Source organism: Mytilus trossulus, chromosome 3 (genome assembly GCF_036588685.1).
Source record: "Mytilus trossulus isolate FHL-02 chromosome 3, PNRI_Mtr1.1.1.hap1, whole genome shotgun sequence".
In the NCBI taxonomy this organism is placed as follows: Eukaryota; Metazoa; Mollusca; class Bivalvia; order Mytilida; family Mytilidae; genus Mytilus; species Mytilus trossulus.
In genome coordinates, this window is record NC_086375.1 from 66,291,105 (window position 1) to 66,351,575 (window position 60,471).

The 60,471-nt window shown below is 31.7% G+C and overlaps 1 protein-coding gene across 2 annotated transcripts; it reads right to left on the bottom strand.

Moving 5' to 3' along the window:
- Positions 1 to 10,199: 10,199 nt before the first annotated feature.
- On the bottom strand, positions 10,200 to 33,834 carry LOC134712171 (uncharacterized). 2 transcript variants are annotated; one of them, XM_063573437.1, is made up of 4 exons: positions 33,204 to 33,834; positions 14,868 to 15,238; positions 13,272 to 13,395; positions 10,200 to 11,459 (listed from the first exon to the last, which is right to left on the bottom strand). In XM_063573437.1, the coding sequence occupies exons 1-4, from the start codon at positions 33,321 to 33,323 to the stop codon at positions 10,287 to 10,289; spliced, it is 1,788 nt and encodes a 595-aa protein (XP_063429507.1). In that variant the 5' UTR covers positions 33,324 to 33,834; the 3' UTR covers positions 10,200 to 10,286. The 2 variants fall into 2 exon arrangements, with proteins under 2 accessions (XP_063429507.1, XP_063429508.1); XM_063573438.1 differs by lacking the exon at positions 33,204 to 33,834 and adding an exon at positions 27,859 to 27,947.
- Between the last annotated feature and the right edge of the window lie 26,637 nt (positions 33,835 to 60,471).

The window sequence follows — 60,471 nt, forward strand, 5'->3', positions numbered from 1 at the left end:
GGGTATAATGCAAGCTTTAAACATTATCTCTTTTAATCACGTTAAGCAACGATTGTTGTGTTGTTGTTACTTTGCGATATAATGATAGGTCTTTTCGCCGTTCGTGACTTCTTTGCAACATACATATGGTAACCAGTTATTTGTTTCCTCATGTCATCTACAAGATTTTATAATGAGAAAAGAAATGAATTTATTTTTCTTTTGTTAACTACTAAATTTCAATCCAAATATCATATATTGTGTCCCCTGTATCTTTTATAATCCTCGAAAGGTCTTAACCGACATTTAAGTGCTTAGAACTGAACTGTATTTAAGTAACATTTGATTATTTATATGTCCTCGGTATACAACTCACAGTAAAGTTTGTTGTCCTCGGTATACAACTCACATTAAAATTTGGTGCATTTGCTTCAAGTATCTCCAACAATTTATAATTTTGATTCCCCCAAAAATGGCAATCCATGTGTACCCTATATCATCCTTAGATTTTAGTCGGGTTCGTGTTGATCAGTCTCTTGTTTTCTGTGCAGTGTTTTGTTTACTTTTGTTTGTCAGTTTGTCTGTTTGTCTTTGGTTTTATTTAGCCATGGCGTTGTCAGTATATTTTCGACATATGAGTTTGAATGTTCCCCTTGTATCTTTCACCTCTCCTTTTGTATGCTTCACGCATGATTCCACATGCACAAACCATATTTCAGGGAAGAAAAAGATGGTTTAGTTGATTGTTGTTGTTTCCTGACGTATGTAGGTATCATTTTATGCATTTTCAAGATAAAACAAATAAACTATAAATTCAATAGAAATGCTCTACTTAGTAAGTTGACCTGGTTAAAGGCGAGAAATCTGACTGGAACTGAAACAATGTACCGTATGTAGGGCTGGGAAATTTACCTCGCAACAGGCTACACACGGGCCGCTTTAAAATTGTTGCTAGTTTTTAAATTTCCCTTGAGGATAATGTGCAGTTGGTAAAAGCGTTTTGTAATATATATGGTTACTTGAATTAACATTAGCATATCTTAAATATCAATCACACAAAAAGACAATCGAATCAAGAATATTACTAGTATATCGTCTTATAGAGTTTTAAAGAATTAAGGCAACTAAGTTTGGTAATATTCTGCTCAGAAGAATATCATTTTACACAACTTACGTCTGGTTCAGGCATGGTGAGCTCTTAATTAATAAGACATAAAAAAAAACTAAATCAAATAACATCCTACGTATGTTCGTTTACAAAGAATGGCAACACATGTATACCGCTGTTCAAAAGTAATAAACCGATTGAGAGAAAACTCAAATCTAAAACTGAAGGAAACACTATATGAATAACACATAGCTGAGAGGGTGATAGAGCAGATTGTTACCCCGAGAAAACATTGTCAACCGCGGCGAAGCCAAGGTTGACAATGCCTTTTCGAGGGGTTCCAATCTGCTCTATCACCCTCTCAGCTATGTGTTATTTAATTTATTATACTGAATGTCCTATCATGTATTGGCTTTTACAGATTAAATTTATTTTAAAAGTATTTTCTATGACGTCACGTTCATAACAACGTCAGAGGTATTAGAAAAAAAAAGTCAAGCAAGATGTTTTATTTTATTTCTTTTAACAGTCGATCATAAAATCTGAGCAAAACATAGATCTTAAGCATTGTATTTAATTCCTTGATGTAAATTCAATTCATTGTTCTTTAAATTATCGATTTCTGATTGGTCTAGACGAGAGGGTAACATTAAAAAAAAATGTCACCCGCTCAGCCATGTGATAGAGTAAATTGAAACCCTCGTCTTATCCAATCAAAATATGGCATTTTAACGTGAAGTATAATAAATTAACTATTAACACCACTGGGTCGATGCAACAAATAACAACACACCATGACAGAAATATAGCAAAAACATACACAAGAACACTCATCACTCATCATGTACAAACAAACAAAAATAATAGTTGACACAACATGCAAACCGCAAAACAACAAAGATCATCTGCCATCATACTGAATAAGTTGTAAGTCGGATATCACCAAATATATTTTTTTTCAAATATATCTCACACATTTTCCTGAAGCCTTCACATATTTAAAGTTATACCTCCTTGTTGTTCGCTGGCTAATTATTCGCTACAATTGTTCACTAGCTTGAGTCAAGTGTTATATATTTCCTTATCAACAGTATGCTTCTATTACATTGTTATTTAACAATACACACTAAAAACTACACTCTATTCGAATTGAATTTGATAGTATCCTGATTTAAAAACACCATATATACTTTACAAAATTTTCTAATTTTTACGAAACATATTTGTATATTTAAAGAAAAGAAAAATATTGACAATCTGATAAACTAACGGTTTTTATATGTACCAACATGTCTGTACATCATGGGAAAAATAATCCCGAGTGCATAAAACAATTTAGCCTTTCTTTAGACTTTCTCTTTCCCACGACATGAAATTTAGGTTTCTGCTCTACGGGGATTTAAAATCTGAAAATGAAACTACTTGGCTATTGTACTGAACGCATGGCTTGTCCCAAGAGATACCTCAACAAAAATTAATATTGAGTTCTCAAACTGTTTATAGGAATGCTTAACGTTGAAATTAATATAGCTTTCGTCCTTCCTCAGTTCCCAAATAAGCCCACATTTTGCACATATATCAAAGTCAGCATACCAAGAACTCATACTTATAATAAGAACAGTAGGATTTGCATTTTATAAGCTATTTTATGGCAACAATCCATGCATCATAAAGTTGATAATTTAGTGGGTATGTGGAGCGCCAGAAGCATTTTCATGTTCCATGAAAGGATGTACTTATGACAAGACAATAGTCAATCAGAATGACAGAATCGCACGAACTATAAACGTAACGAGACCGGTTATATCATTGGGCATTTAAATATTTTGTACACAAATGTGCTGGTTTAAGATGGCATAAAAGCAAGTGAAAATGAGGATTTGCATAAAAAAGTAAAAGATACAAAGAAAGCTTAAATTATAATAGGTACTAGTACTGCACTGCTGACTTACTTCTAACTTTTATGGAAAATAGGTAAGCCAGTGATAACTAAATGAAGTTGACAAAACCAAGGAACAAAATTTAAATGACAAATACAGTCTACAAAGAAACTTGCAACCGATATATAACTTGCTTCCAATATATCAAACATCAGTCAAGGTTAAACATCGACATTCAGGTAAATAATTGAGCTAACATAAACATTTTTTCCTATTTCATAAACAGGAAATAAATATATATTTACAGCTAGCCAATTTCGTTCTGTATCTGTCACCAGCGTAACATACTAAGGCATATTTTTTAAATATTAAATGTATATTCATGGGGGGATATGACTGGTATTATGCTTGGGGTTGAATAACATCAATCGAGTAATACCAACATTTTATAAACAGTAATTTTAATAATGATACTCATTGTTAACACATTGACGACATGTCCAACAGCAGTCGCATCGTTACGATGGTTATGAAAACGCATCAAGGATACCAGGCATTTATTTTCTTCTGAATAAGTCATACCAGTTGCGCTCGAAACAAAACTGTTAGACGGCAAAATTTTATTACAAAGTTTTAGCATAAAATTGAATGGACTGTAGTTTATCGATGTTCAAACATTAGAATCACACAAACTCTAAAAGAATCGAGACAGGAAGCGTCGAGATGATTATTAATTTAGTGATATAGATGCAACATCCATTCTAAAATGATATCATACGACATACTGGTATCTAAAGATCTAAGTCCACCAAAACTAATAAGTTGAGACACTAACACATAGTAATGGTCAACCAGTACGTGATGGTAACTGACCATTTTACGTAGTGTCGATTTTCGTCGTTTCGTACTCATACGCTCATATTAGAGCAGCCTGTGTAACAGTAGCATATCCTTGATAATGTATGATGTGACCATACGCGTATCAACTGAAATATGTAAACGCAATACAATGAAGCAGAGGATATGTGACGCCTGAAAAAGTTGACAATTGTAAATTGTAAATCATATTCTAGTTTGAATATATAAAAAATAAAAATGTACTTATGGAACTACAGAACTTTTTAAGATGATGTCGTTCTGTATAATTTCTGCTTCATATGAGAACCGAAACTGAAAATTCCAAAAAATAAATGTCAAACACAAGGGAAAGATAGTTCTTTAATATTGTCAGGCAGAAGATGGTGAATATATTTTAGTAAAAGCCAATTCCATACAATTTGGTCATTTCCGATTTCAAAAAGTACAAACTTTGATATCGTTAGTCGTAGGAAACAGTAAGAATAAAATTTAACATATCCATGATTAATTATTTTAGTTGTGTATGACCTAGCAAAATCAAAGAACTAGTTATGTTTTAAGAACTCGTAGTCGCATTACTGTGTGTAACATGATCTAGACATCTAGACACCAACTCGTTTATACGCAATTGAATATCTTACTTTATTTGGCCACCCAACTGTTTGAATTCGAGCTCTACTCTTGAGTCTTTTATAGACGAGACGCGAGTCTAGCGTACCACATTGCAAACCTACTATTTTTAGCTAATTTTCAAACATATATTTTCCTATTTTTTCTACCTTTACAATGCATTGTGATAGAAACTTCAATCCATCTTCAAAACAATTTTTTTTATAGTTAAGTTATATAATGGCTAATTCAAAGTTAATGCACTCATGAAAGATACTAGGCTTAAAACAAATTTGCTGCAGTAGTACGTTTAACCTTTAAATGTCTCATAGTTGTATTCATTCTCTGGAAACTATGTTGTTCTTGTGTGTACCCTACTTAGGTCACTGTATCTTAAGATAGTGATGAGACAAATAACACAGCTTTTAATAAACCTATGTATTTTTTTCAAAACTTATAGATGAATGGTCCGTGTAACACTTATCAATTCAAAGTTTTAAAAAGTTTTGAAATTTTACATTTTTGGAATTTTGATCAAAGTTTTAAAATATCAAAATTTCAAATTGTGTTAAAGTTTTGAAATTTTGAAATTTTAACAAAATTATTAAAATATCAAAATTCTAAATATCGTTTATATATTTGATAGTTTAGAAATTTGATCAAACTTTTAAAATACTAAACCTAACGCGCAATTTTGATTATTTCACTTTTTGAAAGTTTGATTTTTTAAATGTTTGCTTAAAATATCAAAATAGAAAAGGGGCAATAAGAGGGATACCTGTAAAGCGAAACGAAATAAAAGCGGAACGAAACGAAACAATATGAATTAAAAACATACTGATATTTAAAAGTTTATGTATGAAATAAAACGGACAGTTGTAAGCGGTGTAAAATTGAATGACAAAATTAATATTAAAAGAAGATAATTTATTTAAAAACCAGACGTCCGGCTCTGATAATGACCTTTTTACCTGCTGGTTTTTCAAGCACCCATATTTAAGAAGAAACAGGAGTAACAGTAAAAAACTGAACAACTCGAAGTAGGTCAAATAGTATGGTTATGTTGAGCATGTATATACATTATCTACTAAACTCTAAGCCATAAAAAGGCCCAATACTCGATGTATTATCTCTTTTGATTTCATGTTTTTCTGATTTGCTTTACGACTTCTTACTTTCTGCAATCATGTTGGTTAAAGAATATATCATTTCATGTACAGAATGAAAGACCATCTTAAACGTTTTTATCTGTTCTTTGTAAATTGTTTGCCCTAAATATTCAGCTTTAAGCGTTCCGTAAGAAGGTCGATCAAGAAAAGCGCTTCATGATACTGAATGCATGGTGTCCTAATTAAGGTTGGGCTAGTCCATAGTGTGGGAGGTTTTTAATATAATCTTATTTACGCTGAAATTAAGACGGTACTAAGATCCAATATCAGCAAATTTGAGCCAAGATACTGTTACAAGGTATCTACAAAAACTCATCATAGATAGATACCAGAATATAAATTTTGCCGGTTTTTGCGCCAGACGCGCGTTTCGTCTACAAAAGACTTATCATTGACACTCGAACCAAATTTAGTTAAAAAGGCAAATAAAGTCACATAAAATTGAAAAGGCCAAATAAAGTAAACTTTTAAATCCAACGTATAGCTCTGGTTTTGTAAAAGCTGAAACCTTTCATATCATATATAAACGTATACCATAAACATTATTTTCACGAGCATTCATATTTATATAATAGTTACCGCTGTACTACATTAAGCACCCAACTTGCATTCATGTTTATGTTATAGTTGCCGCTGTACTTCATTAAGCACCCATCTATCCAGTTGTAGGTGTCGGCATTTTGAAAGTTGAAAATTGTGTTCAAAAGTTTCTATCAGCAATAAATGGCAATCTTTTGGGGATCCAATATTTAGATAGTCCCTGTTTTTTTACTTGATACTACCACTAGGGGCTCCATTATAGGTTATAAATCAACCACTTTTTTATAATAGTAAACAAAAGAAATAGATTTTTTTTTGTATTAAAGGATATTATTATTGTCTCGTATTTGCATTTTGTTATTTGGGTATTTTTAAGTTGTCGTACGACAATCGACTTTGAGCAAACTAAAAGTACACATGTACAGCCAGTCAGAATGGGGCGTGCAAAGAGAAGCCACACTGTCAGCTGCAGGTTGGATTTTATTCCATTTTTGGCCGTACACCAATGTTGCTCTCGAAAAACCAGTACAATGCAAAACGCTGAATTTTAAGTAAAGAATTCACCTACGGAACGCTGAAACTGAAATTTGAAATTCAAGAAAAATAAGAACGAAACAATTAAAGAGGTGTTTGACCAAAGTGAAGTTAAAACATATTTAAATCCATCTATAAGGGCAACTTTGTGCTCGGAAGTTGAATCTTACGTTTCTTCGTAATTTGTATGTAAACAACCTATTTTAAATTATCGATTTTTTTTTGTTGCCAGTGACAAATATTTCATGAATGTTCCGGAACAAATTAGAAAAAAATGCAACAGGGAGAGAGTGTGCATAATGAGGACATATAAAACCTTTCAATCAGTTTAATTGAGGTCTGGAGCTGGTGTATGACAGTAACTGCTAGCCTTATGTATAGTAGTCCTTTGTTATTTTATTATCATTGCCATGTTGATTAGTTTCTTAGTTTGTTTCCTATTCTGACATAGGACTTGTATTTCTTATTTAAGTGCGTTTTACTGTTCGTATTACTGTGTGTTTTTCATTCTTTATTGGCTAGAGGTTTAGGGGAGGGTTGTGCTCTCACGAAACATGGTAAACCCCGCCGCATTTGTGCGCCTGTCCCAATCCAGGAGCCTCTGTCCTTCTAAGTCTTGTATGATTTTGATTTTAGTTCATTGTTATGTTTCGGAGTATAGAATTACGTCTATAATCACTGAACCAGTACACTTTTTTGTTTAGGGGCCAGCTGAAACACGCCTAGCACAACTTTCATTGCGACGCTATATATTAAGTATTCCTTCCGTATCATTTCTTGGAACTGAAATTAATATTTTTTTCTGGATCTACCTTCACCAGGAACGTCACAAAGGCGAATAATACTATATGGTTTACTGCGAATTGGTAATTTTTCACTGATACTTCTAAATGTTGGGCACTGGGAACACAAAATAGCTTTGAACTATTTATCTCAAACGCTAACCTTATATAAGAGATTCAAATCCACGTAGTTGATTCCGGTTTCAATAGTTTTAATTATATATATATTTTTTGATAGATGCACAACCTTAAAATTTCAGGATTCTGTTATCCCATGTGATGTCTAATATGTTTCATAAAAAAAAAAACCCGACTTCTTCTTTTCATTATTTATTTGTTATTAAGAATGATTTGATATATTTCATGCTATTTATTTATAACTAAGAATAGTTCTTATCAGAGCCGTGTTTACATCAGTGATTACAGGTACCCCTCTTGTCGCCCCTTTATATTTTTGATATTTTAAGCAAACATTTAAAAAATTAAACTTTCAAAAAGTGAAATAATCAAAATTGCGCGTTAGGTTTAGTATTTTGAAAGTTTGGTCAAGTTTCTAAAATATCAAATTTATAAACGATATTTAGAATTTTGATATTTTGATAATTTGGTTAAAATTTCAAAATTTCAAAACTTTAACACAATTTGAAATTTTGATATTTTAAAACTTTGATCAAAATTTCAAAAATCTAAAACTTCAAAACTTTTTAAAACTTTGAATTGATAAGTGTTACACGGACCATGAATCAGGTGTTGAAAAAAATTTGGTAATTTAACATAAAACTAAAAGTGAAAATAAAATTGGGAATGGAAATGGAAAATGTGTCAAAAAGACAACAACCTGACCAAACCGCAGATAACAGCCGACGTCGAGTTTTTAATTTTAAATTTTTTATTCACTACACGATTAAAGACATCCTTGCACTAAAGAACATATGTTTATGAAGATAGAAGGAACAAACAAGCAAACTATCATCGTTCATGTTTACATTTGTGTCTGAGTAATATATATTATAATGAAAGTACTTCAATAAACTGTGTATGTGGGGCTTCCAATTTTGAACATCTGACGAACGTTACGTGTACGAAATAATCACCCGTTACGCCCGAATATCTTTTTTTAAGTCCTACATTTACCTTCAAGATCTGAGTCGAATGGATACTAAATTCTTACCGAATAAAGGATTGAGGGCTATGTTGCAATTTTACAAAAATATTGTTCGTCTTACAAATATCGTTGCACTTTACTTAGAAATAACATTTAATCATAAATATTTCATATTGAGCCATCAGGTTAACAGTAATATTTTTCGACATAAAAACATGCCTGTACCAAGTTAGGAATATCACAGTTGTTATTTATTCGTTTAATTTGTTTGAGCTTTTGATTATAGGGACTTTCCGATTTGAATTTTCCTCTATGTTCAGTATTTTTTTGATTTCACTTTTTTCAACGTACAAGCTCTTTTCAAATCTATAAAATGATGCTTTCGTGTTTCTTACTTTTTTTAATTACTTTTGAAGAGTCGCAGCGTGTGTGCACATTTTAAAACTATCAGACGCTTTAGTATTTAAAGTTTACCGATACTTTTTATTATGGAAATGACCAAAAACTATGCTCGGTACGACAACGCGTGTATTCCTGTTTGAATAAATGGAATTTTAATTCCACTCTAAGGTATTGAATCCAAATTCAGCATCTTCCAGTTAGTTTTAGGTATAATTATGTTTTTGATGAAAACTACAAGTTGAATAGTTGTCCGCTGTATTGCTAAATGAAAGTATTGACAATGGTTTTCATTTTACCGATGTTACTTCATGCCATAGACCGGTACATCTTTACGCATTGAATGTTATGCAAAAATATTGATTCTTTAATCATCATTTTAAAATGACGTAGTTAATACTATTTCTCCAATATATTTTGATGTCTTCGCTTACTAATGATGATCATTTCACAAAGGCTAGTCATATACATTTTATTTTAGAATATTGTCGGGTATTTTGATGTGTCGGCGGAATTCATTAATACATTGTCTAGACCAGATTCGATCGAGCCCTCGTCATGCTTTGTGGGTGTTTGTTTATTGTTAAAGGACCGTATTGCATCTTTTAGATGAAGGACAAATGGACAGGACATATTGATTCCTGAAACAATACTTTATTTGCAGTTGACCAACTACATAGCATAGGTGCATCATTTTCCTATATTCCTGTCTATTCCTTATTACAACTTAAAGACAAACCAACCATGCTTGGTACAAGTGGAAAACTGTGTAAATGCCGATTGTGTTCATGAATGAATTAAAGCATGTAAACATGGCGTCACAGATTAAAAATAAAGAAATTTAGTGAATATCTTCATAATTTGCATGCTTTAGTTTTTTGGGTGTTTTTAATTTTTTGATGAGTTAACCAATAACCTCCGTGATCTCTCTGCATGAACATGTTGTTCAACCAAGAATTCAAGCTGAAATGTGTTTGCTCTTATTCCTCATTGTTGCCTGAATGGTGGAGAATATAAAAGTATAAAATTTCTGTCGAGATTCAACCCATAACTTCATGGAATCGGGGCGATCACATAACCTTGGGGTAACCTTGAGACCAACCCGTCAGTTTAATTACACGGAAGAATAAATTAATCAGTGATAAAACTTTCCATTTCACTCGGAAATCAGTTTGTATACTGTGATGTTGAATGGTTCTGTTATGTTGAATGCGTATATACTATATAAACTACATACATTCTTCAAATCATTTTTGTATAATTAAATTTAAATTAACAACACTGTAACAAAATAAAATGCAAGACAAAATCATCGCAGAATTTTCAAGCTTTAGATAATTTAGATCTATACAATGAGCCATTTGTTTTTGGAACACCCATTCTATAAGATTTTTCACTTCCGGTATTGGTGTCAGTTGAAGATGCATGAGACGACAGAGGTCGCTCTGATTTATTCTTCTTTCTTTTCTTGTCTTCCGATTTTGATTTATTTTGTTTCCTACCAGAATGTTCTCTTTCACTTGAATTTGGATCATAGAAATATGTTTCTATTGTTGGATTTATGTGTTGAATGTTCTGTAAGCACCGTTTACAAGTGCAAGGGTGGCGTTGATTGTAATATGAGGGATAATCATATTTCATTTGTCCCAAGTTGTTCTGTGAGCAATGCCTACAATTACACGGTCGTAGTGGTACCATATTTATTGTCATTTGATCAGGAACTCCATAGAATTCACTATCAGACATATTTGTTGGTGAAGTTAAATTGGAATTATTTAAATTAGTCTGTGAACATTTTCTACAATTGCACTTGTTTCGTCTAATCTGATAATCACTATTTACTGAACCTTCATTTTGATCACTATCGTAAAACGACCTATCCTTGCGCATTCCCTCGGGAGGAGCTGGTTCCTCTATGTATGAAGTGTCATCTGGAATAGTGCCTACCAAATTTTGCTTAGGATTACGTAAAGCCTCGCGTTCTTTGTCATTTGTCCCTCCCATTGGAGGCGATGGAATTCTATATTGTTGGAATCTATTATACGGATATGTAAATTTCTGAGGGTACACATTGTAAGTAGTATTGTAATCAATGCTTTCATACGGGCGATATATATTTGTTCGACTACAACGAGGACAAGCACAATGTCTTTGACCTTGACTACTTGAAGCAAGACTAGAATTATATTGTTGGTCAGCTCGATCTGAGACATTTTGATTTTGTGCTGACGTACCAGACGTGTTAGATAGTCTAAACGACGCACTTCTTTGGCTATCCTTTAGGGATTCATACGTGTGAGTGGTATCTGTACCACTATAAGTTAATGACGTTTCTTCACTAGAGTTTTTCTGATTTGGATTTAAATCTAAGTCCGGCTCTTGGGGATCTTTATCGTTATACACTTTTTCGTAATATCTATAGGGCGATACAGTAGTTTGTTTTGTTCTCTCAGGATGAAGCAATCTAGCTTGAGCACCATCAGTATTATAAACAATCTAAAAATACACAAAACACATTCTATTAAGAAAATAACGTTATAATCATAATGATAATTGACAATAAATTACCTCATAGCCGGTGCCAGAGATGTTTTTGAGATCCTTTCTATTCTCGGACTACTTGTAATGTAAAACATGGTACGATAATTGTCTTTGTTAAAGTATAATATCTTACGTTTTATACAGGTAATAGATTAGTTTGTTGCTGAGCTAATGAATAATGTAATAATCGGCCTGTTATCTTTCGTGAGTCTTTTCATACTGAAATTGCACATAGCTATTTTTTAAACAACCAGACTGCGTGTCAAAATAGCATCATGTCTCTGGTCGAATGTCAATGTAATAAAGAATTTAGTGACCCATTAAACTGATCCAATATATTTGACATTTGATGAATGGAAAATCAATGAAGATTTACACATTTGGTCAGTTTGTCTGGTATGTTCAGACAGTTTATCATTTCGACAAACGTAAGCATGCATGCAACAAAAAAGCGGGAAATTACTACAGAAATTACTGCATAAGGAAATGTCTATAGGAAGTCAGAAATATGGCAGTTGTTTTCCATACGTTTGATGTGTTTGAGCTTTTTTATTTTGTCATTTGATAAGGAACCTTCCGATTTGAGTTTTACTTGCAGTTCGCTATTTATGTTTTCTCTCACTTTTTACTAGTTTTAAAACAACTTTACAACTGGAGATTTTCAAAGGTATTAAATTGCGAAAGGTGGTTTCTGAATTGTTTTTCTTCTTCTTGTCATATTCACCGAGGATTCGAACAGTCCAGTAGCCTAACAGCATGAAACTAGAAGAGTAAAACAAAATTAACCCGGTTTAGTTTTTTTTCCAATCGATTTATGACTTTCGTACAGCGGTATACCACTGCTGCCTTTATTATCACCACCGGACCGGAATCTCTGCTGGTGGACAATCTGTCCCGAGGATTCTACAAGTCCGGTAGCCGAACAGCATAAGAACTAGAAGAAACAGCAAAATACTAACCCGGATTTGTTTTCGTTTCAATCGATTTGTGACTTTTCAACAGCGGTATACCACTGTTGCCTTTATTATCACCACCGGACCGGAATCTCTGCTGGTGTACAATCAGTCCTCTATGATTCTACCAGTCCGGTAGCCTAACAGCATGAAAACTAGTAGTATAAAAAATGTAAACCCGGATTTGTTTTTTGTCTCAATCGACTTATGACTTTCGAACAGCGGTATACTACTTTGCCTCTGTTTAATACGCATAATAATACTAAAAATCGGTCAGTGCTGTACAAATTGCAATAGATCCCGAGCAACGTATATCATAAAGGAAAAGTTTCGGCGAATTATAAAATATTCTGTATGATATCAAAACACTATTCACAAGTTAACGTGTCATGTGTAAAAGAATGTCCGTTCGAAAACCAAATACCAAGAAACATATTTTACCTTTCATTTAAAAAAAAATATGAAGATGTGTTGATTGTCAATGATATAACTCCCTACCAGAGACTAAATAATGTAAAAGCTTGGAAAGTAATGTTACAACACAACGAAAGAACTATAAAATGCAAACGCAATAGTTCCTGAGTTTTGTTTCTGAAATAACACGGAGTATTTTACACTCTATAAACCCGTTTTCATGTACAGTATTTGAAGAAAGATCCTATATTGTATTTTTGTCTAGTTTTGAAATTTGATGTTTGATTTCGTTGGTGTGGATTTTTTTTATGCATCATTTTTCAGTAACACTTCACGACAAGTTGTTCATTGCGATGGATATGTTTTCATCTTTTAAACAAGACATTTAACAGAAGCATACCTCGGAATCTCTTGTGACTGAACTGTTTAAAGGCGGATAAAAATGATCTCCGTAAAATGGAGGATCTGTTGTTGTGGAATGTCTGTTGAGAGTCTTCTTTGTAAACCACTTACAAACATTTCGTCTGAAAAAAGATAACATGATGTTTACTAATTATTAAATAAGTGATTTAAATGAACCTACAAGGAGTTGTGTAGGAAAATGAATAAATGCAAGACGTCTCGTTATGACCTAACATCATAATAAAGAAGTTGTCTGCACGATGGCAGATGTTTTTACAAAACACTTCATTTTTTTTCTAACGTGCAGCTGTATTCTGAGACATCGTAATTATGGGAATTAGAATTACAAACGAAAGCCCAAAAGGAGTTCTATTTTAACGATGAATAATGATGTATTTTGGGGGTTAGGAATTTGGAGTCATCATTAAAAATTGTGTCTTTTGTCGTCCGTAATGACGGAGAAAATGTATTAAAATTTATCATTATAAAAGATTATCAATGACGAATGTGCGTTTCGTGCTGCAGGTTCTAAAGTGGCTGAAACCTGACTTTACAGTATGAAGACTAGTGGTATCCTAGGGAATTTCCACTGATATTATCCCCTGTAACTGTGCTAAAATGATATAAATTATGAAGTCATCAATGTTAAATGAACAACATGTGTAGAATGATGAACGACAACTGTGCGTTTTAAGCATCTTATTGATATTTTCCTTTGTTCTTTTCTGAATCTTCATCAATTTTTATATAATCTCCTTTTTGGTAAATCCAATTATCTTAAAACCAAGTATCTTATGGGAAAAAAGATCCAAAAACATAATGTTTGCAATTATGAATAAGCCAGCACCTGCACTTACCATGTTAAAACAATACAATCCTGTCGTCTCACTATATATACTCAGCCTAAAGTGGACCATAAATAAGTCATAGAAATAATTTCATTAATTGAAAATCTTAGTACAAGTGCGGTCTTCATGAATGATGTATGAAAAGGGCATCGGTAATTACAATGACGACAGATAGATGACCAATATAGAAACCTAGTAATATAACACAAGACCGGATATGACCATTCGGACTAATGGATCTAACGCCTATAAATGTAAATTCTAACTGCTTGTCTTAATTGGACAATCAATTATGAATCGAGCTGCATGGTCAATTTGACTGCACTTTGCAGTCATCTTGATCTAGCTTTAAAGGAAATAGGGGGCTATTGAACCAGAAAATCCAACTGTTGGAGATAAATTTATCCTGGCTTCGAAGGATTGTAATATATCATCAATATTTGGTTGCCTAAGTCTGTATTACTGCAACTGCAATATTCTATTGTAAAGACAGTCGCAATAGATTTATATTTAGTTTGACCCCTAAAGCAGGCTGTATCAAAATATGGTTTAAGTGGGCAGATTTAATAAAACAAACAATGGACGATGAGGTATACTCAAGTAATGACAAAAGTACAGTTTTAAAATGACATGCTTTTTGGCTTTGTCAATCTTCGTCAAAACTTGTCTCAATGTTAATTTTAACCTCTTTGTTATTGATTATTGTGAATGTCAACAACATAACACCGATTTGCATTACATATTACCTTTTTAAGCAACACAGCACAGCTGGAATAGCAAGTACAACGGAACAAACAAGAATAGCTAGCACCACAAGTATACAGTTAATATCACAGTTTTCAATAAACAACGAAGATTCGGCATAATCGGCTGGGCGTGGTCCAGACGATGACGTAATACTAATGTCACACCTCTTCGCAACTCTCTGGCGGATTGTTTCGCCATCAATTGCTCCTAACTTTCCGATCCAGTCTAATTCTAAGAAAATTTCTGGCTCTGACTTTGGAGGACATGGGAAACTGTCCCAGATATCGATTGGGTTTCCAATAGAGGTAACAGGATCGCATTCGGAACATTGTAACCATCTATCAGAGTATGTCCAATAAGCTTCTATAGTCTGAAATAGAAAAGAAAACTTAAAACTTAAAAATATACTTAATTACAGCCAAAAATCGTAAGTTGTCTATTATAATCGGCGTTACATAACGAATATGTTGTTTAACACACAACACTATCATGCAGATCATACTAGAAAATGTATACAACCATCTGAAAACTGTAATTTGTCTTACCAAATGCAAGTGTTCTTCAGGAACAATGATAATATAGAACACTTTGTAAAAAAATGTCTATTTGATGTGTATTAGAACACATAGTACTAATATTTGACAAATAACCCAAAATTTTAAAACAAAATTTTCGTACTTTCTTAAATTGTACTTTTAAATCTTTGTATTTTTTAAACTGCTGTTACTTTTGATCTATTTTAGATTTTTCTTACTTAATAATGTATTTGAGCATATTTATGATCGATACATGTTGAATAGTAGATATACCCAATTTCAGAACTTGTTCAGAATAAGCGAAAATAAAATTATGCACTTTTAAAGTAGATCACCTATTATAATAGATGATGCATTTGTTGTGTTGTCCCATTGTGTTAATGGTATCAGAGAAAACTTGATTAAAAGTTTATTGTGTGCAAAATGATGAGAATAATAAGTGACTCTTTATGTCAGGTGAGCTAAAGGCAGGTCTAATATTAATTTGATAACACATTAATGTTAATGTATAAACATTAAGTGAAAATATATGAGGAATCGATAAAAATGTCACTATCAAATCGAAAATAATAGTCAAACTACATAATTGGACGTGGATATTTACTTTATATAACAAGTTTGAACTTTGAAAGTTGAGTATTGACTTTATATCATTTTATATGACTCCATAAAAAATCCAATTTATGAACTGAATTTCGATGCACTTCAATTTGTTTTTTGCGTTTGGCAGTTATCTTGAATTTATACATGAATGACACAAAGACATATACGGATAATTGTTCCATTTATCAATACGAACCAAGCAGATTATTGAGAGTGCATTAAACTGAGCGATTAATGACAAAACTGTATCTATATTTTCATGGAATACCACAACAAAAATCTCTTATCGCTTTAATATTGATTTTCTTTTTTGTTATCAGAAAGACAATGTTGTAGGATTCTACTAATTTATCATCTTTCACGTCAAACAAGCCTATTATTAACCCTCCATGACCGTCGTGTTTCACAATATGGAGGTATAATTATAGCGGAAAATGAGGTGTGCTCGATTTACTGTACTAAATGTTTGATAAATGACACCATATTGAATTCCAAATAACGCTGTTTATGGCTTATAAAATCAAATATCAAAGTGTATTTTCACCGTCTGCTATGATTTCCGAAACTGAGATATGACCTTGCATTCAAGCAAGCATGGTTTTGATCGGAAATTAATATCACTTGAACAAAAGTTAAACTGCTCTTAGTTTATACATGGACTTCAGACAGTAGACGTTAATCAGTATGAATCCAAAGTAATTGGTTTCATAATGTTTGTTTTATTAAGAAAACAATGAGAAATTAGGGATGTTATCAATTAGTTTTATATTGATTTTTACTTTTTTTATACTTTAAAGAAAACAAATTAACTACAATATATTCAGATAAAAATTTGCGTTACACGATTCACTGGCAACTTTGGAATTTGCTTTTGAAAGCAATTAAAAAATATAAAAAAAATGTAATTGAATTTGAGTTCATGCTGCCAGTAATAGACACAGACATGGTTGGCACTGAGTAAGGCTTCATTACGGACTTATGTTCAGTACCTTCTTTTGATGCGTATTATTGCAGACTAGCTATATCTATGTTCGTGTCTGCAGTTATGCTTTAGATTTCGATGAACGTATTCTATGTTTAACTAGTATACTATTAAGTCATAGATTCCGTTACTAAATTACCGAAAACCTTCAAATTCCCTTAATAGACTTGGTTTGGAGTTTGGCGATACCTGAAGAAAGTTCAACCTTATTACATTATTATTTTTCGGTAAGTTCTTAAATTTGGACAGAGGAATGGTGTAGGCAAACCAGAACTATCGAGTGCTGGTTGTTCAAACATTGAAAACAGAGTGTAGTAATTTTGAATGGGACATGCATTTAAGATTTAAAACAACAAATCCTTCATATTTATAAAGAAATGTTTACAAAAGTCAAAGAACAACACGGTATTGCCATTTCAAATTGTTTCCATGTTTCATAGATTGGGTTCAAAATCCGTTTATCTTCAATATACTATAAGGATCACAATGTGCTTCCAAATGATATAAAATCTATCACAAGGACACATTAAAAGCTGCAGTAAAGCAACACCTGAAAATACATAAATTTGTATCTATATTTGTGTCACGCCTCCTCTATATTTCAGATGACACAAATATCCACAAGAAAACTTATATAAAAACAATAGAAACAAAGTACTGATTTTAAGGTACTCAAAGCAATTAAAAGCCAATTACGACTAATAATTAAATCATGTCCTGCCAGAGTGTGCATGCGTTGTTTTTCATGCAATTTACCTTTGTAGTGCTTTTAATTCTCAACCGTTGAACTACCGACATGGCATAAACGTAAGGAAGTAATTAAAACATCTAAAGGTCATCTGATACTATGCAGACAAGGCACAGCCAATATAGATACTTATATATTGAACTTGTTGTTTACAGCGAGAGAAGTTTTGCAAAAAATTGTAAAAACCTTTCACAATATGCTGGCCATATAAATAATGCACAATCTAGAAACCTACGAGAATCGAAAAATTTGACAATATGCTAGCCATATGAATAATACACAATATAGAATCCTACACGAATCGAAAGATTTGACAATATGCTAGCCATATAAATAATGCATAATCTTGCAGATGTCGTAATTACATAATACCATAACTTGAGTCTTAAGTAATGAAGTGAAATAGACATGTGCAGACATCTTAGTGTAATCGACTTAATTACAAAAAGTGATTTTAATCATGTGACGTTTTTATACTAATCAAATCAAATCTATATGCAAGTACGATACTTAAAACAGCCATGGCAACAATGCTACGTATAATAGCTATTATTTAAGACTTATCTATTTACAAATATATTTTGTTATTTTAAACTCATTGTGATCGCATCATGCTTCTGAAATTACTGAAAAGTAACAATCAAACAAAAACTGCACTTTATTGGCGTATTATGAGGAAATGAAGGATAAAATTGCAGAAACAGCATTGTGATAAAAATGGTAAACTAATCAAAATAGAGAGCGTTTGGTGCGCAAAGAGGATGTTGTAGCATGGTTGCTTTTTCTGGGTTAGTCAAACAGAACTCAAAAAGTGCACATTGATTGATCAAACAATTATAACTCATCTATAAGACCCTTTAACTCACAATATGTTCAAAAAGTATGATATATATTTTAACATAAAAAGTAAAGAATAAATAACCAAATTTCAAGCAAAATTTGTGAATGTAAAGTTCAGACCTTATCAAATGGAAAGATCAAAAGCTTAAACACATATTTGTTATAAATAAATGTGAGACTAAGCGATCCATGTGTGTGTATTGATAAATAAACGGTATAAGTCAGTAAGGAAAAGTATGCCAAATTAAGTAGACCTGGATCAATAACGTAATTACTTTAATTTCTGGCTTTTAATGGAGAAACAATGAATTGCAATTTCCCGACGTCTCCACGGAGAGATATTACTGCAGCTAACAAGAAGTCCGATGGTTTGACTGCTTAGTTTTATCGATGTTAATTGATAGGCCAACAGTAATGCCTACTAAGTGCCATCAAAATGTATTATGAAAATGTAAACACGAGAAACAGTTTATTTATCTGAGATTTCTGTCTAATAATTCAAATTTATTATTCATAGGTGTTATTAAACATGCACATTGCAACAAATTGCAAAAACAGTATCGTTGTTTTAGATGACATAAACAACAAATGAACATGTTTCAAAAGGCCAAGAGTTCAATAAACTAGTTAGTTAAGCATTTGGCCTTGTAGCCGTTTTAATTCAATAAGTGCTGTAACATACAATGACATAACGTTGTCTTGATAAATGGAATACAATGTAGATGTCTTCTAATGTCATTCTATGTATATTGTAAGAATGTAGGAAACAAAAGATAGCATAAAGGCCCTTTGTCACATTCCAAGTTTTTGATTGACATAGAACTTGGTCAAACGTTTTGAAGGATTTCTTATAGTGACAATCGTCACCGAAGACGTCGTTGATGGTATAAAATCTCATCGTAATTTTCTTGAAATTTGGATGGATTTGACAAAAATTACCCAATCCTAGTGTAGATTAGGAATGATGCAGGTTTGTATCTTAAACAAAAGCACATAGCAAAATTGAAAAATAAATAAAATGATTTCGGTCAGTGGTTCAATTTTACCAAGAAACCGATTGAACGACGCTTTGTGAATTCTAAAATAATTCTAGAATTGGACCGGGTCGTCACAGATTTTCTTGAACGAGAGTAAATATACTCCCGCTACATTGAAGACCTGTTGGTGACCTTCTGCTGTTGTTTTTTTATTTGGTCGGGTTGTTGTCTCTTTGACACATTCCCCATTTCCATTCTCAATTTTATCCTCTATATCTTCTCTTACTAGTATTTTGTCTCTCTATTCCTCACTCTTGTACGAGGGGGGCCTCATGTACGACATCTAATTCACCTTCTCAAAATGTAAATAAACAAAATAATCAGTTAAAATGTACCACCAGCACCATGTGTGAAGTTACTAATTCTAAATGTATAGTCCCTTACTATAAAAGGCAAAACCAAAAGTTCTACACATGGAACGAATGAATAATAACTGTCATATACCGGACTTGGTACAGACATTTTCTTAGATAGAAAACGGTGGAATAAACCTGAATTTATTGCTGGGTAAATCTGAAACATGTATGACAGTCGCAAACAATTTCATTATATTGACAATGATGTGTGAACCAAACAAACAAACAGACATACATGTAACAGGTAAAATGTCAAAATAGGGGTACAGCAGTCAACATTGTGTTATAATTTTAATAACTATAAAAAATGTAAACCACCATTAGCCCAATAACGCAATGATGGGAAGTACAAGTACCGCGCCACGTCAAATGGTTTATTTTGTATTAAAAAAAAAGATGTGGTTTGATTGCCAATGATACAACTCTTCACAAGAGACCAATCGGCACATGCAGTGCATTCCATTAATAGAAATGATATTCAACTTATAATTATTATCCAAATATATAAAACGTCTGACTTTTCTTGAAATGTTGCAGAAGTGTATGACTCAAATCCATTTTCAAGTCATTTTCGTTGCGAATGTTAAAATTTTAGTATATAAAATGTCATTTAAATATTAAAAATTATAAGATTTTAACTTAGGATTTGCTTTTTATTTCATTGATTATATATAATAGTATTTTTAGGGTAAACAATGATAACTTGAATACATGTACTATATAAGTTTCATTGAATTACTGACTACCAACGAATTTTATTAAGATATATATTTTTTTTATATTTCGCTGTTAGTATCACACTTCGCGGTAATGATTTTTCGCTATTCCAATGTCAAAAAATATACAGTTGTCGAGTCTTGCTGAATTTGAATACAAAAAGTATTATATATCCTTTACTAAAACCATTTAAGATCAATTTTACAGTGATATATGTTGCCTTTGAGGGTATTTTGATACAACTTTTTTAATGATTTTATATAGCCGTAATTATTTAAATACTATTATGTATGCGTGTTCTGCATCTAGCGAAATGAGTAGAAGAAAAGGACAGACAAGGTATGCATGTTTACAATATTTTCGGTCGATCTATTAGAGAATTTCGCTCAATGTGTTACGATACAGACATATTTTTAGTGAGTGGCCATTTAACATGCAAAAAGGGAATTGTTGCGTCTTCTTTTAGCGCATACGTGTCTGATTATTTCTTTTTCCTCCCTCTGTCCTCCATATTATAATAATTTCTTTTTTATACCGAGAATAACTGAACCAATTATCATTAAGGCTCTCTGGATACAATGAATACGTGAAAGACAATCTACTAAATGTGAAATCTGTTTCTACAGTTTAGTCTTTTATTTCATGCAAATATACCAAAATGAACTTCCTGTATATACAGACAAACGTATGTCTAACACCATTATCATTTATAGATCTAGTTCTAAATTGCTTTTCCAGGTTCATTTCCACGTTTATAATGTTCATTATGTAAGCTTAAAACTTTCTTTTCTCATCTCAATTCTAAATCTTAAGTCGATGAACAAAATATAACTGTTGGTTTTTTAATTAATTCATTTAATAGTTTTTATGTACTCTTACAATCATTGGAACTTACTTATTTTGTAAAGACTCTTATTTTACCGAATAAAGCAATATAGTATCACACATGCAGTTTACACTAGTGTATAAACTGTAAATTAAAAGTCCTCAGAGATGACCAGTGAATTACAGCCAGTTGTCATCAAAATGTCACGGACATTCAATTGCAGAGGAAGTTAGATGAAATAGATTTGTTTTTCTTAAAAAGAAAGTAATTTGCAGCTTAAAACCCAAGGAGATATGACAACTTGCTTTCAATTACCTTTACAGAAAAGGTTAAGTAGTAGCTAGTTATTCGGATTCCTTCGGGGCAATTCGTTCTTTCTGTTAATGGCAAGCAATTTGTTCCATGTCAAAAGACACACAGTGAAAAGATAAATAAAGTCAAAGGTTTACTCGATATCATTTCCATTTATCAGTCAGAAGATACATTTTGTACGTCCTGGGTGTAGAACTATCTACATACTTAATCAATTTAAACCCTTCAATAACGAAGAGAAATGTCGTTTTTTACACAACAATAATGTATGAATTTTTTATGGGGAAAAGATAAATCATCAATAAAATAACCGTAGTTGTAATACCGTTTGATAACATATACTTTCATAAATTGTGTTTCATGCATATATAATCAGCAAGCCAAATACTTTTACAAAAATATAATTTTGACTGATTCGTAAATATATAAACACAAATTTCAATAATTGTATACCATAGTTTTAACAACAGCGATATTTAAAGAAAGGTAGAAAGGATATCTATCTGTTTTCTTTATTTCTCCAAAAAAATCGACCTATTCCACAGTTTTGATAAAGTTTAGCTACAAATTCGAAGTTGGTTTGACATGACATAAAGCAGCTCCACGTGTAATTTAAATTTGTATGTGACAATACATTAGTTTTAAATTCCCAATCCCTAGAAACCCCCCCCCCCCCCCCCACATTTCTACCCCATAATTACGAGGTTTAACAAGGATAAACATCTTCAAATGAATAGCTATTCAACAAGATATGAAATGTATATACTGGTGAGTCATTGTACTTATACGCATGCCCCCTTCAATGACAATATACCTTTTTTTTTTTATTTTTCTGAAATTTAACAGGGGTATTTATGTCTTTATTACTTAACATACATGCACTTCAAACATGTTGTCTTCGCCAAATATGCAATGAAGTAATATTTTTTCTCACTTTGTATCTAACCGAGAGTTCTCTTTATATATACATTTTTACGTCTCAACTGTTTATTATGAAAGACCTATGATAAATTACTTAATGAATGTTAACTGACTGATATGTATAGTATGAACACTTTCGTTTACACAGCGTCTTCATAAAATGAAGATAGACAGCTTTAATGTAAATCATATTGTGCTCTGTAGAAATTTCCTTTGCCTAAAATTAATAGCTTATCGTTGCCTCTGAAGCTCCAACAGAGATCTTCAATAGTGAAGCAGTCGCGAAATACAGATGTTTGTTTTCTGATGCTGAAGATAGTGTTAGCGTTTACTTTACGTAAGGTTAACACTTTTTTTTAATTGGTCATTTGATATATATTTTATCTTTTTCTATACAATTGACTGACTATTTCTAAAGTACCTCTTAATGCTAAAACTTGTTTCCTGAAACCAAAGCATATAAGGCACAAAACAGCCTTGTATTGGTTACATTTTTTTAAATCTATTCTTACGAAATCCAGTTTATTTCACATGCGTCTTTATTGTTCTTCGTTGCATCCTTAAAATCATACATAACTCATACAGTATATAAAAATAAAAAGATGTCGTATGATTGCCAATAATACACCTATCCACTAGAGACCAAGGGTCTAAGATGTAAACAACAACAAATCATCATACGACATCACCCATACTGTAGGGTCATTTTTGCACGAATGTATATATATTTGCATGACTATAAACCCTTCATATACTCTATAAGCATTAAACTTGTATGATATAACTTGTATAGGGATTGTATTTCGCGCCAAAATTTTTATTGTGCCTCAATAAAATCATATTCTACACATGCAGTTGCTATTTTAACAGCAAAGGGGCATTATTTCTATACCAGCAAAGATTATGGTACTTTGAATTTACAACAAATGTAAACATTCTTCAATTTAGTACAAATTGTATCCAGTTTTACTGGTATTGTACTATTAAGTGCGTTTCCAAATCCAACGGTTTAGTATGTATATATCATGGCCTATCATACTCATCGAGTTAAAAAAAAAAAAATGAAGGATTATAAACTCCAAAACAACAACAACAAACAACTTTTCACTCATTACATGGGACTATCCCAACTGTTTTAAGTCTAGAACCAATATAGTGGTCGTCATCTGTTTTATGTTTAAACAAGCTTTTAACGAAAGCAACAAATCCCTGTGATATCAACACCAAATGAACACTAGCAAATAAAAGACAATGACGTGAAACAGAGTTAAAAAGTGTAAAACATTTTATTAATTGTCATCCATAATTCTCTTTCACTTGCATGGCATTGTAAAATTGCCTTATAAAAATGAATCACACATAAGGCCACACCAATTTAATTTCTTGTTCTACGGATTTTTGGACTCCAAAATTTGGGGCGAGCGAGCGATTTGAAAATTTAAATAAAAAAATATTTATTTTGCAAATTCTTGAGGCGAAGCTTAAAATGTAAAGGCGAGCGATTATAATTTTTTTTTGTAAACATAAAATAGTAGGTTTCGACAATATTAAAACTTGATTTATCACTTGTACTGTGTTATTTCTTTAATTTCTGAAGTATTTTTTCCCTGTTCACCAAGAAATAATTAAATCTGGTCTATATGTGTGACTGACAATGAGACAATTCTCCATCTAAGTCATATTCAGTTTGGGGGCAACCCCTTAATGTTATAAATATCCCTTTTTTCATGTTTTATGAGTGATCAATATAAGTTATAATATATTTGTTTGTACAAAAGGGCTCATATTTTCTCAAAGAACTATACGTCTTTCTCGTATTAAATGGTCAAAACATGTCCAAGAATTTTGTAATATTCCTGGACTTTAACCATGTTAACACATTTACTTTAACAGTTTAATATTATTCAAAATAAAGTTGTTTAAAATATGATGTAACTCTCCTCTTTTTGAGTACAAAATTCTAAGTTTTCAAAGGTTTTGAATAGAAGAACTATACAAATCTTTGGTATTTCTATTTTCTTTTCTACATCAGTAAAATGACCCCTTGTCTGAGGGAAGATTGTTCTTAACCTGATAATAACAAACACAGGTAAAAGTACGACCTTTTTCATGGGGCTTTGATACAGACCAAACAACAAGCTATACAGGGCCCCAAAATTATTAGCGTACACAATTCAAACAGGTAATGTATATATCCAAACGGGAAAATACTAATGAACAACATCAATAAACGATAACTGCTGAACGACAGGCCCCTGAATCAATCAGGACAGGTGCATAAACATGCAGCGGCTATGGATAGTTTTGTTTCGCCAGCATACAATATGATTGCCGTTGAAGGCAAATCCTTCAGAAGTTCTGTACTTTATTCTAACAACGAACATTTTTTGATAGGGAATATAAGTAAGGGGGAAATAAACCAATGTTTTGTTCTTTACCGGTATATATTTCCGCTTTTATAAATTTATATCGGAGCACTCCTTCTTTGGATAAATAGGTTTCATGCTGAAAAAAATATTCTAGCAGATATTTAAGAAGTGTGGTGGTGTGCTTTTATGTTTAACAACGTTATACAGGTTAGACTGTGATTTTTAAAAAAGAAGGTTGAGATATTTTTATAATATTTACAAAAAAACGGTGCGGGAAATGGACATGATTACATTCCCGGATGCGGGAAGCGGGAATATAAAAAAAATAAAAAAAATCTGTTTTGAGAAAAATAGGTGCGAGCGGGTCCGTCGAACAAGGAATCAAATTGGTGTGGCCTAAATGAAACAAAAAACTAACTTATCAAATTTTTTTACAGTGGCTGTAATACATTTGCTCTCTACCCCCCCCCCCCCTTTCCCGAAAAAAAAAAAACTATAATTAAATTAAAGATAAAAGATTATATTAAAAGTTTTTCGAAATATTTGAAAAAACAAACTAATACCCTAGATTATAAGTCAAACAGAATGTGTGATTATAACCTTGTAAAGAATCTCTACTTTGCCAAATTGACAAACTAAAAGAATGTAAAAAAAAAATATCAAACTTTGTATCTATAAATATGGAACAAAGCTTGGGTTTGAAGAAGCATGTAAAATGTTATATAGATTTTAGCAATTTTGACATCTGATATCTTATATGTTGTTCTATTCTAAATTAAGACAATATAAATATCAACTTTATAAGAGTCTAAGACTTAGTTAAACTAGATAAACCCGTACAACTGCATCTTATGTGGTAGCATAACCATCTAATTTAGGAAAATTTAGTTCGGTCGTATAATAAAAAGCTATAACTTTTGCCATTCAAAAAGATAATAAGATAATAAAGTACCATGACAAAGGAGAGAATGTCAATAAGCATTTCATTTATAGATTTGGTAAATCTACCACTATATGCTACTGCATGTTTCCACATTACAATAGTTGGCTAAAAAATTGAGAAAAAATACACCATTGTTATTTTAAAATTGGCATGTTTATTTCATTTATATGCTAAAAAAAGGATATTTTTTTTATTAAAGGTTTACCTTAATGAATAAATTGATTTTGAATATTTACAATTTATAAGGTCATGTTATTTCGGAATATACATTACATTACATTAAAAATCTTAGACACGATTTGGACCTGCATGGTATCATGTGCTATATATTAAAATTAAAATCGTTGGTTGCTACAAAACTGAAAATGCTAATTCAACAAAAAAATACTATGTGCTTATCTATTCAAATTAAAATCGTTGGTTGCTACAAAACTGAAAATGCTTATTTCAACAAAAAAAACCTATCTAGTCAGCATTAGATACATGCAGCTGTAAAAGCAAGGATAATTTCTTAAAACCATAGGCACTTCCTTCGGTCTCTTCATTCAGCCAGCTTGCTTTATAATTTACTCATTTATCATAATCAAGACTGTTAATTTCTTGAAAATGCACAACAGCGATATGTTTTCCGAAAATTTCTTTGAACTAATGCGTTGATCGTTATTAATTACATTTCTCGTTCAGTTTTGTTATTTTACGCATTGTTTTATTAGCGTAATGACTTTATAAAAGTGACGAGTAACTGGCGTAGTAATATCGTCTTTATTTAATACTCTGAAGCAGATCTGATCTGTCAGTGGATACAAAGAGAAGAATTATCAACCAACATTTTAAATAGAGCTAAAATTAAATTATTTTCGCATTATTGGACAATTAATACATTTGTCTTTCTTCCAGCATCGAAGGATACATATGGCAATGGGATGTGTCCATAATTTAAACACTTCACTGATCGATACTATGACTGGTTGACCACTGGTCCAGAGCTATGTTCCGTTCTGCAAGTGGTCAACATATTCACGATGATTTTTCAGAACAAATTTCCGACTTAATGTGAGATGTTTCTGTTTATACCATTAGAAAAAAACTATTGTTAAAAGTTGGTGGACTGTCATACAAGTGAGAGGTTACGCTCGCTATAAAACCAGGTTCAATCCACCGTTTTCTACGTAAGAAAATGCCTGTACTAAGTCAGTAATATTAGACAATTCTAATCCATTCGTTTGATATAATTGAACTTTTGATTTTGCCATTTGACTAGGGACTACTGACTGAGTTCAGAATGTTTGTGCTTTTACTTTATAGTTTAATATGTGGCTATATACTATGAACATATGTGGGTATCCAGTAAATAAAATGACTCAAATCTTACGCAACAAAACGTTCTTCGATGTCATAACGCTTAGTCAATACCATATCCGAACACCTGTCCAATACCTAAAGGGTCCATTTTTCGGAATTGAATATATTTTATTACGTTCACTTTTATGAATTATCTGCTGATATAACAATGTATAATAAGGGTACAAAAACTACAAATGTAAATAGTCCCCGCTAAGTTGCTCGTGGTAAGACGTCTCAGTCACGGATAAGCATTGCCATGGACGCTGCAATGCGTGTTCGGAAAAAGAACATATTCGTAGCTATCTCATTCTGTGTCACATCAATTCCATAAAAAAAATGTTAGTAATGGTTGTGTTCATAGCATTATCGAAGAGATGATTTGATCTGACATTTTGATTCCATTGAAGTGCAATAAATAACTGAAAATCGCATATCTTTTTACAGAGATATATTAACCCCAATCATCAGGTTCAGTAAATGTAGCTACATCCCCTTTGTCGTAACGTTTAGTACCCAAACTACTCACGACACAACGTCACACACCAAATATACATATTTTTGAAGTTCTCAATTTCGATAGTCCACACATTCATAATTTTATAGATGTATAACCATGGCTCATATTTTTTAACACACAAAGATATATATAGGTTTGGTCAACGTCCAACTTCAGAAGAATGCATCATTGGTTTCATAATAAATTCATATGTGGGATTTGGTAGACAGTATTTATTTATAGGTTTTATATTCTCGTTTCGTTACAACGGGGATTCAAATGTTATGAGCATAAGTAGAAAAAAAATGTTATGTACTCGTCTGTATGAGAGTAAAATGGCGATAACAAAGACAAATTAAAATGGATGCCTTTTGAATGTATCCCTTTTCATTCCATCTTATTGCTCTGAAAATTATTTCCCACATTATAACGTCAACGTGCATGTAAAAGTTAATAATCAAGAAAAGATGCATTAGTTTGTCCCTTTTATCTATTTTAAATTTTAGTTGTCAGCTCTGATGTTCCTTTTGGGAATATTCAACAAAATGAAATTGGTTTAAAGCAATAAACTCATTCAGATCAGGGTCATTTAAAGAAAATGACACACGATTGTCAGTATTTGCTAATTAAGAAGCACTTTGTTAATTCCAACTATAGTCTCTACTATTCGTCCAAATCGTACTTATTAGATGAAAACCACATGCTTTGTCGATACATCGCCAAACCTTCTAGTCGTAACCATACAATAAGAAACGTCGGTTCGTTCAGTGCATTTTGCAAAAACCGAAACGTGTTTAATTAACTCCATTCATACTTTTTCAAGTTAAATCCGTACTTTTATTGACGAGAAGAAAGTTAATTATAATGTGTATCTTTTTGATAACCTTACTCAAGCTTTCAATTTATGAGTGTTAATTTCTTTCCTCATAAATCAATGAAAACAAATTGTTAAGAGTCAAACTATGAAATAATTTAAATGTCAAATATCATTCTAATGCGATTTGGATGTAACAATTTTTTTCATTGGCTAAAAGTTGCCGTCAAATCCACAGTTGACCAGGCGTAACTAAGGAGGGACCCGCCATTTTGAATTGATGAATCAACAAATGTTCGATTACTACTATATAATCGAAAATAAAACAACACCTACCTCGAATTCGCCGTTTTAATGTAATTTTATCCGAAGTTGAAGCGTACAAGTACCGTTATACAACCTCCAGTTTGTAAGTTTTCATTTATATGACGTCACGTTTAGCCATGACGTCTTTGTGCCAAAACCATTCATGAAGATTCGCGGAAATTTTTGTATTTGTCAAATTAAGACATTTTTTCAAGTTTTATCGTATTTTTTCTTTTTTGTAATGCATTAGAATCGGAATAACAGTACTGTAGTTGAAGAGTTGCCACCGTCAATTTTGATTTGACGGTCGCAAATCTCCGTTTTACTGTCTCCGCTACGCGTCGCCAGTAAAACTGCATTTGCGACCGTCAAATCTACAATTGACGGTGGCAACTCTTCAACTACAGTACTGTTATTCCTTAATTGTTAAGAGTCAAACTATGAAATAATTTAAATGTCAAATATCAGTGTTAGCTCATTTGACGTCTATTACCATTGTATTACTTAACCTTTACCTAGGAAATTCGCTTTTTAATAAAGAGCTGCTTTATTCAAAATCTTTCAAGCTTTATTAAATTCACGAATATCTTTAAAAAAAGTTTATGTATTGTTTATAAACTTTTGGGTGTAAGTCGTTACGTTTTAGTTTTCTAATAAGAGGGGCAACGCGCGCTTTGGGGATGAGTGATGTTTATATGGGGAACGTTGGAAGTGAGATATAGTTGTACGTGGAAAAAGAAATAAAAAAATTTGGAAATAGGAAAACATTACCAAAAACCCCGACCTGGATATGAGCACCTGTGTCAATTCCTCTGAAAACCATTGAAGAAACTTCATTTTTATATATGGCTGGTGATCTTTCGTCATTTAAGAAAAGTAATCAAATAACTTGGTAAATCTATATCAACTATTTAGACAATCAACATTGTCGTACGGGGCTGGCTGTATTTAGACAATCAACATTGTCGTACGGGGCTGGCTGTATTTAGACAATCAACATTGTCGTACGGGGCTGGCTGTATTTAGACAATCAACATTGTCGTACGGGGCTGGCTGTATCATAATTTCCTTATTGAATAATTACGTCAAGAAAATAATTTATCATTTCAGTACCAGCTCCGACAAGGTCCTCGGAAAGTTACACGAACTGTCTTCATAGTTGTTATGGAAAAGTCTTTGAAGCAATTCTTTCTGAACGTTTAAAGCTGTTTGCTGTTTCATAAAAATCGTCTAATACAATTTATTGACAACATATCTTCTGTTTTATTCGATGTATTTTAGTTACCGAAATGTTTGTATTTATTTTCAACTAATGACACCTTATTTGTATTGTAGATAAATATGTACAGCATTGTTTGGTTTTCATATCCATGTATTTCATGTTTAATAACATTACATCGTATTACTATGTGATGATTAACTCAAATACATATTATTTAAACTAATGTATACATTTTGAATTAAATTTGTTGACAAATTGTTGATTTGTAACCTGACATTAAAATTGGTGGGAACCTTATCAATCATGTAATAGTAATTGGACAAACATTATTTCTTTTTGTATTTAAATCAATTGGGATACATTTGGGACACGCCAAAATGGATTGTAACAGTCATGTCAGTCAAAATGATCGAAGTAATTTACTGGTCATTACACACGACCATCTGCTCCGACCACAAGGGAAAACTGACCGCTAACACCTGGCTCATAATAGTAAAACCCGATAATGGCCCCGTGAAATGCCCTGTGGGTTTGTTTTTCCAATTACAAACATTTATTTGGATCACACCATGAAGGCTAGTATGTAAAATTAGTCTTCATCTTTGACATGTTTCTAGAATAAATAAATAAATATGTACAAAATAGATTGGTATCTCTCTTTTAACATTTCCACAGTATAGGAGATAAGTAAAATAAACTCGCGGATTATAATTGGCCTAGAAAAACAAATATCAGATACATACAAGTACCTATATACTATGAAATCGTTTACATTGGGTTTCTTTTCATCTTTATGATGTCAGTGTTAGTTTTAGATGATTTTTATCATTAAGAGTACCCCATTATCTAGATGCATTGCATGCAGATAGCTCAATAGTTGAGCGTCGCAGATCCTTGCATCAAGTGTATAGTCTAGAAAGCTTCACATTTTCACCTTTTCTGCACTTTTAAGTAAACATTTTCAATACAAGTTTGATATTCAACACGATCAATACGAATGAATTAATAATAATGTTTTCAAACTAATTCTCCTATAATGGATTGATTTCCATTCAAATTAATACATATGTTTGCGTAGTTTCGTATCAATTAAGGCACTCATCTATACAATAAGTGATGTACAATGTTTACAGTAACAATATTTTCGTTTACATGCCAAGTTTTGTACACGTATGTACTTTATTACCCTGATGCATCAGTTTTTCTTTACCTAACCGTTTATTACACGCTATTTTTACATCGCATACTTAAGGTATCTCCTGCTATTCCAGATAAAAGAAACTTTTACAACAATTACTTTTCCTTATGATCTAAAATCACCCCCTGTCATTCTTCTTGACAGCTCAAAAATTAAATTATCTATCCAACCGTGTGTATAACAAAGAGTAATTTTCGACTATGCAACGAAGACGATGGGCAATGGATGAGGCTCATATATAGTCTTTTGTTATAGGTGTCGTTCAAGTGTTTAATCTTTTTTCTGAAGTATAATATCTTAACATCATGTTTCAACTATGTTTTCAATTTATTGATAAATCAGTCCGGGGTTAAAGTCTTGGCAAAGAAAATACATTTAAACAATCATTCAATTTTATTTTGAAATATCTACTCTACTTTTGTTTCATATAACGGGCGGTGTCCTTAATACAAGAAACAGACTGTCTCTGTTTAATTGTAAAAATGACCACCTTTATTAGTTTACACAAAATAATGAATTGTGTTAACAAGTTCAAAAGGTATCTAAATAAACTTGTCTTACATTTTAAGATTTAAGTGAAATGATAAACAAACAATGATTTAGAGTGTATGCATACGTGGTATATAACAGGAGTTTGTGATAGTCCCAAAATTTAATTTTTCCTCATCATCATGTTGCTATTACTTCAAATTATTTTATGGATAGCAAGATATGTCATGGTATTGAATGTCACTGTGGCGTAAATTAAAGTAACATTCATTTAAGGTGTAAATGATCAATGGAAAGTTTACATATAGCTTTGTTATAGAATGAATTTAAATTTTTCCCATTTTACTTTTATTTTAACCATCAATCATTCCCAATAACGATTATTGCCTAATTCGACATAAATTCCTCATAGTCTACCTTAATGTCAAGTATAAAAGCATTAGATCATAAAAATAAAATCAACCTGTCTATTTCCTTCATTAATTATCAATATACCAATACTGTGATCAATAGATGTCCTCAAACTTTTCTCTTGGTGATTTAAAAATTCATAAAACTTAAAAGTCTAATTTTTTTAGGTCGTTTTGTAAATGATACAACCTTGTTAACTAATGAATGCATGAAATTTTACCAGTGGTACAGATTATTTTATGATTTACCCCATCTGAACAATCTGATTGGATTTTAATGAGTTGGGAAACTGATTCGTGATCGTTATTTTGTATCTTTAGGGTCAGATTTTAATCAGATAACGTCAGCCGAAGGAGTTTGGCAATTGATGTTGTATTTCTGATTACAGTTACATCTCAATACAGAAACAGCAAATATTCTATAAGCTTTATACAGCTTTATACTTGAAAATAAAGTTTAACGTTTATTTTGTGTTTAGAGGGTATTTGTTCCATTCGTGTCGATGAATATGTAACTGGCTATAAAGTTTATATGGCAATTCATATTTATAAATCCCTCTGTATATTTGACATTTGGGAACGGGAACTTATTGTAACATAAAAAAGCTCTTTAGAATAACCAGATTTCTCACTCACTTTACACACTTTAAACTGTCAGTTTCTTGTATGTTACCTCTTTATTGTTTGCTTGATTTGTGACATAAAAAAATCACAGCAAAATATTGTTTACTATACGACCACTATATACGAAGTATAATTAAAAGTGTAACCCACGTTTTGGGTTATTTGAATTACAATTATTAAAGTTTGACAGTTGAACATTTAACCAGGTTATAGTTCAGTATAAAGAATTATAATGGTCTCACCTTGTATTCTAATATTTCGCTGATGGCACCGATCAAAACAATAATATAAATCCTTCTAAGTTTCCCATATTCCATTACACAACAATATAATACAAGTATCCACATAGCTTTACACAACATAAAAACAAATAGTCATTTTTATCGCTGTAAATATTTTCTTTATGGAAGAGTAAACTCGCATGTCAACACAGCGGAAGAAATTAACAAAATAGTGAAAACCATCAATTACAAATAAAATTCACATGTCAAGCTTTTCCGAGCACATGGTTTCAAATCTCTTCACCGTGGCAAAAAGTAACTTATTTTAAAAAGCAAACACTATTATTATATGTTTGTAGCGACATTGATCGGTGTATACATGCGAACTGTTACATTTCTATTGTACGACCAATATTTATCATACTCAGATTGTATGCATTTAATTATAGATAAAAATCCACTGAAAGGGCGGAGAATCTGTTTTTGTATGCAAATCCACGCTGTGCGTCTGAGCAAAATTAAGATGCGATAATTAAGGTTGATATTCATTGTAATCACCCGTTGTTATGTCATTGTGGCTTTTCGGTTATTTGGCGAACTTTTGTCAGTTGCTTATGAAGGGCGCCAATGAATCAGTCATCCGAATAACTGTCACAAATAGCAAAACGTTATTTCTGCTAGAATGCGTTTGTATGAAAGCAGCATATATTGAGTTAATACATTGACATTTGTTTGTTATTTAGCGAATTGTAACAAAACTAATTTACACTTAATCGTAAGGATTTTCTATTAATTTGAAATCATAAATACAGTCACCATTAGTAGAAATGTTTTCGGATTAAATTACAAAATTGCATAGGGCATATACTTTAAGGAAATCGATTAGTTTTCCTAGCAAATATATTTTCAAAGATGGAGTAGGTAATTTTTAATCAAGTTAACCAAAGCCTCCACTAAGAGGTTTTTACACATTAAATCCAGTCTTCAGCAACATCCAGAGAAATAATTAGAAATTGCTTGTAACAAGCATTGGAACTAAGATAGATTGTTTAATGTAATGAGAATAAGAAATTTCAAAACTTAAATTTAATTGAGTCGCAAGAAATTGAAATTGATGCAATGGGTTTAATGTGCTCTTACTGTTGCACAGATCGATCACATTTTAGTATTGGAAAGAAATACGACAGGTGTTGTGTATTTCTTGTTATAAATAAAACGGTGTGCAATTCACATCGGATTAGAAGTTCGTCTCAACCGTAAAATTGTACATATTTGCTCAAATAAACAAACATGAATTTCATGACTTGTCATTTCATTGCTTGTCTAATATTATAGAAAATATGTGGAAAATTGACCTTTCAACCTCAACATTTTCTTTGACGGATGAAAGGAAGCTTAATATCGTCAAACAAATAAAAGTTTAATTACAAAAATAATAACATGAAAGCAAAAAACCTTTTTTTAAGTTTCCTTTTATGAAATAAAAATAAAAATTATAAAGTGCTGATCTCGCACCAAGCATCAATGATATATACCGATGATTTTTTTCACTGGTCATGTATCTAGTTGTTCTGTCAACGATGTAAAATTATGCCGCTAACTAGTGGTGATTGATTATCCCCGTCAGGAATTATAGAAATTTACATCGAATAGTTACATCTGTCCTGAAACCTACATATGAAATATACAAACTACGCATCCATTCATCAATTTTGACGTAAATGATAAATCCGGCTTAATGTTGTACATGTTAATATACTAAATACAGCCACAGTAACTTTAGGTTTTTTTTTCTGAAGAAAGCTATACACCGTTTATATCGATATCCTCAGAGTTACAACTTTGATTTTTTGGTTCTGTGGATGGGTTATAAAAGATTTGACAAAAATCTAATTAAGCTAGTCATAAAAGCAAAGTTGGATTAAACGTTACGAGATATATCACAATTAACAGCTGTTTACATGAAAACACCAATATATATTATTATGTATCTCTTACAAAATGACATTCTTTGTCAAAAATTTGCTCCAAGAGTCACCGTCATTTTTGGCATAAAAGTATAACATCATGTCAATCTAGGTAGCTTTATGAAAAAATATTTCACAGATAAAAAAAAATAGCTGGAATAAATCTGTATTTTATTACTTCGCTGTTTCTAATTGTCAGCTGGTGTCTAGCCTTAGACCATATGCTCTGATACCATATTTGAACTAATAGCATCCGTGAAATAACTTTCTAATGAACCCTCTGAATAAAAGAAACCAAAGATTCTATGAAAATACAGGTTTCCTGCAGCGATCTGCATTGAACAGAACAATAGTTTTGATACTACACAAATGTAATGAAACTGCAAATTGGTTTTCTTGGCTTGCAAACAAAAAGTTAATGAAGTGCACATCGAATGTTGACAAAATGATTAGCCATTTGTGGTGTCCAAAACGCAAGTAACAAGAGCCACGTGTAATTACTCTGTTGATCAAATTCATTACCCATTCATTATTTTCGGCTCATTTGCATATTGTGTTTATTTCAAAGTTCATTATACAAGTTCAAGATCCCTGCTTGATAGGACCTCATTATAATAGATTGCTTGACTAGATCACAAATAAATCGGATTGACGAAGTCTCTCTGGAAACAAAGCAGGCTAATCTTTTGCCAATTGTAATTTAAGAATAAAGTTAGAAATCGACATCTCCGCTTCATGGAATCGTCCTGATGTAGTTCGTTAAGTTTCAATGAGTTTTGACTATGCCAGGTTGTCATCGGTATTATGTAAATAGTTTCTGTTTTATAGACATTGGGCATTGTATCTATCAAAGTATATAAATATAGGTGATGGGCAAATTACGGTTAATGACAACTAATGCTTGTGTGTCAGAATAGTCTAGTTACATGTAATATGATTATGTGCATTTCCGTTATAAATTCAGGATATGCAGGTATAATGAGCTTATATTCTGTAAATAGTTTTACATTTTCATTGAACCAAGTTGTAACACTGCTTATGGCGTCTCAAAGTACTAAATCATTTGGAGATGTCATTAATATCTTGGAGAATACAGCTTATTTATTATTTGAAGGACACCAACATTTATGTTGTCGTTTGTTGATATGATTTTCGAGTGTTTCTCGTTTCTCGTTTTTTTTTATGTAGATTATACCGTTGGTTTTTCAGTATGAATTGTTTTACACTTTAAAATTTTGGGGGCCATTTATAGATTGCTGTTCACTGTGAGCCAAGGCGCCGTGTTGAAGACCGTACTTTGACCTATAATGGTTTACTTTTACAAATTGTGACTTGGATGGAGACTTGTCTCATTGGCACTCATACCACATCTTCTTATACTCTATGGTGATACAAATACGAAATGTGAACAATGCTTAATTAAAACTAGTACTAAGTACAGAAATGTCACATTCTACTATGTGGAGTAAAAGCCATATCAAAACCCGCTTGTCATCAAACTGATATTTGTAGAACCTGATCTGAACTTTTGATGTTTCAGTTTATCCTGAGATGAAAGATAATACATATGAAGCTTGTATGTTCACATCATCAATATGGTCTAATAAGATCTCCTACATGATATAATGTGTCATTTCAGCTGAACAAATTACGCAATGGGGATTTAACGGGAAGACCTGTATTCTTGATGTCAAATATTACATAATATTAGTGTTAACATATTTCCCACACTCCACATAGTTTAATAGTAAATAAAACCACAGGAGAGAAATTCGAATGTTCCTGTCCACTACAACTTTTAATCAGTTTAAAACGAGGCGTTAATCTGTGATATTGATAGTCCCAGCATGAACATGATTGTAATGTCTAAGTACCGCTGCGTGACTTAGATTTTCACATATCATCTATTCTGACACTTGTAAAAAGATTTTGACTTAGGACCTAGATTTGAACCATTGAACCTTTGAAACTTTTTATTTCATTTAATGACAGCTTATTAAAGGGTCGTTAGTATTCAAATTTGGAATAATTCCAGATCTAAATAATACACAATACAGATATATCTCGGGTCACAAATATGCAATAATAAATTGGTATATATGACTAGCAAGAGATGTACTTTTGCTGTATACTTATATAGATGGCTGATAAGCAGAGCTGATAAGTTTTACAATACATATTTGATAAGTTGGGAATTATAATTTCTAGTAAATTCCAAGTATTAAACTTTAATTAAGCCGTATATCGATTAGATTTTTTACCTATTGTTCAGTTATTTGACCTTTTGTTCGAAGATAACTTGATATCCTACAAAATATTCAACAGCTAAATTCCAAAGACGAATTTAAAGAACATATGAATTATGGTTATGAACTTTTTAAAGATGCCAACAGGAAAATAGGACATATTTCAGTACGAAGAAGAAACCTCTGCTTATCGGACAGCTAAATTCCAAAGACGAATTTAAAGAACATATGAATTATTGTTATTAACTTTTTAAAGATGCCAACAAGAAAATAGGACATATTTCAGTACGAAGAAGAAACCTCTGCTTATCGGTTTTCAATTAAAGAGATGTCATGTAGCGAAATCTATGGTACTAAATATAAAATCACCATTAAAATTTGGTATCGTAAAAACGTTTATCAAGGAATGATATATACAATGCCACACATTTATCATTTAAAAGACGATAGTTTGAATCAACAAAATACATCTAGGTTATATTTATTGTATTCAAAGATCCTGTATTTTTCACAATAAAGTTTATATAGAAATACAGTAGACATTAAATATATTGAACTATTAAATCGTCTTGCTAGGTAAATGTACACAATGTACTAATATGCTAAGGTTTTTTTGGGGGGAAAGGTTTTTTGGGGGAAAGGGGGGGGGGGGGGTTCAAGTGTTTTTTGCTCGCTATTTTTATTGACGTCTATCCATATATATTTGTATTCTTAATTCTGCACCTCGCTGGTAGATTTCAATCTTGTATATATGCGAAGGAAGCGTTTCTCAATTCTTGATCGTTGTTTCATTGTGTACTTATTTGTTATATTGTATCATTTACTGTGTTGTAAATTTGAATATATCAGGTCTTGGTCCCCCACCTTCCAGATTGGAATATATCAAGCTTGGTATATTGTTATTCCATATGCACTTGATGGTTCTAATCTGAAAAAGTTTACATTTAGTATCAAACAGTGTTAACATTATTGATAGCATACACGATTCGTGTCACTAATTTAATCATTTTCTGAGTTTTCTTATGAAAAAAGCTTATGTCGCCGGAACTATCTTCTAAGATAATCTTTCTTTCAAAACGATTGTTATTGACTCTCTCGTGTTTTAACTAAATTATACTAAATTGGCTTCAGCTTTGTCATATTGCATTAAAGGCTTAACTCTTCAGAACATTACAGAGACAGAGAATTAAGTTCCCAACAACCGCTGTTATATTTTTTTTTCTTTTTCTAAAAAGATTTTTTTAAAGAATTAACAAATGTAAAATGTTAATGCAAAATATCGACTTTTTGCTAATGACAAAACAGAAAAACGATCTGCATAAGAATGGTGGTATTAGGCAAGAATTTAAATAATAACAGAATTTAAACCCTTAACATCCGATTATACATGGGATAAATTATTAGGTGAGGAGAATTGGAAACTGTACTTAAATGATTGTAATTATAATTCTATCGTTGTGAGATAAGATAACCGAATGAACCTTGATGGTAATAACGACATTTTAATGTTTGATAGATCGTAAATTATGGGCTAGTTATTCCTGTCATGTCAGACCGTGAAAAGATAAATACAGGGACTGTCGCAAACATCGAAAATCATTAGTATTACATGTGTAATTTCTGACTTCCTACAAATGAAAACGTTCAGTAATGATTTTCTACAACGGTGACCTTTTCTTTACTTGAATAAACGAAAATCTTCTCAAATTTCAAGTCAGTTGCATTAATGATATTGTTTTGATTAACTCGCAATTGCGAAATACACCCACCAATATGAAGTTGATAAGATTACGGATGTGTTATACATTGTTCGAAGGCCATGATCATAATCTTTTTGAATAGAACTCATTGAATACAGATACATATGTATATGTAACCGGTATACTTTTTTCATAAGATTTAATGAACAGGCGATGATCACAATTTCCCACTACTTTATCAATCTATCAGCAAGGCCGTATTCAGAGACGAAGGGGACCGCCGCCCCCTTTTGTGGAAAAAAGGTTTATCATATTAGGAAGCACTGAACCAGTCCCTTCTTAGGCAGTCAATTGACCCCCTCTTGTGAAATTTCTAGATCTGCCATTGGTATTTTACATTTTATTTCGACACTTGACATTTGTTGAAGACTTCCAAATAGATCTCTTTTTATATTTTTATTGCAATATTGCTGTCTCAATTTATCTATATTCGTAGTAACATTTGTACAATGATTTTTATAGATCTCGCTATACAAATCCTTGATTTGTACGATATTTATGAATGAACCTTTACAATTTCCAAAACTTTAGTAATAAACAATTATATATAATCAATCCGAGTAGATTTGTTAAATAAATATGATGTCAATTTACCGGTTGTCAATTTGCCCAGCGTCCTTAACCATCAGTTTAACTTTTCTAAAATTCCGGTCGTTTAGTTTTCTTTGTTATGTCAACTAAGACATGCTAGAATAAATTGAATGAAATTTTATTATGTCGGCTTTTAAAAAATATAAAGTCATTAATAATACGACGCTACAGACTGACAACGGAATTAAACAGTTGGATATCGTTCAGGACCTATAATAACTTCAAACATAACTAGACTTTTATGGTCCGTGTAACACTTATCAATTCAAAGTTTTTAAAAGTTTTGAAATTTTAGATTTTTGGAATTTTGATCAAAGTTTTAAAATATCAAAATTTCAAATTGTGTTAAAGTTTTGAAATTTTGAAATTTTAACCAAATTATCAAAATATCAAAATTCTAAATATCGTTTATAAATTTGATATTTTAGAAACTTGTTCAAAATTTTAAAATACTAAACCTAATGGTCAATTTTGTTTATTTCACTTTTTGAAAGTTTAATTTTTTAAATGTTTGCTTAAAATATCAAAATATAAAGGGGCGACAACAGGGGTACCTGTAATCACTGATGTAAACACGGCTCTGATCAGAACTATTCTTAGTTATAAATAAATAGCATGAAATATATTAAATCATTCTTAATAGCAAAATAAATAATGAAAAGAAGAAGTCGGGTTTTTTTTATGAAACATATTAGACATCACATGGGATAACAGTATCCTGAAATTTTAAGGTTGTGCATCTATCAAAAAAAAATATACTTAAACCTATTTAAACCGGAATCAACTACGTTGATTTAAATCTCTTATATAAGGTTAGCGTTTGAGATAAATTATTCAAAGCTATTTTGTGTTCCCAGTGCCCAACATTTAGAAGTATCAGTGAAAAATGACCAACTCACAGTAAACCATATAGTATTATTCGCCTTTTTGACGTTCATGATGAAGGTAGATCCAGAAAAAGCGCTTCGGTGGGCTGGCATACAACTTAAAACGTTTTCATTCTTGTTTATCGATTGCATGATGATAATATATTGCCTTTTATGATGTATTTCAGTTCAAAGAAATGATACGGAAGGAATACTTAAATATAGCGTCGCAATAAAAGTTGTACTAAGCGTATTTCAGCTGGCCCCTATACAAAAAAGTGTACTGGTTCAGCGATTATAGACGTAATACTAAACTCCGAAACATAACTGAACTAAAATCAAAATCATACAAGACTTAGAAGGACAGAGGCTCCTGGATTGGGACAGGCGCACAAATGCGGCGGGGTTTAACATGTTTCGTGAGATCACAACCCTCCCCTATACCTCTAGCCAACAAAGAATGAAAAACACACAGTAATACGAACAGTAAAACGCACTTCAATAGGAAATACAAGTCCTATGTCTTTAATTGTTTCGTTCTTATTTTGCTTGAATTTCAAATTTCAGTTTCAGCGTTCCGTATGTGAATTCTTTACTTCAAATTCAGCGTTTAACATTGTACTGGTTTTTCGAGAGCGACTTTGGTGTACGGCCAAAAATGGAAAAAATCCATCATGCAGCTGGCAGTGTGGCTTCTCTTTGCACGCCCCATTCTGACTGGGTGTACATGTGAATTTTTAGTTTGCTAAAAGTCGATTGTCGTACGATAACTTCAAAATATCCAAATAACAAAATGCAAATACGGGACAGTAATATCCTTTAATACAAACAAATCTATTCCTTTTGTTTACTATAATAAAACAGTGGTTGATTATCATTAAGAACCTATAATGGAGCTACGTGTATGATAACCAGTCCAAACGTTGTCTTTAAGGTAGCAACCATGTAACTTTAAAAGTGGGGTGAGGTTGTTTTGTCGAAGCGCTAAACAATTTTATTAAGTTTTTCATCGCCATTAATCAACTTGTCTGGTTCAAAATTTAACACTAAAAGGCATGGATAATTTTTCTTTTGTCCTCTTCTGGCACAGAATATTATATCATCAAATTAGGGATCAGAATATTTTAATGTACCATTATCGAAGCCCCTAGTGGTAGTATCAAGTTAAAAACAGGGACTATCTAAATATTGGTTCCCCAGAAGAATACCATTTATCGCTGATAAAAACTTTTAAACACAATTTTCAGCCGACACCTACAACTGGATAGATGGGTGCTTAATGTAGTACAGCGGCAACTGTTGCATAAACATGAATGCAAGTTAGGTGCTTAATGTAGTACAGCGGTAATTATTACATAAATATGAATGCTCGTGAAAATAATGTTTATGGTATACGTTTATATATGATATGAAAGGTTTCAACTTTTACAAAACCAGAGCTATACGTTGGATTAAAAAGTTTACTTTATTTGGCCTTTTCAATTTTATTTAACTTTATTTGCCTTTTTAACTTAATTTGGTTCGAGTGTCAATGATAAGTCTTTTGTAAACGAAACGCGCGTCTGGCGCAAAAACCGGCAAAATTTATATTCCGGTATCTATCTATGATGAGTTTTTGTAGATACCTTGTAACAGTATCTTGGCTCCAATTTGCTGATATTGGATCCTATTACCGTCTTAATTTCAGCGTAAAAAAGATTATATTAAAAAACTCCCACACTGTGAACTAGCACAACCTTAAACCATGCATTCAGTATCATGAAGCGCTTTTCTTGATCGACCTCCTTACAGAACGCTTAAAGCTGAATATCTAGGGCAAACAACTTACAAAGAACAGATAAAAACGTTTAAGATGATCTTTTATTCTGTACATGAAATGATATATTCTTTAGCCAACATGATTGCAGAAAGTAAGAAGTCGTAAAGCAAAACAGAAAAAAAAATGAAATCAAAAGAGATAATACATCGTGTATTGGGCCTTTTTATTTATAGAGTTAGTAGAAAATGTATATACATGCTCAACATAACCATACTATTTGACCTACTGCGAGTTGTTCAGTTTTTACTGTTAATCCTGTTTCTCCTAAAATATGGGTGCTAGAAAAACCAGCAGGTAAAATGGTCAATATCAGAGCCGTACGTCTGGTTTTTAAATGAATTATCTTCTTTTAAGAAATATTAATTTTGTCATCCAATTTTTCACCGCTTTCAACTGTCCGTTTTATTTCATACATAAACTTTTTTAAAGTATCAGTAAGTTTTTAATTTATATTGTTTCGTTTCGTTCCGCTTTTATTTCGTTTCGCTTTTAACAGGTATCCCTCTTATTGCCCCTTTTCTATTTTGATGTTTTAAGCAAACATTTAAAAAATCAAACTTTCAAAAAGTGAAATAATCAAAATTGCGCGTTAGGTTTAGTATTTTAAAAGTTTGGTCAAATTTCTAAACTATCAAATTTATAAACGATATTTAGAATTTTGATATTTTAATAATTTGGTTAAAATTTCAAAATTTCAAACTTTAACACAATTTGAAATTTTGATATTTTAAAACTTTGATCAAAATTCCAAAAATCTAAAATTTCAAAACTTTTTAATACTTTGAATTGATAAGTGTTACACGGACCTTTTATTTACCATCTCAATGTGCTAGTAGTATAACAAAGGCACATGCTTATATTAAAGTGTGTAGGGTTTTTTTTCTGAGATAAGTGCATGTGACCAAAGGAATATGTCAATAATTTTCTATGTTGTGTTTTGTGTACTATTGTTTGTTATTTCGTAATTTTCGGGTTTTTTTTTTTGCCATGATAGAGTCAGATTGTTTTTGACTTATTAGTTTGAATGTCCCTTTGATATCTCTCTTCTATAATGTCATTTCATTTTGTGACGTCATCACGCATGATAGATATCTACAACATTCATTTTGTGGTTTTCATAAATTTCTCACTTCATTTAATATGGTTCCTAATTCGAAGTTAAAACAGATCTAATTTCCAAAAGCTGAATAGAAATATGTCAAGTGTGCAGTTGTGAGAAGGCAAATCACAGAATTAAAAGAGAACTTGAAACAAACAATACCATGAAAGAGACATAATGGTACTTCTGGATATGTTCCAATGTTGGCAACACTCTTTAAGTACATACAGAACAATCCTATTAACAACTATTAACAAGAAACAATTTAGAAAAATTACAATTATAGTGAAAAGATTGCTACATAAAGATGTCTTAAGCAATTGTGAAAACCCCTTCAGGCCGTGAGGCGCAAACATCGGGAATTGAGTGATATGCTTCCCAAGACAATTACATATTTCGTACTTTTGAAACGTTAATACTTTCTGAAACTAACAAAAAGATTTCCCGGAGGAAAACTTGGCGCCAAATGGATCTTTCTACTAATAGATTTCTTATGAAACGAAAAAAGATTCATTAGAAATCATGCGTGACCAGACGAATGGATGCGATTTGAGATAACCACACGAACAGTTAAAGGTGCAATGAAGTTGTCAGGTGAGAAATACTAATTAGTTGATTTAAACTGATGTTAATGTATTAATTTCGACCCGCTCCATTGACAGAAACTATCTGATTCGCAAATTTTGTGTCGATGAATCTTTTGGGATTTATACTGGGACAGATCAACAATTCAATTTGCGTTAACACATGAACATTAAAATAACTGGCAACTAATTACTAAATACGTAATAGTATATATAATGTTATTTTTGTTCAGTTGTTTGAACAATAAAATCAAGACTATTTTTTTTTTGCTGGAAAAAAGTTCATATATGTATAGATTCTGTTAAATAAATCTATATCACTCTCTTAATTTCAAAATATAGTGAGCAACTCATATGTATGAGTATAAAGGGGTGTGGTGTAATAGTCACTGGGACAGCAATCCAATGACAACATAACCTCAAGACACCGAGGTAAACATAGAGTCTTCGACAATAATATAAAAGCTTTTGGATGTAACCAATTGAATCATCTTAAAAAATTAATAGAAACATAGAACTTGTCAAAATAGGCGACAGATACAATGTGGACATTCTTAACTCATAAACCGAAAGGAAGCTGACATCGCCAAGGCAAAATAAATGAGAGGTTGTGAAAAACAAACAAGTCCACAGGCGCTAAATAAATAAAACGAGACTAAGCAAACAAAAACCCACAACACACAGGGTAGTCTTGGGTAAATTTGTACCCGGAGGATTAATAGATCATGCTCTACTACATTAATACCTTTCTGACGGGATAAGGGCAATAGCTCCCACAAAAAGAACCAAGTGCGAGCTCTACATAAAACATCATATTAAATGGGAGAGTGTTTAGAATACCGCCCCATTGCAGAGGCCATTTTAGATCTCAATCATCATATATATTCGCAATTGATGGACTAATGAAATGGACATAAAATATATATGTAATATCTTATATCTAATAAAAAAAAATCCACAATAGGAATGTATCTAATCTTAAATATTAACGGCATTTATTTCTAAAATAAACGGTATTTTAAACACACAAAAACACGAAAACAAACGGCACAAACACTTTACCGTACCAAATTATGCAAGAAGTAACTTATAGCATGCATGTTCGACGTATATCAAATTAATCTGATTATATAAACTCGAGCAATTCTACACTCTAATATAGGTGACTGATACAACATGTTTATCAGTACCAAAAGCCATGATCTTGTGCAATACCAAGAACAATTAGATATGCACATAATTCAAATCTTAACAAAGAAGCAACGTTAATGATTCTAGTCTGGCTTCAAACTATAAATAACAGAATTAGTTTCATCCAAAACTTAAAATTAAGGATAATCATTTAAGAAATTATCCCGTCAAAATTTAACCATGCAATTATAGCAAAGAAACGAAAATATTTGAATTATAGTAAAACACAAGAGGTATTATAAATCAATGGGGATTTGAAGTAAACACGAACGGTACATTAGCAGAACAATCTAAATTGTAATTGATGTAATAAAGGATATGTGGGTTTTATATGTTACTGACCAACCCAATGACACAAAAATATAAAAGTGTTTTACGTTATCACTTCAGCCGTTAAAAACTGATATTGTGAGTGTGGACCACGTACGATAAAATTGCGAGCGACTTCAATCTAAAATGATTAAGACTGCATGGTAGTTTTCTTGCAGAAGGTCGATTGTACATTCCAGTAACTCCGTCTTCCCCTACGAATAAAAACAGACTGCCAAGAAAAAGCGATTATTTCGAACATGGCGTTAAACACCAAAAAAAATCAATCAATCAACATATTTTCATGTCAATGTTACTAAAGTTTAGACTTATATAAGACTGTATAATAATTGGTCGTTGTAAGTGACGTAGGGCGTATATTAATCGTAGGTTAGCAGGTATATATATAATTTTACCCTTTATTTTGTTATAATTTACAAAAAGCTTTCAAGGTTTCAACCGACAATTATTAAAAAAAAAATAACGGCATAGGATGCGATGAGTTATGATTTGTGCAGACAATATGTCTGTTTTCTAGTAAAATGTTTGATCACTGAATTTTTATGGTTAATTTTATATACTAGTATGATAAACTTCAACTATTCATCGATATTAATCTGTTTTGTTTCTAAATAAATTATCAACAACGGGATACAATGAAAAGAATAGCTCTATATCAAAATATCAAAATTTTCAATGCCCGAAGGACATTATTTATTTGCTTTATAGTGTATAAAAATTGAAATCAAGTCATTCTTGCATTCCTGAAAACAAGAATGTCAAAATCTAAACAAATTTTTAAATATATCATTTTATTTATTGTTAATATAAAAAAGATATGATTTTTATATAAATCATATAATTTGCCGGGTCTCCTATGCATGTTACAAAGGAACATGGTCTGTATCTTTAAAGTCTCAAAATTTATTCAAAGAAATGTCTAGCAAAAATAAGAACATTTGTGCAGTTTCAACTCTCCGTATAGTCTTACGAACATTTGAATACCTAAAATGTTCATGTGCAAGATTACTGCCCTGCAAACTGTTCTAATAACTTTGGGAACATTCTGATATGTATCGTTTTAGAAACAATGCAATTGCACCATCTAGCCTAATGGACACCATGCACTTAGTTTAAATAAACTCTTCTTCCGTTACACTATGAATAAAGGTAACAGTAGTATACCGCTGTTAGAAAACCATAAATCGATAGAAAAAAATAAATTCCGGGTTACAAACTAAAACTGAGGGCAACGCATTAAATATGTAGAGGAGAACAACGACACAACTGAAACACAACATTAAAATGTGACACACACAGAAACCGAACTAAGCATTTATTAATTTAGACAAAATACGATGAGAATAACGAATATAACATCAAAACTAAATACATGAATTTGGTATAGAAAAGTACTCTGACACGTCTTATAGCAATGTCAAATATAATTGGAAACAAACGACACAACAGGAACACACCGTAAATTTGTAACACACACAGAAATGAATTAAAATATAACAATGGCCTTTTTCCTGACTTGATACAGGACATTTTTTTACATCCGAATGGTCTACTATAACCAACCAAACAATGCAGCCTTTACTATATGTTTTTCATTTAATCATGTAAAATATTTCGCTCTGTTTCTTATGGAAAAGATTTTTGTGAATTGATTCGCTTCAAGAAATATATAATCAGAATATCCCTGTAGGTAAAATCATGCAGTGACTAACGAACGCTTCTAAAATAAACCAAAACAATTTCTATTTTATTTTTTATTAAATTGAATTATGAATATACTTGTTGGTTGCAGTCTTGTATTGACTGCTCTTTTATTATTGCGCCGGCTGATCGTTCGAGCATGCTTCAGAGAACATATGCTCAAGTTGAAATCAAGTATTTATAGTAATGCGATTTAGTTGCATGGGTTAAAATGTCACTAGCCACGAAGATTAAAACGTTATAATCTTTGAAGTTGAAAAAATGTTTTTCTACCTTTTTGTCGGTTGTTTTTCACCAGGGAGAACCACTTCCAGTAAACATGCATGATATATATCGTTCCGGCATTATCCCATTTTGATGTCACCCAAAAAATATACAACATTTTTAATCAGTTCAGCATATTTTTAATTATTCAGAAAATTATGTAGGAAATATATCATTTTATTTCACTCCATGTATTAATATGCACTTGGAAAGTTGAGTTGTAATACAAGATCTATTGCAGCAGCCTTGTCATTAATCTATAATACAAAAATTACGAGGTCCCATTTGTCAGCCGTCATCAAGTAAAAACGACGAATCACAGAATTCAACTTTATATATAACTATAGTGCAAAGATGTAGATTAAAAATAACACCGCTCCAGGCCCTTTTGTTTTCCACGTAATTAAGATTGCCAATAATTAATAAGTTCCGGGTCGAGTCCGATACCGATACCAATAGTATATTCACCTGTTACCTATATTACCAAGTATCTGAACGTTCCGCATCTGCCAGGCGCACCACCAAACGGTGTATTCAGGACTAATATGCTATATACACGGGTCATAATCACAGGGTTGACACTACTAAATTGTCAAATTGTTACCTATTGTAGTATTTAAATCAGTAAGACTTTCAAAGATAACAATACGAATACTAAAAATCTGTACTAAAAATAAGGCGTATAGGTACAGTTTTCATTTTGTTAGCGGGCATGACGTAAAACAGCGAATCAAAGAATTCAACTTTATAGGACAATGCAGTTGATTAAAAAATACTCCATTCCAGGACCTTTCGTTTTCCAAATAATTAAAATTACCAATATTTGATAAGTTCCAGTTCGACGGGTTCAAACAGAAAGATTTGAAAGCAGAGAAAAACTGTATATCTTATAATCGGCATGACTTTATCAGATGACAATACTAATACTAAAATAAGGCTTGCGCATAGTTATATGCTTTAATTCAGTTCTAGTATTTTTTAAATTGATCCATTGACATTAGATTTAATATATGAGATGGCTACCAGTACTGAATATCATTTTAAGTACTTCAATGGAGAAAATGCTAAAAAAAATCTCGAACGCATCGTTTGATAAAGGAATAAGGTATTTACAATTCACCTTGAAACTCAACATATACTCTCAAGAAAGACACTTATAAATAACAAATAGGAAATTCTGGCTAATCATAGGTCTGCATCGTTTCTTTAAATTTTCAAGATGAAGAAATGAGTTTAACAATTAACTTGATTAGATATCCACTATACATACATTTGTAAGTACTCAGTGAAACAACTTTCATCAATTTTATCAGCAAGCAAAGTCCTTTTACAGAGTTATTGTAAAACTACATACTTTAGAGACGATGTGAATCAGATGTGGATACTTTATATATCTTAAGGTCTGTTAGAGTACATACAATTTTCTGTCTTTTTCTTCTTGCATTGTTATAAAAAAAAACTTTTCTACTCTTTATACAAGCATACCCCATACCAAACTTAATGACAACTTACAATAAGTGGTCTCACTCTGCTTCATAAAAAGAAAATGGCCAACGTAGATACAGATACCTTGTAAAAAGAAGGAAGAAATCATACTATGTAAAAAAAAAATCAAATTAAAGTACTTTCCATTTCTGTGACATTATTTCAGCAGTGCCTGCATATGGAGTAAACGTCTACCAGTAATTACGATATTTTACGATTTTTCTTATCATGATTTCCTTGGTAGAGAGTGGCTGCTTACACGGAAGCTATCATAAAAAGGTTGATGAAGTTTAAGTTATTCCATCAACAATTTCACGGACGCCACAACAAGGCTCTTGACCCGTTATAGGATATATGTATCGCAGCCAACAACGGAGCACCTGAGATCACCCCCATTTTTGTCGGATACATGTTGCTCAGTTTGTTGGTCACCGTGTTTGTTTTTTTGCTCATATGATTTTTTTTATTAGTATCAGATTAGTAAACCTATTAGATTAGTACATCTATCTCCGAAAATTACAAATTGTAAAAAGTTAAGAAAAAAAAAAAGAATTATAGAAAAAAAACACCAAAAAAACACGTTTTGGTATTTTGACATTGCGTTATCAACTTTTTCATATATTTATGTGTTTGAATGTTTATATTTATCTTCCATCTCGTACCAGTGTTTTTCTTCCATATGTTGTGTTATTTTCAACAGATATGTTGTCAGAAATGTGATAGAGAATGCAGCTCTTCGTTTTTGTTTTAGAACTTTTGACATAAGGGATCGAATATCAAAACTAATGGTGACAGTTTTCATATTGATAGAACATCTCATGCAAATTTTATAACAATTAAAATAATTATATTTCTATACTTAAGAGACAATGAGTAATTTAACAGGGTTTTTAATTGACAAAAAAGACTGGTTTGACTGTTTTTGCCAACATGTTATATCATAACGACTAAATACCTCTTTAGGTGGTGTTAAGCTGCCGTTTTATAAAACAAATTGCATGTGATTAACTAGCATTTGCTTTTAGTGCCACACTTATATATTAAAGTGAAAGTTATGAAAGAATATTTTAAAATTACGCAACATAAGATCGATTTTATATAAGACTGTAAAGCATAGTTCAGGAATATGTTATGTTTTAAAGCAAAATTAATGATTTAATTGATCACACTGAACGTTGCCTTCTTAAATGGCTATAGAAGAGATTTGCACTCTTACTTTGCAATTAAGTGTCTTAGCCTTTGAAGGATGCCACTTATATTTGACAAAATTCGTCTGAATAAAGATAAATGTCTATAACATTATTCAAAAGAATCAATTATGTATATTTCAGGCATTGCATGTAATTAATGTCAGGAGATTTTCCTGTGTCTTTTTAGGTCTGAGTGGTGTTCTGTGGTCCAACACGAGTGACTAATAGTAGAATATGTTTAACGGTCTTTCGAAAGTTTTTAACTGTTAGCAGGGATTTAGCATAGTAAGAACCGACAATACAAATCATTGCAGTTATGAGACAGTTTTGGTTTGGGTCGTTGAAATAAATATTGCCTAAATTTTAAAATACATCATGGTAGAAATAAAAAAAAATGTTCCTTAATAATTATTTCCAAAAGTCAACGCAGACTGCTTGTTCGAAATGTTTAAAGTCCATAAAAACAACTGTTCAATGCACAACCGGTCAATGCACAACTTAAATACGTTAACGAGAAATCTGATACTTATATATGCCATTATTGAAGTTTTTTAATGAGAAAAAGAAAACATTACTTTCTAAAAATCTATATCTATATGAAAGACGTATTATCTCTGAATCCATATAGATAATCAGTGTTAGGAATATAAATTGAAATTAATTATTTATATATAACTTTTGATGTCGGTGACATTAGACACCATGGAAAAAACATCAATAACTTCGGTCTAAAGAACACAGACAAGTATCTGTTGTATCATATTAGAAAAATTAATTTAAATTCTGATTGTTGTTATTGTATACTTTACGTCCAGTAACAAATATTTCTTATATTCAACAAGTATGTTCTGCGAGATGGGTCGACCAGAGTGAATGCCTAAAAGTTAAACTGACACTGAATCGATACATGTTTAATTGTCAAATGCACATCAAGTGTGTGTGTTTTTTAAGAGTTCTGCAACGGAACACCTTTAGCCTCTGAAGGAAGTTCGCTTCTCATGTTTTGAGATTTTTGTCAGATTTTCGGAATCCTCTGGTTTAATCCATTTGAATGCCTGAAAAAAAATGCCCATTGACCCCCATTTTTTTAAATAAATCTTTTACATGTATGATGATAAACCATCTGTAAAAAGTGTTATAAAATTTTAATTACTCTTTGATAGTTTTTGAGAACTTAAACTTGTCAATGATAAAGCTATGAAAATTCAAGAGAGAATATTTTCCCGCCATAAACATGCGCTTGTTTTCGAGATAATTAAAGAAAACAAGCGCATTGACCAATTATATTTTGTTTTTGCTTTCTTGACTCCATAATTAATCCCCTATCAATATAAACTAGTGTTTTGAAAATTTGATTATTTTGAAACTGAGAAGCGATCTCCATTAAATAGGTCCGAAAGAAAAATGAGTAATTCACAAAAGAACGAGTTCGAAAATTCGTGCATATCATGCATAAGAGCATTACGTCTGATTTTCTGAATAATTTATTTATGTAAATGTACTGTATTGGATAATAATAGACCGTGACACGCTCTTTGATCAGTGTAGTCTAGAAAAAACTATTTTGTAAAATGTACAGTAAACTACTTATTCAGCATTAACCGAGAAGCAAAAGTCTTAAAACGTTTGTATCCGACTAAAAGTTTAGACAACCTTTCGCGTGACCAGACTTACATATTTTCACAAGATAGATTGTTTGTCAATAAGAAACAGATCTGGCAATTGCATTTGATTATAATATGTATCAATAATCTGTCTTTGTCAAATTGTCCAAAGAAAAAAAAAGAAAAAGTTGTCTGCAAACAATCATGTAGCCTATATCGTTGGAACAAAAGTTTAATTATCGTGTTGTATATTATAAAGAATCTGTACTAACTGATTGATCACATATATCGCATTGAAAGAACTAATAACTAAAAAACAAACCTATAAAGTCAAAGTTTTTTTGGCGGGATGCTTGGTTTTATTTGTAAAAAGTGTAGGCATCATGTTAAATGTCTAAAAGGACCTTAAGAGGGTTTTCTCGGTATTCAAAATTCACAAAGTAGATCTTTTTTCAATAAATGCTTTTGATTTGCATTACAAATAAGAAAATGTGTAAAATAACGAGTTTTTATACATTTTCACAGCCATCAGAGGCGGATTTAGATTGGAGTCCATGCCCCCCCCCTTTTTCTGGGAAAAAAATGGTTTGACTATGAGGGACTATGAGAACTGAAACATGACTGAAGCAGGCCTAACTTAGGCAATCGGTGAGCCCCCACTTATGAAAAATTCTGTATCCGCCACTGGCCATTGGCACTAAATTTTTAAAGGAAAAAAGCCTCTATGATATAATTGTAAAACTTGAACTAATATAAAAAAGAAGATGTGGTATTATTGCCAATGAGACAACTATCCACAAAAGACGAAAATAACACAAACATTAACAATTATAGGACTAAAGGATATGTTCAGTTTTCACACAAACTTATCACCTATCCCTCCCATTCCCTAGAATATCTTGCAAAAGAAAAAGGTTAATTTTTAACAAACAACAATCACGTATCCCATCTACCGATGTTATAATTTTTCTTATCCCCTCCCAGATTTTTTTTATGTCTGTATCATATTAGCTTTCATTCTTCGCATAAGATAACGATGTATCGGGATTATAGCCCTATCCGCTTACCTTATGAAGGGAACGGAAATGAGATCGGCATTTCCTAATCTACAAGCATTGATTTTTCCCAATTTTATGTCACTTTTAAAGCTCCTAAACAATACTGATAATGATTGTATTTCCATTCTGAATGCATCAGCAATCAACGCTGGACTGCTTTCTTGTATTTTATTTCTTCTTTTGATACTTCTGTAGACATTTGGACTAATCTAGACTATATTAATATGTGATTCATTTCTACATTTTTCTGATTATAATGTTGATTTACACTCCGTAATATTGCTTCTTTCAATGAAAATTAGATTAAAAGATAACTTTGTACTTCAAATTAATGCATATGTCCATCTTTGATATCGAAAGTTCGATTTGTTGTTGCCCTTATCTTAATTCAAGAGCCCCTGATGAGTCTTGCGTAGACGAAACGCGAAACTGAACTCCTAGTCAATTCAAAGGGGATAATCATAGAAACCAACAAAACCAAACGCTATCAATCAACGAAACAACTACTATATTCCTGGTTTTGTACTGATATTTTCCAAAGAAAATGGTGCTAACTTAACATTCCAACTACATTTTGTTTATAAAATTGTAGTTCAGTTCTATTGGCAATATCCATATGTGAAAAACTCAAAATTACAAAATTACAAGCCTGGTATCTTTTTGTGACATTTTAGAGGGGAGAAAATATACAACATTCCAATGCAACAATGAGGGGGTGGAAGGGGACCTTTCTCCTTTCTCCCGCTCCTCGTCTCCTTTCTCCTGCCCCCTTTCTCCTTTCTCCCCCCTTTCTCCCTGTCTCCTGATACCCTTTCCACCCTCTCAGCAATTCACGATTACACCTATATTGGATTGACGATGAATCTTTAATCTTTGAATTCTGATTTTCCGTCAGTTTTTAAATTAAATGAAAAGCATTGACTACAATATGGGCCTTTATACAAACTTGACTATGGCTATAGTCTCAGTTGTCTGACCAACCTTACATATATCTGTTCTTCACTGCTTTATGTTTAAAAGACTAAATAGTAACTATTAAATATCAAATAATGCTTAAGAAAAACAATTGATATATGACGCATGTTGAATTCTTGCTGGCTTGTTAGATTGCTCTCAATAGAAGTTTTTGTAGGCTAGAATATTTTTTTCTTCACAGTTTTGGATGTTGTAATATTTTTAAGTCGCTGAATAAGAGTAACTAACTCCTGATCACTGATGTGTAGCAAATTCCCCTGCATTTGTTTTTTATTGTTTTTTCTTTGTTGGTTTTCATTTTTTTTTGGTGGAATTTTAGCAGGACAACATGCAGTTGTTATAGTTCAAATGAGTGGAAATGGGTAAAATATACTGTATTGTATTTATATACAGCTGGAAATTATAGTTGTTAATTTCTGTGTCATTTGTATCTTTCTTGTGGAGAGTTGTCTCATTGGCAATCATACCACATCTCTTTTTTAAATGTTACTCCCAAAAGTAGTAAAAACAAATCGATTCCATTTTGACAGTGTATTTGCACTACGTACATGTAGTAAATATATTTTCATGGATTTCGTATTGTTCGTTTTCCTCACAACATCTTGGGGGAAAGAGTCATTTTCACCTCTATAATAATTCATAAAGCAAGGAAATGATTGAAAAATTGGTGAAGACTTTTCGTATTGTTTTATCAACTTTTATGCATAAGAAATCTTTTAAGCGAAATAGTTTGAAGGTAGAAAAAAAATGACCTTATTGTCATAAGTACCACTTCACTATAATGACTTTTGGCATGCGAAACCCTTAAAAAGTTATCATTAATCTATTTTATTCAAATTATTACACTTTGAAATATATTTAGGTATTGCAAGGACTTCCTCGAGAGAAAAAAATAATGATAAGAATTATATGATTTAATTCACAATTTGTAAGAACACATGCGATAAATGCCGACATTTTGTCTGGTCAAGGTTCAAATCATTGTTATATCTTAGCCCCTAAGTCAATGAACCCTGCATGCATTCCATACACAAAGACTATACACATGAAGTGTCGTACTTTGAATATCACAAAGTACATTGTAGTAAAACTTCACACAAATGATGAGAAGAATAAAGTTAAGCCTTCAAGTGCTATATATATCATATAACTTATCATTTAGCCGAACGAAATAATGTGCGACTAATGAATTTGTTCTAAATCTGAGACAACCTTTTTTCGTTCAAAGCTATACATTTGACATGCTTGCAAAGTATAAGTTCTAGAGATGAAACAGACTTAAAGCTAAATTAAGTCTTTAACCTAGGACAAGATATATAAATTATATCGAATTTAAATGAACTGTACCATTTTATGAATTTAGTTAATACGAATATTTTGAAAAATGGACAATGACACCCCACTATTATCGTCTGAACCCCCTTTGACATTTAACTGATGACTTTCAGCATACAGTGCTGAAATCCAACATTTTCTATAAATGTGTGTGTCCGTAGAAACTGAATCATCCAATTTATTCTTAACTCAGTTATTTCCTTTTTCGGTAATTTGAATCCTAAAACTATTTGATTTTTAATGAGTGATGAAACCTTGTATAATAAATAAAGTCTTAATTGAAGATCAAATAACACCTGTCCTTATTGTCATTTATTATATCGAGGAGTTGAATTTCCGTAATTCAACGTTTCCAATTCCTTGTAAGCATACCTCCAAACAACTCTAAAATTAGATTGTCATTCAAAACTAAGATACCATGCATTAGTGAGAGTTCCATAGCAAGAAAACATAAAATGATAAGATGTGTATAATTCACGAACAATAAAGAATGAGAAAGAACCGTGCTGGTAAATTAAGATAAAATAACAGTTTCTGTATGAAATCACAGTAGCCTCCGAGATGTTTAATTAGATTTAAAGTCAAATTAACATTACAGACTGTGATACCAATTCAACAAGTGACAAAATACTAGCTACGTTACTGTCAAATCAATAAAGAGGAAAGTCTGAAAGCTATATTTTTACAAGATTGCAAATGGATATGGTTTACCGTCGTTACAACGAAATTGATGTCCTTTCTAAATATCAAATAAACACAATTAGACCAATTTGTTAAGATAGTACGTGTAATGGATTTATTCAATAGCTGTATAAGTTTCGACATTTTCACCATCAAGTTTAGCAGATGAACCTCTTTGTGGTATATCGCCAAGGGAGATAAGTAATGCAAATATACAATTTACCGTTAATCTAACCTAAGTGTGGTTTGTTGACGTCAAATCTCGCGAGACCTGTGGAACTGATGTCGATTTCATTTGGTCATTCCAATTTCAAAGTTGTATACTTGGTAGAATCGCAGCATTTGACTTGATCCAGACCAATTAACTTGATGACAAATGTATCTTGTATTGCAGTACCTGTCACGCATGATTGGACACAGGGTATTTAAATCTCCGAGCGTTCTATAGAGATTTCTTTTCATCCAATTACAAAGATTAGTGCTGTTTGTAGATTTGTTTTGCATTGTAATTCCAATAGTAATGATGGAGATATCGGTGACAACAGAATTTTTACAGTTCAGAGTCTACACTCAGAGTGTATCGATTCCGTGTATCAATTTCAATGTTTTACGGCCACATTTATTTTCTTATGCATAGCGACTTTGTCATTATAATTTTATTATTACAATCATTATTTCCTTAAAGCAAATTTAAAAGATTTTTTTCATACTTTTGTGTTTAAATATATAATATTATTAAGTGAAAGACAGAAACAGTCATAATGACTTTATACCACTAGATGTAGACAGTCTGTAATGTGAAATGACCAATATGTATAAACAGTCACTGACGGGTAATGGCCAAAAGATTCAAACTGCCTGTGACGGGTTTAAATTAGTTTTTTCTGAGTATGATTTCTGGAGAGTTCGTTCAACCATCTTTGAATAATTAAAATGATTGAAATGTCCAAAAACTAAATGATTTCATTTTAACTGATGACTGATGTTTGATTGCACATTCAGTTGTTTATCCTACTTATTATTTCAATGAATCTCTTAGGAGCATGTATCGACAAGTTTATTTGTAAAATGGCTTAAGGTAGATTGATGGTATACCGCCAGCTTGGATTGTACAATCACAGAACAAAATCGGTCTAGTTATTTGCCGAAATCAGCAAATTTGAAAACAGATTTGCAATTAAATGGTTAAACTTTTTATTTATATAAAGAAAACTTGTTATTCTATTGTATTATACAAAATATTTAAACAAATATCAAATTTTATGGTTTTAACATCATTTTTTTCAAATGAGCCATTTAAGGGGAGATAGCTCTTTTAGTTAAACATTTATACTGGGCTAATAGGCAATTTTTTATTTTTACTTGTGGCACGAAAACAAGTTCGGTGACACCATGTTTTCTTTTTATTTTCTTAAAACATATAATGAAACCTATTTTCTCAAAAATATTTCAGAATTCTATCTCATGGAATTTTTTTTAATGCACTCTTTTATGTGTTTTTTCATGAACAAACTAACCAAATTTAGGCAATTTTCAACGACGCATAGCTTGAAAAATAGCACGGTGACCTATACTTTTTATTATATTTTTGAAAAAAGCATAGTAAAATCTTCATTTTTGCAAATTATAAAAAAATTCTGTCTCAAAAAAGATTTACTTATGATCTACCTTAATGCTGGGTTTCCATTTAGAAATCAAAAATAACTATATAAATTAAAACATAAAAATAGTGTATGAATTGTTTTCATATCAAATCTTATCTTTAAATTGCAAAAGTACATACTAGAATCATTTTCATAACAGCGTGGACAATAGCCATGATTATGTTGGTAATAATACTGAATCATTTACCTTTAACTTGTTTGTCATCGGCTATTGAAACAGTGAGTTTACGCTCACTCAGTCTGTCAGAGGCCTTCAAACGCGGATTTAAATGGAATAAAAGAGAAATATATAGAGTTGCACAGAGAAGAAAAATAGAAAGTTTATGTATTCAACACAAGGTTTAGTTCTCTACTAGTTATTCGTATTACTTGATTTAGGCATTAAGAACCTTTAGCGATCCCAGATTAACTATCTATTAAACGGACGATATGAAAAGTGGGCGTTACAGACGAACGTTCACCTAATCTTATCCAGTTGATTGATAACCTGAATGCGCCAAGAAATGATCTTGTTCACGCTATTATGAACATGATTGTACAAACATTTACTGAGACGGTACTGAGAAATCAGATATGATAAAATTCGACTTTGAGTCCTTTCGGTAGTACAAACATACAGGCACTCTACTGTACTCATTATATTGAGGTTTTTCTTTTGCCAGTTAGTAAACTAATTATATTTTTATGGTTCTTATGTAACACAATGCAACCTTTTTTGTACATATATATACATATTTATTTGTTATATCTTAAACGGCATTTGGATCTCAAACCCTTAAGTCCTTATATTTCTTGCCAATGGACAATCAGAAATGTGTGCTTATACAAACATAACGGTTTTATTATTGATTTTCAGTTGGTATTTTGTTCGGTGGTTTGTGAGAGAAACAATTCTTACAGACCTATTATTTTATTCTACCTTCCTTCTTGATGTTTTATGAAGTGGAATCCTCATTGTAATTGGAATCTTACGTAATTTGATTGTCTTGTGTCTGTTTTAATCTGTAATCTACTGAAAATTCCCGTGCAAGTATTAAATCTACGAAACGTAATCGTTTGTAAAAAAAAGGTTATGATTATCGTACTCATTTTCATTTACGAAATTTTAAAGGGTATATTGAGAAAACCAAGAGTATTAACATTTTGTTTAACAAACGGAATTGAGGCAATCAGCCATGGACATCATTGTCCTGTCTGTTAGAAAAAGTAAAATCACAAAAATACTGCAGTCCACGGAAAAATACAAAACGGCAAGTCCATAATCAAATGGCTAAATCAACAGCTCAAAAAAACGAATGGATGACAGCTGTCATATTCCTGACTTAGAAGAAGACTTTTGAATTCTGTGTTTCTGTTTTGGTTAATCTGCATGCTTATTAAAACTTTTAATTTTGACATAGATTTACTAATTAAAGAAAATAAAACATCCTTACTTATCATACTTTGAATATAACATTGAGAAACTTATTTACAATATCTGAAGTATTTTCTCTATTACATTTAAAAATACTCCCTATCGATTATTTCAAAATTCTTAAAATTATAAAAGCAACATTGGATTTGTAGAAAAATCATATTGTTGTGTATAGTACATTGAAAACTGGGAAGTCTGCTTTCAGCTTATGTCAAATGATGAAATACAAAAGCTTCTTTCCAATCATTGTCTTCATTGCAGCTTGACATTTGCTCTTGGGAACTTACATTCAGTAGGGCTTAGAATCATGTTCATAACAGCGTGGACAATACCATTTCTTGATGCGCTCAAGTTATCAATTGACTGGGTCAGATTAAGTGAACGTTCATCTGTATGCCAACTTGTCATAACGTGTTATACACATTTAAACTGCGGGGTCACCAAAGGTTCTAAACGCATAAATCAAATAGCAGAGGATTAAACCTTGTGTGTTGATTTAAATGTTGAAATAAATTACCTAAACTTTCTTTCTTTTTCTTCTCGACGGCCTCTGACAAGACTGGGTGAACGTAAAATCCTTGTTATCGATAGCCGACCACAAACAAGTTAAAGGTAAATGATTCAGTGGTATTACCAACATAAGTATTGCGGTTGCCGACGCTATTGTGAAAAAGACTATATATACCATAACATCCATTAGAAGGTAAATATATCTATATATGAAGCCGTTAGATTTTCTTAATTGATTTGTTTCATTGTTGAATGCTGTATTGTTGCATTCGAGTGCTGACACCCACTTCATCTGAACGTTGTTGGAAAGCTTATTAAATTGTCTCATTGGCAATTGCACCACATCTCCATATGTTTTGTATATGTAGTTGATGTAAGAATAATGTTCTAGAATTAAGACACTTTAAACATTATTACTTGAATACATAGGTAAGCATTTATAAGGGTTTTAAATTGTTCTGTTTGTTTCCAGTTGTTCTGTTGTTTGTTGCTGTTCAACTGCTTCACATGCTGTTGAAAACTGTAGTCGTTGACATTATTATTATACGATTTCATTAAAAGTCCAATAATTTTTTTACAGTCAGGCGGCTGTGTACTTTACAAAATGTCTACCTTCAGTCATATGAGAATGAAAACTACAATTTTTAATCCACTCCTTTACTAATATAATAAGTAAACTATTTTCTTGAAGTCTATATATATATGAAATTATTTTGATTTTTTAAAACACTTTAGTTCTCGCCAGTCGGGACAATTTCTCAATTTGATCAAGCGTGTTTATGTCTCATATATCTAAAGTGTCTAAATGTATATTACAGTACACAATTCAAAATCGGACAATGGAGAACGACTTCAATCTAGTATTGACATTTTTATAAAATATACGTTTCATTATATGTAATTTAATTGTCTTTGTTTGATGTTGTATTAGGTAGTCCATCATCCCTTCCAATTC

Bases quoted from the DNA above. Each gene is read 5' to 3' on its own strand.
- LOC134712171 (XM_063573437.1), bottom strand. From the start codon at position 33,323: ATGTTGTGTAAAGCTATGTGGATACTTGTATTATATTGTTGTGTAATG. The intron at 13,396-14,867 runs GTAATATGTAAT...ATCTTTTTTCAG, and splicing joins GTGCTGTGTTGCTTAAAAAG to ACGAAATGTTTGTAAGTGGT. The intron at 11,460-13,271 runs GTATGCTTCTGT...GTGTATTTTTAG, and splicing joins CAGTCACAAGAGATTCCGAG to ATTGTTTATAATACTGATGG.